At 40.2% G+C, this 72,089-nt stretch overlaps 3 protein-coding genes and 1 pseudogene across 3 annotated transcripts; all 4 read left to right on the forward strand.

Annotated features, from left to right (window-relative positions):
* Window positions 1-18,180: 18,180 nt before the first annotated feature.
* LOC131983833 (alpha-2,8-sialyltransferase 8F-like) lies at window positions 18,181-21,650 on the forward strand. Its single transcript, XM_059348643.1, has 7 exons — window positions 18,181-18,417; window positions 19,263-19,328; window positions 19,446-19,520; window positions 19,953-20,097; window positions 20,745-20,857; window positions 20,992-21,084; window positions 21,164-21,650. Exons 1-7 carry the CDS (start codon window positions 18,317-18,319, stop codon window positions 21,639-21,641), a joined length of 1,071 nt encoding a protein of 356 aa, XP_059204626.1. The 5' UTR covers window positions 18,181-18,316; the 3' UTR covers window positions 21,642-21,650.
* Window positions 21,651-29,739: 8,089 nt separating this feature from the next.
* LOC131983795 (alpha-2,8-sialyltransferase 8F-like) lies at window positions 29,740-33,986 on the forward strand. The gene is made up of 7 exons (XM_059348604.1): window positions 29,740-29,840; window positions 30,961-31,035; window positions 31,149-31,223; window positions 31,604-31,748; window positions 32,963-33,075; window positions 33,161-33,253; window positions 33,333-33,986. The coding sequence occupies exons 1-7, from the start codon at window positions 29,740-29,742 to the stop codon at window positions 33,808-33,810; spliced, it is 1,080 nt and encodes a 359-aa protein (XP_059204587.1). The 3' UTR covers window positions 33,811-33,986.
* Window positions 33,987-55,619: 21,633 nt separating this feature from the next.
* LOC131983370 (alpha-2,8-sialyltransferase 8F-like) lies at window positions 55,620-60,548 on the forward strand (annotated as a pseudogene).
* Window positions 60,549-61,899: 1,351 nt separating this feature from the next.
* Window positions 61,900-66,340, forward strand: LOC131983372 (alpha-2,8-sialyltransferase 8F-like). Its single transcript, XM_059348093.1, has 7 exons — window positions 61,900-62,000; window positions 62,820-62,885; window positions 63,009-63,083; window positions 64,995-65,139; window positions 65,455-65,567; window positions 65,691-65,783; window positions 65,863-66,340. Exons 1-7 carry the CDS (start codon window positions 61,900-61,902, stop codon window positions 66,338-66,340), a joined length of 1,071 nt encoding a protein of 356 aa, XP_059204076.1.
* Window positions 66,341-72,089: the final 5,749 nt, after the last annotated feature.

A 72,089-nucleotide genomic window follows, 5' to 3' on the forward strand; every position in this document is an offset into this window, starting at 1 on the left:
TATAAAACTTGTGGTGACACACTTGAGTTTAATCTGTGATCTGGAGCCGGTACATTCCTTTTCCGGTTGAAAATTGATTTGTAAAAGTGTTTCGGGACTTGTAAATTTTATTTTTTGAAATGTAAATTTGTTTTTCGAAATGTAAATTTGTTTTTTGAAATGTAAATTTGTTTTGTCATTTGTAAAAGTGTTTCACCACTTGTAAAAGTGTTTTGTCATTTGTAAAAGTGTTTTGTCACTTGTAAAAGTGTTTTGTCAATTGTAAAAGTGTTTTGCCATTGTAAATTTGTTTTCAGTGTTTGTAAAAGTGTTTTGTCATTTGTAAAAGTGTTTTGTCAATTGTAAAAGTGTTTTGTCAATTGTAAAAGTGTTTTGCCACTTGTAAATTTGTTTTTAGTGTTTGTAAAAGTGTTTTGTCATTTGTAAAAGTGTTTTGTCAATTGTAAAAGTGTTTTGCCACTTGTAAAAGTGTTTTGTCAATTGTAAAAGTGTTTTGCCACTTGTAAATTTGTTGTCAGTGTTTGTAAAAGTGTTTTGCCACTTGTAAAAGTGTTTTGTCAATTGTAAAAGTGTTTTGCCACTTGTAAATTTCTTGTCAGTGTTTGTAAAGTGTTTTGTCATTTGTAAAAGTGTTTTGTCATTTGTAAAAGTGTTTTGTCACTTGTAAAAGTGTTTTGCCACTTGTACATTTGTTTTCAGTGTTTGTAAAAGTGTTTTGTCATTTGTAAAAGTGTTTTCTCAAATGTAAATTTGTCTCAAGCTCTGTAAAAGTGTTTCACACTTTGTAAAAGTGTTTTGCACTTCCAGGCCACCGTAGAAAAGGGCACCTGCAAAATGGGGGAGGCTGGATACAAAGCAGCTGCTTCAGCAGTTGAATTTCTATGTGACACTGGATCGTTGGAACCTATATGAGCCTTGCATTTACATACTGCAACAGATGCTGGCAGTAGTAATGCAGACAAGATGTTAATGATTAGAGATTTATGAGCAACTGGTTTGCCTGTAGAAGTTAAAAAGCCACAGGTTTTCCATAAGGCATGAAAGTTACGACACACATTGAATGCATACTGAGTGTCAGTGTAGACTGTAATGTTCTGTCCCATTCCTAAAATGAAATGAAATGTTAATGCAGATAATTCAGCTGCCTGTGGAGATGGGTTGTTAGGCACTGCTGACTATACTGTGTTCAGTACATACAGCATGGGACACACAAGGAGAATCATCAGATGGGTTTCTCATGGCTGAAACATCCACAAACAACACAGCATCAGAATTAGGAAGGAATGTGTCAAAAGAAATCATCGCATAGTTTTGACACACTGTCAACCACCTCCAGACAGGACTGTGGTCCTCATCATGAAACTGTAGGAAGCAAAATTGATTGGTTTTTAAGAACAGTACATATAATCATCTTTTTCTGAAACAAAGAGATGAAAAGACTTTGTCAGGTCTGAAAGTCTTAAACAAGGAGAGGTAGACAAAGCTTGTTTTGGGCCAGTAAAAGCAGTGTCTGCCTCAGGGGTCCAAGTCAAAAAAGAAAAGTCAGTCATGGACTAGGGGAGTGTATGCCGGAACCAAAAGCAGTGACAGGTGGTCGGACTGGGCTAGGTGTGGTAGTGGCATGACCCTGTAGCCTATCTTGATCTTTGAGTAGACCCTGTCAAGTGTGTTAGCCCTCTGGTCGCACATTTAACGTGCTGATGGAATTTTGGGAGCACTGCTTTAAGGTTCGCGTGGTTGAAGTCCCCGGTGATGACAAACACTGCATCAGAATACCTCTGTTGACTGCTAATGCTAAACAGTAGTGATCAAGACAGCGGTAAACTCTCTAGGGAGGTAATTGGGCCGACATTTGATAGTCACATACTCCAAGTCCGGGGAGCAGTGACGGTCTATAGTTACTGTGTTGGTGCACCACATAGAATAGAATAGAGTCTTTATTGTCATTGCACGATAGTATTAAAGAATATGTTAGCACAACAAAATTGAGGCACAGCTCTCCCGTCAGTGCAAAAAAGAGAAATATTAAACTAGGACTGCAAGCAGTACTGAACGGGCCCTCGCAGTACACGCGTGTCGGGGCATGCTGCCGTCGGGGTGTCTGCGTTACAGGGGCCAGTCTATACCACCCTTATGAATTTCATTGCCTTAAGTGTTAAAGTGTGGCCACGGTACCAAATATGAAATTACACTGTGTTCCAAATTATTATGCAACTGAGTTTTTTCTCCGATTTTCCTAAATAGTCGATGCAAATGACAGTCAGCATAATTTAAGTCATCAACCATTAGTTTAATGAATTGTAATGTGATTGGACAAACCTCTTAATGATAACAGTATTTTTTTTAAATAAAAAACTTAAAATGCACTGTTCCACATTATTACGCACGACAGAGTTTTATAACATTTTATAGGTTTTTAAGAACTGAAAATGCTCATTTTTGGATTTTCCAGCATTCGGAGGTCATATTTACTGAAATCAAAAGCTATTTCAATCAAAATCATCTTAACAAGTCAAGTTACATTTTAACATAGGACCCCTTATTTGATAGCAGCTTCACAATTCTTGCATCCATTGACCTTGTGAGTGTTTGGAGAGTTTGTGCTTGAATTTCTTTGCAGGATGTCAGAATAGCCTCCCAGAGCTGCTGTTTGGATGTGAACTGCCTCCCACCCTCATAGATCTTTCGCTTGAGGATGCTCCAAAGGTTCTCAATAGGGTTGAGATCAGGGAAGGATGGGGGCCACACCATGAGTTTCTCTCCTTTTATGCCCATAGCAGCCAATGATGCAGAGGTATTCCTTGCAGCATGAGATGGTGCATTGTCATGCAGGAAGATGATTTTCTTACGGAAAACACGGTTCTTCTTTTTGTACCATGGGAGAAAGTGGTCAGTCAGAAACTCCACATACTTTACAGAGGTCATTTTCACACCTTCAGGGACCCTAAAGGGGCCGACCTGCTCTCTCCCCATGATTCGGCCCAAAACATGCCTCGCCACCTCCTTGCTGACGTCGCAGCCTTGTTGGGACATGGTGGCCGTCCACCAACCATCCACCACTCCATCCATCTGGACCATCCAGGGTTGCACGGCACTCATCAGTGAACAAGACTGTTTGACAATTAGTCTTCATGTATTTCTGGGGCTATTCTATTCCTGCAGTCGTTTCTGCTTGTGAGCATTGGTTAGGGGTTGCCGAATAGAATAACTGATAGAATAACGCATAACTGCAAGCCTCTGGAGGACCCAACACCTTGATGTTCGTGGGACTCCAGAGGCACCAGCAGCTTCAAATATCTGTTTACTACTTTGTAATGGCATTTTAGCAGCTGTTCTCTTAATACGATGTTTTTGTCTGGCAGAAACCTTCCTCATTGTGCCTATCTGCACAAACCCGTGTGTGCTCTGAATCAGCCACAAATCTCTTAACAGTACGATGATCACGATTAAGTTTTCGCAAAATATCTAAAGTTTTCATACCTTGTCCAAGGCATTGAACTATTTCACGCTTTTCGGCAGCAGAGAGATCCTTATTCTTTCTCATATTGCTTGGAAATGGTCATCTGAAAATTGGGCTCACCTCGCAAACTAATTATCACAGGTGTCTGTACTTTGATTTCAGTGATCCAAAGAGCCCTGAGACACAATACCATCCATGAGTTTAATTGAAAAACAAAAAATGTAATCTTTATGGCACTTAAATACAATTTGCGTAATCATTTGGAACGCGGTGTAGACTGCCACCACAGTGTCACCTTGGGGCCGATCAATAAAACCTTAAAGGGTTATCCTCCTCATACAGTGTCTGAAGGAGGACTTTTAACTGATATGTTTAAGTTAGAAGAGGCAGGTAGCAATGGTGGAAAGTAACTATGTACATTTACTCAAGTACTGGACTTAAAGTACAATTTTGAGGTACTTTTATGTACATTTTGTGTAACTTTATACTTCTACTCCACTACATTTTGAGGCAAATATTGTACTTTTTACTCCTCTACATTTAGCTTTAAATTTTAAATTTTATTTTATTTATTTATCAATTTTTTTTTCGCAATGTGGTTATGGATATGAGCTTTGGCAAAAAATAATGCGCAATAGTCTGATGCGCAATACTTCTTCCACCACTGTCCTTTTTTTTAAATTTCATTTTATTTTTTAATTTTTTTTTTAATTTTTAATTTTAATTTTTTAAAACTTAATTCATATTTTTATTTTTTTTCTGCGCAATGCGCATGCGCGGCCCTGTTGCGCTTCTGCGCATGCGCATTGCGCAGAAAAAAAATGATTAAAAAATTAAAAAATTTAAATTTAAAATTTAAAATAAAAAAAATTGTAAAAAAATAAATCAATAAAAATAAAAAATAATAAAAAATAAAAAAGTAAAGAAGTAAAAAGGACAGTGGTGGAAGAAGTATTCAGAGTATTGCGCATTTTATTTTTAGCCAAAGCTCATATCCATAACCACATTGCGCAGCGGGGCCGCGCATGCGCATTGCAGAAAGAAAAAAACATTAAAAAAGTAAAATTTAATAAAATAAAAAAAAAATGTAAAGAAGTAAAAAGGACAGTGGTGGAAGAAGTATTTAGATCCTTTACTTCAGTAAAAGTACTAATACCACACTGTGAAATGACTCCACTCCGCTTATTTTAACTACCTAATAAACTTTTAAGTGGTTTAATTTATTAAAGTGGGTATTCATTTTAAATGTATCATGTTTTTCATTTTAAATCTTGACCTGAAAAGTAATTAAAGCTGTCAGCTAAAAAAGTACAATATTTGCCTCAAAATGTAGTGGAGTAGAAGTATAAAGTTACATAAAATGTACATAAAAGTACCTCAAAATTGTACTTTAAGTCCAGTACTTGAGTAAATGTACATAGTTTCTGTCCACCATTGCTACCTGCCTCTAACTTATACATATCAGTTAAGAGTCCTCCTTCAGACACTGTATGAGGATTAAAGGGATAGTTTGTGCATTATTATACAAAACTAGTTGTTTTGTTGTTATTTAATAACTTGAGTATTCTTTGGATTATCAAAATTATTTTAATAACTTTTTGTCATGAGGGTCCATCGATGCTGTGTGCAAATTTTGGTGCAAAACGATGAAATTGCCTCGGAGGAGTTCGAAAAAGTAGGTTTTGCGACATTTCGCGAATTTGCGGAAAAAAAAACCTCTTGGCGGAAATGGGCGTGGCCTATATCACGAGATTCAGCAAAACTCAGTGAACGCATGGATATAAGATTTTTGAATGTTCGATGAAGTATGTGGGAGTTATTAGCCAAAACACACTTTCAAAATTCAGGATGACAATAGATTATAACATTTTTCGCCTGGTGTGATTTATATTTAAAGTTTCATGAGTTTTGGGGTATGTTCAGGCAGTGAAAAATGTGATCATTTGGGACAAAGAATAAAAATAAAGAATCATTCGAAATACAATAGGGACCTCGCAGGTCGTTGCCTGCTAGGGCCCTAATAAATAACCAACCAAGGCATGCACCCATCAAACAAACAAACGAAAAAATGACAAATCACACAAATCACAAAAATAAGGCACTGTAAACAGAGACACATTGTAAAGGAAAAACCTATTGCACATGTCACACAGAGAAAAAGCTTATTGCACATGTTCTACAGTAAAAAATAATGCCTATTGCACATGTTATACACGACTGTACATGAATGTTAAATGATGTGGCTGAAACGACACGAGTGTGACAACTGTTTCCATTTAACAGGGCTATAGTCCTGTTGTAGAAACTGTCCCTTAGTCTGTTTGTCCGTGTTTTGAGCATCCTGAAACGTCTGCCAGAGGGCAGCAGCTGGAACACCTGGTGTCCTTGGTGTGTACTGTCTTTCATAATGCTGCATGCTCTACTCAGACAGCGGGTGCTGTAGAGATCCTGTAGGGAGGGGAGAGGGTGACCGATGATCTTCTGGGCTGTGTTGATGACCCTCTGTAGTGCCTTTCTGTGTGCCATTGTGCAGCTGGAAAACCACACTTTCTGAGGATCCTCAAAAAGTGGAGCCACTGTTGGGCCTTCTTCTAGACCGATGAGGTGTTGGAGCGCCATCTGAGGTCACACCCAGGTACTTGAAGATGTACACCCTCTCCACAGACTCCCCGTTTATGCAGATGGGCTGCAGGTCAGTCTTCCTCCTCCTGTAATCCACAATCACCTCCTTAGTTTTAGAGGTGTTGAGGACCAAGTTGTTATCAGCACACCACCCCACCAGCCTCTGGACGCCCTCCCTGGAAGCAGTCTGGTCACCTCCAGAGATTAGTCTCACTAAGGTGGTGTCGTCTGCAAATTTAACAGTGATGTTGTCTGGGTGGATGCTGACACAGTCATGGGTGTACAGAGTGTAGAGCAGAGGACTGAGTACGCAGCCCTGTGGGGAGACGATGTTGAGGCTGAGGGATGTTGAGAGATGGGGCCCGACTCTGTACATGGTTGGAGAGGAAGTCTGTAATCCAGTAGCAGGTGGTGGCTGGGAGTCCCATGTCCAGCAGTTTTTCTGTCAGTCTGTCCGGGAGTATGGTGTTAAAGGCGGAGCTGAAGTCGACAAAGAGCATCCTGGCATAGCGTCCCTGTTGTTCCAGATGGGAGATGGTGGTGTGGAGCACTGTGCAGATGGCATCCTCTGTCGATCTGTTCGCTCTGTATGCAAATTGAAGTGAGTCGAATGTGGGTGGGAGGCAGGATGTGATGTGACGTCGGACCAGTTTCTCGAAACACTTCATGACCACTGGTGTCAGAGCAACTGGTCTGTAGTCGTTAAGACTGTTGATGGTGGTCTTTTTAAGCAGCGGGACATTTGTGGCCAACTTCAGGCATGGTGGGATGAAGGACTGGGACAATGACTCATTAAAGATCCCGGTGAAGACCCCGGCCAGCTGGTCTGCGCACTCTCTGAGGACCCTCCCGGTCACTCCATCTGGACCGGCAGCCTTCCTAGAATTCACTGCCCTCAGTGTGCACCTCACCTCATGTTCCTGCAACAGGCTGGAGCTGTTGTAGTTCAGTGGATGAGCTGTGGCTGCCTCGTGTCTTTTCACCTCGAAGCATGCAAAGAAGTGGTTTACCCCCTCGCTAGCCTAGCGTCGCCCTCCGCCATCGTGGTGCTGCTGGACTTGAAGTGGGTGAGGTGCTGGAGTCCCTGCCACACCTGGCGCATGTTGTTCCTGGTGAAGTGATCCTCAACCTTCCTCCTGTAAGCTGTCTTGGCCTCTCTGATGCCTCTCTTAAGGTCAGCTCCGGCTGCGCTGTACTGCACTCCATCCCCAGACCTGAGGGAGTCATCACGTTGCCTCAGCAGTGCCTTGACCTCTTTCGTCATCCAGGGTTTCTGGTTGGAATATACCTGGAGACGTTTGTCGACATTGACGCTATCCACACAGAAGTTGATGTATGAGAGCACGGATGAGGTGTACTCCTCTAAGTCCTGGTGTTCAAACACACTCCAATATGTGCTCTCAAAACAGTCCTTCAGCTGCTGTAGTGCACCCTCTGGCCATGTTTTCACGGTTGTTGTGGTTGGGGGGGCTCTCCTTCTGAGGGGGGTGTATGCAGGAATCAGCAGCATGGACATATGATCTGACAGACCCAGATGTGGTAGTGGTCTTGCTCTATAGCCTTTCTGAATGTTTTTGTCCAGCTTGTTTAGACCTCTCGTTGCACATTTAACATGCTGACTGAGTTTAGGGAGCACTGACTTCAATTCAGCATGGTTAAAGTCCCCTGCTATGATGTGCACTGCGTCAGGATGAGAGCTCTGCTGGCTGCTAACTGCTCTGTGTAGCTCCCCCAGAGCTATGTTAGCGTTAGCGTCGGGTGGAATGTATACGGCCGTTATCATGACAACGGCAAACTCACGGGGAGATAGACAGGTCTGCATCTCACAGTCAAATATTCCAAGTCCGGGGAACAATGTCTGTCTAAAGTCTCTGCATTTCTGCACCAGCTGTTGTTGGTATAGAGGCACAACCCCCCTCCTCTGCTCTTACCGGAGTCGCCGTTCCTGTCGTGGCGATGGAACGTGCGGCTTGGTAGCTCAATAGCTTAGTCCGGTGTGGATTGTTGTTGACATACACACACAGTCCCCCTCCTCTGCTCTCACCGGAGTTACTTGTCCTGTCCTGTAATTGTGCTGTGTAGCCTTCTAGCTGTATATCCAAATCCATGATGAATGAGTGGCGCCAGGTTTCCGTGATCAGAAGGATGTAGCTGTGGACGCACGTGACCTGCAGACAAGATGGCTGCGTAGCGCGATTGCTCTTGTCCTCCCCCTTCTAACTATTACATATTACCCATCTATTTCGCATCGTTAACTTAACAACTCCTTGCCCGGAGCTTCCGTAACTCCCGTGAATACGATGGCTGAAGGTTTGAGAAGCAAAACTGGATTTGACCCTCTGAAAGATGACGATGAAAAGCTTGAGACATTTAAGCTAGCTGTATCCTCCATGCTAACTTCTGCAATGAAAGACCAGCAATCCTTTATTGAGAAACAGTTTGTGAAATTTGAACAACAGCTGGACAACATAAAAACAGAGGTAACGAAGAACTCAAATGAAATAAAGAAGCTGAAAGCAGACCACAATGGGCTCTCCACACAGCTGGCTAAATCCGAGCAGTCTCTCCAAACTAAATGTTGCAAACTTGAAGCAAACTTGGCGGAGCTAGAGGACAGATCCCGCAGGGATAATGTTCGCATTATCAACCTGCCAGAAAAAGCTGAAAGCGGCGACGCAGCGGAATTTGTTTCATCCTCGCTCACATCATGGTTCCCAGCTCTCACCGGTAGGAAGATGGAGGTGATGCGGGCTCATCGTATAGGACCAGAGCGCAACACCGGATCCCGCACCCTGATCTGCAAGATGCTACGTTACACAGACCGGGACCGCATCCTGAAGGCAGCCAGAGGCTCTCGGATTGAGGTCAGCGGCAAAGAGATCCGCTTTGCAGCGGACTACAGTAACTACACCATTAAACGGCGCCGCTCATTTTCTCAAGCGATGGAGACAGCGAGGAAACTCGGTTTCATTTGTAGGGCTCACAGCTATTCCACAAGTTTCATTTGGATTAAAGACTGAATGCAGTGAGAATTGTCAACAAATTCTCTCCATGCTTCAAGATGGAGGTCGTTCTTTGTCCCCCTCCAAACAAAGACAAACAACCCCCACCCCCACAGGTATCTGGAGATACCTAAAGGCGTCTCATTGGCTGATACCAACAGGAAATACAACTTCCAGGTTGAGACACAAAAGTGTCCTGCAGCCACCCCTTCTCGCTCGGCTCTTCTCTTCTCAACTCCCTGAGGAACAGCATGCCTGCTGTCCTGGTCTGATCTTCCAGGAGGAAGATCAGACACATTCCCCTCTGTCTCCAGCTCTAAGGGAAGGCCGGTGAGGCCCAAACCAAGTGGGCCCACCACGACGCTTCTAAGTTTCCTGCCTGTGATCTATACTGGACATAATCACAGAGACCCTCACCAAGCTTCTGGAGCCAACAACAGCAACCAATGCTACCACCACCAAAACCCAACCAGGAACCAGATTCTTCCTCAAAAGGAGTGCTGCTTTCCCCTTTCAACTCTGGACTCTGTGGTATAGTACTGGGCAGTTAGTAAGCAAGAACAAGTTTGTTAAGCTTTAATCAATGGTGTTGATCTGTTGTGTGTTTCAGTATATTTGTTGGGATATTTTGTGTAGTTAGATCATTTGAAGTTGTATGATTAATGTTGCTCTACATATCTCAAGTTGTACATGTAAATTAACTATAACTCATTTGATTTGCTCACACACTAATCCACATGAAATATATTTTAATTTGGCTTCCTACAACACATAGACCTTCAAGACCGCATGGTCTATTGTTCTTCAAGAACAAAAGGGCTTCCGCCATTTTGATTTATTTAAATGACCGCCTTTCGACCGCCATTTTGTTACACATTCTTTCTCAACCACATTTCCACTGTAAATAGTCTTTTAGATTAGTTATTGTGTGTTCTGTTTGCTTTGCTTTATTTAGAATAAATATGTTTTTGGATTAATATGCTTCTCCCTTTAATGTTGCACATGAATGAATGATTTGCTAACCTCTGCTATGGAAAAGAACTCAAAATTCCTTCAACCGTTACTAAATATTAATAAGGTAATTTGATTATAATTATATTCATAATTAATAATCAATGTTCCAAATTGATAATTTGTTAACTTTATGAGACTGATTAACTATGATTTGCTATCTTTTCCTATTCCTAAGTGAATAGGTGGTGCCCCTTGAGTAACTTTAATTCATTTAAAGTATTAAATATTAATTTAGTCAATTTCCGATAGCAAAATTGACCTAAATTAGCTTTACCTCTAAATATTTTGGTACCCCTGCTGGAGGCAATGTGTATCTGAACCAGATACCCCTACACATTCCGTTCCTGATTTACCCGGCCAAACTAAAGCTGTCCCGCGGATCAGAAGTGCACCTCTTTGAGACCCAGGCAGAGGCTGAAGACTTCCTCGGCGCTCAGACCCGGCCGGCGGACTAAAGAATGAATCTAATGTACTGGTATTCTCAAATAACACTGAAGCAAAGTAATTTCCCATGCAGCTATAATTACACACATTAGTGCATACTTGAAGTTACTGTGACTATGTTTCCTGCTAAAATGAGGGATACTGTTCTTTGTTGGTTTATTATAATGCTTATTTTAGTGATTTAAGTTCCAACAGGCGTTATAGAATTTATTACAGTTTTGCAGTAGAGTTTGATATTCTTGATACTCTTAACTTTGATGGTTAATTTTCAATTTGTATATGACCAATATCAGCTGTTTTTCTTTTTATGACATCTGACTGGTTATACAGAATATTGTAAGGGGGTAGGAGGGGCGGGCTTTCGTGATGGTATGATAGCCAGCTTTCTCAGTTCAGGTGCCCATATAGTGGGTGTTTTGTTTGTGGCTATTGCCACCTTGTTATATGTTATAGTGTTAAATGCATGTTCGTATTTTTCCTTTTTTCTTCCTTTTTTTTGGCGACATCGGGTTGAATATTTGGATCTCCACATTTCTGACTATAACTCATATACAGGAACACAAAACTTTGCACAGCCTTATCCGCAATAATGTCTATGTTACATATAGCTAGCTGGAATATAAATGGTTTAAATGCCGCAATTAAGCGCTCGATGTGTCTTGATTGGCTTAAAAGACACAAGATAGACGTGGCCTTCATTCAAGAGTCACATCTTAAACACTCTGATAAACAACGCTTGTCGAACTGCTATTACTATACTTCAGCTGCAGCTACTTTCAACTCCAAGAGCCGTGGTGCCCTGGTGGTATTGAGACGTAGCCTATCCTTAACAATAATTGGAAGCTATGAAAGTGAGGATGGTCGAATTACTTACATTAAAACAAACATATATGGTCAGAGGATAGCGTTTCTATGTATATATGCCACAAACTATTTTAGTCCAGAGTTCTTTGGCACAATAAGCAAGACTTTATATGACCTGCAGGACTTTTCAGTTATTATTGGTGCTGACATGAACGCTGTCCTTGATCCCTTACTTGATAGATCTAGTGCACCATCTCAACATATCCCTCCTTCAACAACAGCCTTCCAAGGTTTAGTTGACGATTTTAGTCTAACAGATCTATACAGAGCTATAAACCCTTCCTCAAGACAATATAGTTTTTATTCGTACAGACACAAGACCTATTCAAGGATAGATCATTTACTGGCTTCGGCAACTTTATACACTGAAATTCATTCAGCTGAGATTTATCCTAACTCTTTATCTGACCATTGTGTTATCACAGCACAGCTTACACTTGCCAAGACTCCAACTAAGGCCACAAGATGGCGCTTTAACACCACATTACTTAAAAACAATGATTATTGTGACCATTTCAGAAATCATTTTAAAACATTTATTTCAGAGAATGCTAACTCAGTAGATGACCCTCGAGTCTTATGGGGCGCAATTAAAGGGTTTGTGAGAAATACAACTATTTCCTTCGCATCTTATCTCAATCGAACAAGACTGGGCAAAATTAATTCACTAGAAAATGAATTACAGAGGCTTGAACAGGCTCAGCAGGGTGATGGCGCCACAGAGGACAATAAAAAGAAAATCAACGCAGTCAGAATGAGATTGAACAATATTTTGAGATTACGAGCTGAATTTCAAATTCATAGGACTAGAAGGAACTATTATTTTAATGGCTCGAGGCCAAGTCACTTGCTTTCTCTTAGTCTGCAAAAATGTGAAAAATATTCTAACATTACAGCTATTAGTTCAAACCAAAAATTGTTGACTGCTCCCAAAGAAATTAATACTGCATTCCAAAAATATTATGCAGAGCTATACAAATCTGAAATTTCATTAGATAAAACTAAATGTGAAACCTTTTTACAAGATTTAGAGCTTCCCACACTTGAGCAAGGAGATGCTCGGTGCCTGGGGGATCCAATCACTCTGACTGAGTTGAGAGGTGCTGTAGCTGGTATGAAAACAGGCAAGTCTCCGGGATGGGATGGGATACCCCCAGAGTTTTATCTCACTTTTTGGGAAGAGCTGGGACAATATTTTTTAGCCATGATTCATAAAGCTGTTGAAGTTGGTTCCTTTTTCAATGACATGAATGCCGCCTTGATAGCTGTACTGCCCAAACCCAATAAGGACACCACGAAATGTGGGAACTCCGTATAGACCATTGTCTATCCTCAATGCAGAAATAAAAATATTTGCCCGTATACTAGCCTCCCGAATAGAACCTCACATAGCCACATTAATCAACAGTGACCAAACAGGCTTTGTGAAATCAAGACTTGCTTCCGATAATGTACGGCGTCTGCTTCATGTAATTCATGCTGCCAAGGATATTCCCTCTCCATGTGCAATATTGAGCCTTGACGCTGAAAAAGCCTTTGATGGGCTAGAATGGGAATACTTGTGGATGGTTCTACAGCGCTTTAAATTGGGTTCAACTTTTATTAAATTAACTAAATTACTATACAATAACCCTTCTGCAATGATTAACACAAATGGCATCATATCAAATAAGTTTAATCACGCTTGTGCCGACAGGGATGCCCGTTAAGCCCCTTTCTTTTTATTTTGTCATTAGAGCCCCTTGCACAGAAAATTCGTCAACACCCAAATATTTCCCCCATCACTTTTAACAACACCACACACTCCATATCGCTATATGCTGATGACATATTATTATATTTCGATAGAGCAGCCTCATCATTACCGCATATTTTGAATACTTTTCACGATTTTAGCTCTCTATCCGGTTATAAAATCAATTGGACAAAATCTGCGCTACTCCCTTTAAACTCTAAAGTGAACCTGAGCTCATTACCTCGGCACATCCCAGTGGTCAAACAATTTAAATACTTAGGGGTGGACATTTTTCCTTCTTTAGCTAATATTGCCAATAAGAATTTTCAGGGCATCTATAATAAAATTGAGGCGGATCTTAATAGATGGTCTAACTTGCCAAAATCAATACAAGCTTGTGTTTCAATTATTAAAATGGATATTTTACCACGCATAAATTTATTTTCTTCGATGTTGCCCTTACCACCCCCAATTGATTACTGGAAAAAAGTACATGCTTTGGTCTCTAAGTTTATCTGGGGAGGGAAACGGCCACGGGTGAAGTTAACTACACTTCAACGAGATAAAGCAGAGGGTGGTCTTTCCGTGCCCAACTTCAAATACTATTTTTGGTCATTTGTATTGAGACCACTCACAGATTGGCTTAACCCCAATTCTGATCCATGTTGGAACCTATAGAAAAGAGCCTAGCATCCCCACACAGACTAGAGGATCTGATTTACTCAACTGTCCCTTTGAAACGAGCTAAGCTGCGACTTGGCCCTATAATGAGTTTCCTCTTATCAACATGGGTTATTGCTGAGAAGGAATCTAAGAATACATGCAAATGGCACATGAATAGTCCACTCTTTAATAATTATTCCCTACTTACCGGGGGGGTCCCATTTGCATCTCCGGACTGGAGCTCTAGGGGTATCCATGTTTTGGCTGATGTATATAATGAGAATGGGCTTCGTGGTTTTAATGATTTGAGACTGTCTTACCAATTACCTGGAACATCTTTATTTCTGTACTTTCAATTACGATCATCTATGAAAGCATATGGAGTGCCATGGAATTCTCCTCTTACTGCTCACCCTTTGCACTCTATTCTGTACAATTGAGGACGGAAAAGAGGTTTGGTTTCCCAAATTTATTCCCTTATCCGGGATGCCTCTTATAAAACCCTCCCTATTGTTCATGTGTGGTCTAATGAAATGAAGCACTACATCGGAGGTGATTCATTGATCTGGGAAAAGATTTGGTCCTCGATTGTCATGGCTTCTAAAAACCCAAACCATCAACAAATCCATTTCAATTGTATCCACAGGACTTACCTCACCCCAAGAAGAAACTTTCTCATGAAACGTTTGGCATCTCCAATTTGCGCCCTTTGCTCAGATGGACTTATAGGCTCATATATACATATATACTGGGAATGCAAGGATGTGAAGTTTTTTTGGGGTGAGGATTGTTCTACTTTGTCTAATGTACTGGAAGTCACTGTACCATGTTCTCCCATTGTGCTACTCCTGAATGATACCACCTCATTACAATTGACATGCTGGAAAAGACGTCTTCTCCTAACGGGCATCACTGCTGCCAAAAAGATGCTGGCTTTACGCTGGAAACCTCCACATACAGTTACCAAACCCCATTGGATTAACACATGCATTGACATAATAAATATGGAGCTTTCAGTGGCAAGAATGCACGGTGCTGGAGCTGGTACTATTCTAGCATGGCAAACAATGGCAGATAAGATCAAGGAATTGCTGTAATTAATATTTTATTTGCTTTACTTGAACATGGTCTCTCATGTCCTGTAAGAGTTTTATAGAGATCCAAGTTGGGGGGGGTGGGGGGTCGTCGCCTGGTCCTTTTTTTTATTTTATTTTTTTTTTTTTTATTATTATTTTCTATTTATTTCATTATTATTATTATTATTATTATTATTATTATTATTATTAATTTCAATTTTATTGTAATGTACCTTTTGATTTTGTCGGACTGCTGTACTTGTTCTGTCTTTAAAAAGCAATAAAAAAAGTTGTTCACAACAAAAAAAAAAAAAGAAGGATGTAGCTGTCCTTGATGTTTTTGTTTACCGCAACCTGAAGCCTCTGTTCATCCATTTTATTCATGAGCAGCCTGGCGTTGGTGAGGAAGATGTTGGGAACCGGTGGTTTGTAGGGTTTCCTCCGTAGTCTTGCTAGCACGCCAGCTTTGCAGCCCCGCTTCTGTTTCCTCTCCCGACGCCGCCTTCTCCACCTGCCTGCTTGGATGGTAGTCCATGGTGAACCGGGGCACCTGGCGATTTCTGGAGGGATGTTATGTAAATGGAGAAAGTCCGATGAGATGCTCTGCTCATGGCAAACTCCAAACTTGAGGATATCTTGCCGACTGTACTTGTTTTCCTCACAAAATGTAGACAGCAAACAAAACAAACAAAACGAAATGAACACACTGAAACACAGAAAAGTAAACCGGCAAGGAAAGCACTGAGCTGCTGCACCTACGTGCGCCGCCATGACCCTGATGACTATGACTGAATGTCTTGTCAAGAGGAAGTTGAGAGACCAGTTTTGCTGTTTACACCAGAGCCGGTGAGAAGATGCCAGCAAGTTAAAGAGATGACTAATGGTAAGTGCTAATACTTTAGCTACACAATCCTCTTTTTCTCTGTCAGTAAGGGCTAATAAAATAACTAGATCAGACTAAGAAAGCAGCTATTAATGCTGTGTGATAACGTCACTGTGTGTAACGTTAGCCCAGGTGTGGGAGTGTCAGGTGTGTGTCTCAGGTGTCTACTGTCTCCTATAAATTTTTAGTTTTACAGGCCCTTTATTAACATATTGAGGAAATGCAGTGTTTCATTCACTCAAAAAAGTGTTAACATAATCCAGGCAGTGATTACCTTATCACCACACTTAGGCTAATTATTAAACAGTAATATACAAACATAATTTGTGAGAGAGACAGGTTTTCTGTGAGAGACACAAAGGTGAGCAGATCTTTACCCTATAATAAAATACTCAGCCAAACGTATGGTAAAAGTACAGTCAAAGTATTGTTTAAAAGTTCTGATATGTTGAATCATAAACTGTGTGGTAAATATGTTGTGTTTCTGAATATGGGGCTGTATTAAATCCTGTGCAGTCTGTCTATCAGTAAATGCACTGATCATATTGAAGCAATAATACAGAAATTATCAGGCCTCATTCAACCGTGATTCAATATGATTTAGCCAGCCCAAAAGGTTTGTGATGACTGGATTTTTCATTTATGCTATCTTATTTTGTAGATGAAAAACATTTGGTTCTTCTTGGGAAGCTCCCATATGACTACTTCTGTATTATTATTATTATTATTATTGTTATTATTATTGTTATTATTATATTAAAAGTTAGTGTAAGTAGGCTACATGTGTGCATGTGGCTTGATATTTGATATTTTATTAATATTCTCCATATTATTATATTTAAAGTTTTATAATATTTAAATACCCATATTCTGTATTACATCATATGTACAGTATATTTTTTCATATTTTATCATTATTGTTTTCCATATGTTTTTGGATACTTGTCTACATGAAGCAGAATTTTGATGCTGTGTTTTTTTTGTTTTGTTTTGCCACCTTTTCAACTTTTCATATCTGTTTATCTTTTTATTGTGTATGTGCTCGTGCACGAGGTCATGTCACGTCACGTGTGACAGGATGACTGGACAACACATAAAAATGTGGGATATCACTTTTGACCCTAAAATATCGTGTTCATTTGGAGTGTAGTCTTAATAAATGTGTTTTAATCCTTGTGAAACATGGCGGAATCTGTATCATTTTCTTTGAAGCCCTTTTTCTCAAAACTAACATTTGATAACAGTCAAACTTTGGATGAGCATATCTCATGGAATATTTGGCGTAGAATAATAATGTTGCTATTGACATAAGGCTGAGAGCCTCCTATTTACAGACACATCAAAATCTCAAAATGTGTTTCTGGGTCAATGTGACTCAAATTGATGGAGGAGGTCACATTTTTATAATAACCTCAGTGTCTTAGATAACAATTAGTAATGTTCGCTATTCACTGGGAAAAGTACCAACATTGCCTGATTTTCAAAGCTTAGCTTACGTTAGGTTGCTCTGGCTCAGCATCAGCTGGAAAGAAGTAAAAGCTCACGGAGGAAAAATAGAAAGTAACTGATCTAAAACAGAGAAGGCCGGAGCTAAACTACATAGAGCTTAACACACACTGCTCATAAACCTGACGGTGCTTTTCTTCGCTTCAATAGCCAGCTAGGCTAGCTGTCTGGCTAAGCTCAGTATTTGAAGACATAGAGGTTACTATAAAAATAATCAAAAATGCTAAAAACACGTTAAATTAAACGAATGGTTAATATCATATGTATAAATCTAACAGTGAAAAGTAAAGTGACTTACTTGAGGATAAAAAGCCCTGTAATGTGATCACTGGAGTTTATGATAACATTACTATACTGGAAGTTAACTGACGTGCAGTTTGTAAAACAGATATACCAGAAACACTAAATCACATTATATTGTGCAAGCAGTCTATAAAGGAATTCCCATAGAGGACAACAATAGGGGGCAGTTAACTACAGGGCAGATTAAAGTGAAGGCTGAGCAGCATTGTTTAACACAGAGAGAGCGCTCCAGTAAACTAACTCACTATCTCCCTCAGAGCGAGGGCCAAGGAAGTGAATGTAAAACTGCAACTTACAATTATTTTCATATTTTACCTGTATACCACATATATTATTTAGGAAGGACACGTGTGTGGCAGTAAAAAAGGTTTCGTCATTAGGTGCACTGCAGGAACATATGCAAACAAATTAGTTCAATGGAATTGCAAAATAATTTTGCTTCCTGAAAAGTGACACCTGTAATATCACACCCTTTATTGTTGCGGATGTTTGGGTCTGCATTGGGATGTTTTTATCCAATGGATGCTCTAGCTTTGGGACAGTGGTGGAAAGTAGGTTTCCCCTAAAGCTTATAAACAGAGGAGAAGTGCCCATATTTACATCAGGAATGAGAGAAACACAGAGTCAAACCAGACAGGCTAAAGGGGAGGTTGTAGATTGTTAGATACAAGATAAGCACTTTGAGAGTGTATTCGAACATTAAGTAAAAGAGGCTTGCAGGTGAAGTTAGCAGGTGGGAGAGATATGAGGGGACAGCTTTTGAGATCGCTCTACTCTTTGGTCTTCACTTTCTTGTGTCTGGGGAGCCTGCTGACCACTCTCACCTGGCACATGTTGGACTACAAGTAAGTGTGTGACTATTACTCCCAGCCACCTATAGAGCAGTCTGGAAGGTTTTTGTATTTTTTTTGTGTTGGAAGTGTGTTAATAGTTGCAAAAGATGAAGAGAGAGTGATGTTAAGAAAGTTATTTTTTACCTTTTTCTGTGAACGCTGACAGTCTTTCTTCACTTCCGCTCGTCATCTCCTTTGCCAAATTGTTTTATTTATATTTTATCCAGGAGTGTGTGAATACATCTCATAAGCCACCATGTTTATCTTTGCTTCAGTATCATGATTAGTCTCACAATAAGATACTAGCAGCCAAACTTTTATTTGAAAAACATCACTTCAATATGAAACAAACATGCATCTGTTAAAATTTTGTTCTTCTTGAACCACATAGTTGATTAGATAAAAATAGTTACTGGTTAGATGTTGATATATTTAACATAGCTTTTTGTCAGTATTGTGCATGGAAACAAACAACAAAACAGCACAAAGAACAGGAATTTCTTCTAAATGAATCTAAACAAAATATAGCATGACCTTTGATGCAAGTCATGTAGGTGCAGGTGTGGTTTTGTTACAGGAGGGGGAGGAGTTGATAGACTCATCCGCTTCTTTTTCAGACTGACAGCCTAGATGTGAGGCAGATAGAAGGAAGAATAATATTGTTACACATGCTCCCTCTTGTGGTCCATTGGAGTTAATTGTTTGGGGGAAAAAGGAAGAAGAAAAAACATGACCAAACCCTTTCTGAACTATGTTAATTTTCTTGTTTTTTTCCTCTCAGTGCCAATGAGATTATCTGGTATTGTGTTATCGGATAGTTCCTCACCTGTCCTGTTTCTCTCTTGCTCCCTCCACAGTGATGACGAACTTTACAGACTGCCTCGTCACAAGAAAAGCCCTTCTGAGCTCTGTAAAGGCTGCAAGTAAGAGCAAACACTCCCTGCTTTTACTCAACTTGTTCTTTCCTTCATCAGATAAAGTCAAGCAGTATGACAGAGATTATTCACCTGACTGTGTATTTGGATGTGTGTGTGTCACAGGGAGGTCATCGACAAAGTAAAAGAGCGTTACTCTCAAAACTGGAAGAAGCAGGAGGACAATTACACAAAGTTCAGGTAATTATATTATTTGGAATATTGTGAACAGACAACAAAACAAAAAAAATGTCACAATGGTAAATAATTGTCCCAGTATGCACAGAGATGTTGGCTCTCCATGCAGACAGGAATTTGTATTGTCATTGTGATTTAAAAGGAAATCCGTTTGCAGAGTCTGTTTGCTTTCTGATATAATAAAAAAAGGGGACAGAACCGCATGGTCTAAATATACCATGTTTAAAGGTCATGTTAGTTATGGGAAAACAGAGGGTCTGTCTTCACTTACCTGATTCTTAATTAAAACGAAACTTTTTTCTTGTCTTTTTATTTCTTTATTACTTGAACAAACTGTGAATTCAATTCACTTTTAATGTATCTGGTAACGTGAAGTCAGCATAAACACTTTCAGCTGACTGTATGTTGTTTAACAAAGTCCTTGTGGTTCCTCAGATCTGAGCTGAGCAGCAAGTGTAATGGTTTTGACAAGGCCATTGTTACCCAGGCCAACACTCCAGTGGGATCCAAGATTGTGTACGACGGAGAAAGGAAGAGGATCCTCGAGGTGACCCCGGAGATTTTCAACACCTTTCCAAAGGTCTGTTGTGTCTCATTCATTGATATTACCATCATTAACATCTTTCTCTTGTTTGGTATCATGATTGTTCCTCACATGTTTTACCACAGACATTATTTCACTGCTTTGCCTTTGTAAGTTCTGCCACAAGTCAAGCAGGTTACATTTATTTAATCCAATATAAAGTGACTTCAATATATACATTACTTTTTACATTTGTAAAAGCAGAATCGTAAGAGTCTGACATCTCATAAAGGTGAGGTAAGGTACGCTATTCTTTATTATCATTAAGGGGAAATTTGTTACAGTGCCAGCAGCATTACAGTCATCACACCAATCGGTACACAAACAGATCACATCGATTACTGGTCCGACAGACCAAAAGCAGCAGGAACCATCACGTTAACCAGGAACTAGGACTATCAGGACTAACAGTAATGGGGCAGAGAAAGGATGCAGTCAGTCAAGCAAAGAAACAGAAACAGTATTCAGGAGCAGCAGCTCAAATGCTAATGACTTATTTTCATGAAGCAGACTGACTGATGTATCGAACTCATCTTTCATCTGCATTTTAAAGCTGCATGAGAACTGCTGGTCAGGTGGCCAAATAACTTCATAAACATAATGTGGTTGTTTTGTCGTTCATTTTTCATTGGCTTTGATTCCAGAGGCATCCGTTTGAAAATAAAACATGGGACACGTGTGCTGTTGTTGGGAACGGAGGGATCCTGACCGACAGCAGCTGTGGAAAGATGATCGATTCAGCTCAGTTTGTTTTCAGGTGACAAAGTTGTAGTGGACTGAAAGGCTGATAACAATGTTAACTGAAAATTAATATCAGTCAACAGATCCTTATCCTTATTTCTGTTAAAACAACACAAAACATTTTCTTTGTCTTCTTTGTTGTTTGTTCAGGTGTAATCTTCCTCCTTTGGAAGATGGCTATGAGAACGATGTGGGCACCAAGACAGACCTTGTGACAGCAAACCCAACAATCTTCCAAAATAAGTGAGTAAGAGGACGAATATCACTGCACCTTAAAATGTTCCTGTTGTCTTGTTTCTTCACATCTGCTGTCTATTTTCAGGTACGGGGCTCTAATGGGACGTCGGCGTCCGTTTGTGGAGAGCCTGCGAATCTATGGTGACTCCCTGCTGCTCCTTCCTGCCTTCTCCTTTGGGTTCTGCACTCCTCTGTGCATGCGGGCCCTCTATGCCACTGAGGACCTGGAAAGCCTCATCCGGCCCGTCTTTTTAAACCCTGAATACCTCCAGAAACTGGCCGTCTTCTGGCGTTCCCAAGGCATTAAAGCAGCACGGCTCAGCACCGGCATAATGATGACTAGCCTGGCACTGGAACTCTGTGCTAACGTGCATCTCTATGGTTTCTGGCCCTTCAGTAATCATCCACAAGGACTCTATGCCCTGACTAATCACTACTATGATGATGCAAAAGTTAATGCAAGAGTCCATGTCATGCCGGTTGAGTTTGACCTCTTGCTGCAGCTGCACAGTCAGGGGGTGCTCAGGCTTCATCTGGAAGATTGTCGGCCAGGTAAAATGTAGTTCCCCGACTTAATGGAAGCTGATGGGACAGGAGAAAAGTGCCTTGTTTTTTTTTGTCCAGTCACTCATCAAGTCTTTCACATACTTTTGAATGGACAGATCTGTTTTGGTTTATAATTTTCGGGTTGCGGGGACCCAATTCCAGCTGACATTGGGCGAGAGGCGGGGTACACCCTCCTTAAATCAGTCAACTAAGCTGCATGTGACTGTTGGAGGAAGCTGGAGGACCGAAAAACAAATGACGTTCAATTGAATGAATATTGAATAAATATTTATCAAAAAAAGTATTTGTATGTAATTTGTGGCTGAGACATCTCAGCTTTCATGATTTAGTGTCTTTAAGCCACTAAGTGTCCTAAAACCTGCCAAGATTTACCATTAAAATGCCGTATTTCTTCATAAACCACACATTTGGCTGCAACACCATATGAAGAGTTTTACACAGCCCCTTTATAAACATTCCTCTATTGAGTCTCTTTTACACTGCATTAGGAAACAATAAACTAATCACTTGTGTAAATAATGAGCGCATTTTTTCACAATAAAAACATAAATAGTTTGAAATCTGATCCAAAATAGTTACACATCAGCTTCATCTCACCCAATACAATAACAGTATTCAGTAATTGAGTAACAAGTGGGCGACCGCTCTATCATCTGAGCCACAGTTGCCCCACATTAGTGCTTTTGTTTGTTCCACCTGTGGTAATTGGTCATAAAAATGAGGGAGGGAGTGAGAAAAATGGACTAATAGTCAGATGTTCTCTTATCACAAGCTTAAGCTCAGCTGTCAACGTATGAACTGCCAGAGTGACAAACAAAATGAACTGAAGTGACATCTAAAGGTTTCCTTTTGTTGTTCCTGCCAGTGAAACGACATCAGCCTGTGTGACTGTAATTCTCCTGATAGGACTGCAGAGACCCAATGCTCTCCACCAATCAAAACCAGACACAGATCTAATACTGACAAGAACAACAGGACAATACTCAACATTTCAAGAGTGGGTAGCCTTTTATTTTCTGATGGGTTTTGTTCTTTTAAATGAAAAAATAGAAGCAGAGAGTTTATTCAATTTTAATTTCTGATTTTTTTTTTTTTTTTTTACAAAAGGCATAGAAAAACACACAATCACACAAATGCATGTTTGAGAGATAAGAGTTTGTCCTGGTTTCATTGTCACATTCAATAAGAAACATTTAGGGAAACAACAGTCTTTCTTCTGAACACAGAAATTGTTCTACATAGGCAGACAGATGCTGAGGGTGGACATTGTGGTATAATTTATTTTGTGATAAGTAGACCCACAAAAGACTTCTGATGTAACCACTGTGTGACCTGCTATTACTCATAGTTTAATCTACAGTCAGGTTTTCACGGGAAATTACAAAGATCTAAAGAACTACCAGGCTGATACCCATTTTATCATTGCCAAAGCACATCTTGGAATTGTAGGGGTATCTGGTTACAGATACAAATTGCCTCCAAAACAGTGGCACCAAATGTTGGGAATTAAGGATGGCTCTTTTATGAATAAATGATGACCTTGCACCAGGCGTCAAATATGTTAATAAAAGGGCGTTATCATAAATGCTATCCCTCCCATAAGGATACCAAATATGTAGGGATGAACCTGAGCAACACTTATGTGAATCTCACGATTCAAAAGTGTGGTTAGATGGCTGTAGGATTATTAATAATTATCATAAATAATAATTATAAGAAATTATATGACTTGATTTGTTCTAAGTCATAGCTCGTTGGGGCACCACTCTGTAAAACAGAAAAATATAGCCAATTCACCTAAATCAGTCTTATAAAGTTACTAAACTATCAATTTGGAACACTAATTATTAATTATGAATATAATTGTAATCAAATTAATATATTAATATTTAGTAGTGGTTGAAGGAATCGTGAATTCTTGTCACAGCACTGGCCAGCATATCGTTCATAATATACAACATTAAATAGACAGCATTTGTCATCAAAAGGTATTTATTCTAACAAACAAGTAAAGCTAATAAAGGTACACATCTATAAAGTATAGAGAACTACATTAAAAAAGAGAGGAAACGTGTGTGTGTCTCTGTGTGTGTGTGTGTGTGAGCGGGGGTTGAAGCTCCTCATACAAAAGACCATAAAACTCCAGCTGTGAAGCCAGGTAACTAGGCCTGGTGGCCGTGTGGCAGTGAGCTGTTACAAACAGTATCTTGTTACAGCTAACTTAAAATATATTATGTGTAAATCAGTGTGTGAGCAAATCAAAGGATCAGTATAGTTAGTTGCATATAAAACTGACTGTCTGTATAAAGCAAGATTACATACAACTTTGATTGTAACACAAATATCACATAAATATACTTAAAACACACATATAAACCAAATAATTAATCACAGGTCAAATCCTTTCTGCTAAAGTCCTTGCTGATTGCTTATCTAAGCCTAGTTACATTACTCGCGAATCCATTCGAAAAGGGGGGGAAATCCTTTTCGAATGGATGGCGGGCGTGGAAAGAAGGAAGTTGAGTTCAATAATTTGCCCTCTTGCAAATTAAGTTGCTGGTTGTCCTTGTTGTTGAGGTAAAGCTTTCTCTTGCAGTTGCAATGAACTTTGTGTTCATTAATGCAACTTCGGTGCTCAGAGAAGGTCAGAGTTGCAGTTGTTCAGGATTCCTTTTGGAAAGGAGGCCTCAGAAGGAAGAAGGCCTCACCTCAGCAGGGCCTGAAGGAGGAGGGGGGGCTGGTGGATCCAGGCCTCTGGGACACCTCCTGAAGGAGGTGTTTCTGCTCTGTGGGCAGTGGAGAAAGAGAGAGGTCAGGGGGACACTGACCTGTTTTATCAGTGGAGTCACAGGTCTCTTGACCAATGAGTTTGTCTGTGGGTCGTAAACGCCAAGCATTCTGGGAGGGAAGTTCTTCAGAGGACACAAAATGGTGGTGTCCTGCCATTTTGTGAGTTGACTCAGAAAGCTGTTGCATTTAGTCCACAAATGTTTAAGTCCACAAATGAACCCAAGATTCACCTGTGGTACGATACCAACAGAATGGAAAGAATGTAAGCATAAAAAGATTACCCTTCCCTCAGTTTGTCATGTGTTAGTTTGTTTTATTAAACCCCTGGTGAAAGTGTGAGGCATTGCTTTTACTACCCAGGTATGTATGAATACTTCTCATACGGCACCATGTGTTTTCAATTCAATTTTATTTTTATTTTTTTGACCCTCTCATCAACAAGGAAAAAAACAAACCATTCTGATATGTGCCTGTATCTGTACCTCAATATCATTATTCATGTCAGAGTACTCAGCAATCTAAGAGTTTTTTTGTGATCAAATTTTTCCTTTTATTGAACATCCAGCAATGTACAATGTCAAGCATTCAATGACAGTTAAGGCAGCACGATCTGTCAGAGCTAGTTCCAAACAATACGTTGAATTACCAATATGTAATACAAAAGGTACAAACAAAATTTAAACGAGAGAGAAAAAACGACATAAAAGAAGAGGGAAAACAAAAAAACAAACAAAGAAAACAATTACCCCATGCCATCCGCCCTTGACAAAGTTCAAGCCACGAGATTCTTTAGATTCACTGAAAGTGAGTGCTACATTTTAATTGTCTCTTCCTTAGCCCTGCACACTCGAGCTGTTGATAACTCTTGGTACACAATGTCTAGATAAGCTAAAAGCCATACACGAAGGGAGAGGGAGTGGAGAGGCTTCCAACTGGAAGCCACTAGTTTTTTTGCTCACCATAATATGAACCCATAAAGTTTGGAGACAAGGCCATTTGTACCTCTTGTGCTGTGCAAAATTTTATGAAATGGATGAGGTGTGAGGGGGTTACGCCAAGGAAAATTGCCATAAATGAGTGTACTAACGCCTTTCTCTCTCCAGCATGATTGTTCCTCACATGTTTTACCACAGACATTATTTCACTGCTTTGCTCTTGTAAGTTCTGCTACAAGTCAAGCAGGTTACATTTATTAAATCCAATATAATGGGACTTCAATACAGAGATCCACTTTTAATTACATCATTATTTACATTTGTAAAAACAGAATCGTAAGACTCTGAAAAACTCATAAAGGTGAGGTAAGGTACGCTTTGGTGGTGCACCAATCGGTACACAACCAGATCACACCAGTTACTGTTATTCAACAGACCAAAAGGAGCAGAAACCATTGACTTCTTAGATTTATTGGTAAGGAAATGGTGGCAGATTTATGTTGATCCGTAACCAGATGGCAGCACCCTGAACTCACTGAACAAAGGTGGCTAAGGTGGACAGGAATCAACAAGACGTTCTTTATGACTTTGTACACTTGGGAGAGACCAATTAAATTCTAAAGTTATAAGTCTAAAATTTTACTGTATATTCTAACAATCCATCCTAACCTGTTAGTGTTTGAGTGACCCAAACCAATAAAATATACAGTCAGAACAGATAAAAGATAATAAACATTTAAAGTGAGTCATTTTCTTTCTTCCTTTTATGTGGAACTGGTAGAAAAAAACTGTCAGAAAAGACTTCCTAACTTGACTTTGACCTCAGCTTTGTACATTCATACTCAATAAAACAATAAATACATACAAATAATGGATTGTACAGCAAAGAAATTATCTGTTAATAAAAAGGTTTTAGGTTTACAGCCATGCTGGTTGTCCTGTGAAGTAACAAACATTTTTATTGTTTTATGTTGACCAGGAACTAGGACTCTCATGACTAACAGTAATAGGGAGGGGAAAGGATGCAGTCAGTCAAGTGAAGTAACAGGTATCAGGTTACAGGATGTGGATGCTAAAATGCTATTGAATCATTTTCATTTTGTCTGGCTTTGATTCAAGAGGCATCCGTTTGAAAATAAAACATGGGACACGTTTGCTGTTGTTGGGAATGGAGGGATCCTGACCGACAGCAGCTGTGGAAAGATGATCGATTCAGCTCAGTTTGTTTTCAGGTGAGAAAGTTGTCCAATGTAGTGGCTTGAAAGGCTGTCGCAATTCCATATAACAAGCAACCTCACAAATAAGTGAGCAAGATCACGAATCTCACTGCATCTTAAAATTTCCTTTAGTTTTGTCACTTCACATCTGAGGGTTATTTTCAGGTACGGGGCTTTACAGGGGCGTCGGCGTCCATTTGTGGAGAGCCTGAGAATCTATGGCGACTCCCTGCTTCTGCTTCCCGCCTTCTCATATGGCCATGTCACTTTTGTGTGCCAGCGGGCTGTCTACAGTATAGAGGACTTTGAAAGCCCCATCCGACCTGTTTTCTTAAACCCTGAATACCTCCAGAAACTGTCTGTCTTCTGGCCACCTGGAAGATTATCAGCCAGGTAAATTGTACTTGTAGGAACTAACGGAAGCTGACGGGACAGGAAATCTGTTTTTTTAGTCCAGTCTTTCACATACTTTTGAATGGACCGATTTATCTTGGTAGATGACACAGATCAAATGTGTCCAAGCAAGGTGATACAAAGAAATATATTTTTATCATTATACTACGAAGAATTGGCAATAGATTTTTAATTGAATGTTGGAAAAAAATGTCTAATGCCCCTATATTTTCGAGGTCCCGTGTCCGTCATGGGCCCTTAGAATCTTCCTATCTTATACATTTGAATGGGGGTGGGTGATACTGCAAAATCTGGTATCGATCATACACCAAGAAAATACAGGGCTGCTACTGATACTGATACTTTTTTACTTAGAAAAAGAATATAGGAATATGAATGTTCCTTTGACAGTTAACACAGAAGGGATATTATATTCACCGATATATGTATATTTCAGGTTTGAGGTATATATCTTTCCATAAAATAATTCATTTTCGATTTATTTCAACTGGCTGAATATATTATGTGACTGTCTGAATAGTCTGTACTTAATCAGTCTGCTAAAATTACAACTATGACCAATTACACTTAAGAACATTAACTAATGCTGGAGATGACTAAATCTTAATTTCACTTCTATAAATCAGTTACCTGGATATTCTTGACCATGCTGAAAGGTCTCTGCCTGCGACCTCTGTCTCTGTGCAATAATAGTACCAATAATAATAATAATAATAATAACAACAATATAATATGTATATGAATATAGATACAATGTGTTAATATATTATTATTAACAGATAAAATGCAGGGATGTATTATTTTTATTTATGTTAGTATTAGTTAGTTGGCAGCTAGTTCCATTTATTATTCTTGTATATTTTAATATAATGGTACATTTGATTTGATCTATTTACTAGTTTGGATTAACTATCCTGTTAAATTTGTATTTTTCTCTCTTGGGCGAGCAACTGCAATAATACAAATTTGCATGAAGGAATAAATAATGTACTTCTGATTCTGATTGCCAAGAGTTGCATGTCGGGCAATTACCAAATATTCTGGTAAAATAAAGATGAAATAATATGCTATGGCGTTTGGTGTTACAAGATCTCAACTCAGATATTTGAACAGCTGGAGAAAGACTTAAGATGTTTCTTTCAGACAATATAGCTGGGAAGGAATACATGAAAATTCATGAAGATTGGGCACTTCTGGAAAAGTTTTTTTTATTTTTGGCAGGGTGTTAGGTATGGGCCTAAGGTTTTTAAAAATCCATGGATACAAGTTGGGGCGGCCCCCCTAGTGGCAGTTATCCATAAAATCCAAAATGGCCCCCACCGAAAATAACACAAAAAAAACCAATACATACTTAAACACCATGTATTTCTTCAAATATTTTTTGTTTCACTCTTCATCGTTATTAGTACAGCCTACCTCACACTTGCACAATGTGGTACAGCGAAGTCCAGCTCGCTGGCACCAACAGTTGCCCTTACAGGCAACCACACAGCCACAGTTGAGGAGGAGTGAGCATCCCTTGCTGACATCTTCCAGATCTGTCCAGTATGGCACCCAGACTTCGTTCTGCCGTTCCATTCCCAACCCCACTCACTCGGGTCTGGAATCTCTGGAGTTTTGGAGAGGGACTGCTTCCAGAGAAAAGCTGCAGTGTACAGGGCACGCTTCCCATGCTGGAATAAGGCATGCTGGGTCGGGGGGATTGAATCCAGGGACTTGAGGCCATGAGTGAAAAGAAGCTTCCAGGCTTCATTGACTGACTCGACACCACAGTTCTTACTATACATGAGTCTTGAGTGATCACAATGAGGGTGTCGGTGACTTCTGGGTAAGCTGCCCACTGTCACCGACACCCTCATTGTGATCACTCAAGACCCCACCAGCCTCACACTGGAATCAGTGCACATGCAAGTTCTCGAATGCTGGATTGTACTCATGTATAGAAAGCAAGAAAGAAAGTAAGCAAGAAAGCAAGCAAGAAAGCAAAAAGGAAAGAAAGAAAGAAACTCATGGCCTCAAGTCCCTGGATTCAATCCCCCCGACCCAGCATGCCTTAGTCCAGCATGGGAAGCGTGCCCTGTACACTGCAGCTTTTCTCTGGAAGCAGTCCCTCTCCAGAACTCCAGAGATTCCAGACCCCAGTGTTCATTTAGTACATGGTTTAGCATGGCTCTGCTCACTGGAGTCAACACATCGACAAGGAGGTAAAGAAGTTTGACTTTAGAATAAAATACATTTTTTGGGAATCATTAGGAGTCACTCTTGACTGTGCACAGTCCTGGCCCTAACCAATTTAGCATCCTAGGCAAGATTTTAGGTGCTGCCCCCCTTGCATAGCAGTAAATTCCACTGCCAATTTACCTATACTCACACAAGAAACTTCAACAGTGTGTTTGGATCACCTTTGACTCACACACACACACACACACACACACAGATGATGTGATGCAGACAGGCTCGTTTCTCTATCATGCCCGTATTGTTTTGAAGCAGAGAAGAGAGGTGTAAAATAAGCTGTAGTGAATCACAACACAAGAAGGGGAGGAGGAGGATGAGAAGGAGGAGGAGGAGGATGAAGAGGGGGAGGAGGAGGAGGAGGAGGAGGAGGAGGAGGAGGAGGAGGAGGAGGAGGAGGAGGAGGAGGAGTCAAACTTAAATAGATAATAAAACAGCAACAAGGCGTGATATTAACATTCTTGAGGAAAAAGAGTGTGACAACACGAAGTGAGGGGAGAGATATGTTGGGACAGCTTTTGAGGTCACTATACTCTTTGTTTTTCACTTTTTTGTGTCTGGGGACCCTGCTGACCATTCTCATCTGGCACACAGGCAACAACAAGTAAGTTTGTAACAATTTTTCCTAGTGAGGAAGGTGCTGCTGACAGGATGACAGGCAAGAGTCGTAGATGACAATGATATAGCAGTTGAGGAAATAGCAGATTTTTCTCTTTTTTCCTGCACATTTTTAAAAGATTTTCCATCTGAGTCATGTCAAAAGATACAAAGCTGTGAAAATGTGTAGTAAGTGTGAACTGATGGTGTGGATATGTCTCATACAACACCATGTGTATTCAATTAAATGTTTTTTTTTTACAACTTCATTTTATTTATACAGCCCAACAACAGTCTGTACAGAATTCTGTCCCTTAACCCTCACTTCGACAAGGCAAAACTCTTTAAAAAACAAACTCTTTTAAACCCAAATCTTAAACAGGGGAAATCTGTGCCTGTATCTGTACCTCAATAAATAAGGGCATGTTATTGCTTTTGTAAGCGAAGATAATCAAACTATGTATGTTTTAATGTTTTTTTCGAACAGAATTCTATCTATGAATATAGGAATGTTTGTGTGTGTGTGTGTGTGTGTGTGTGTGTTAGTCGAGTTTCTAAGCAACTAAGAAACCAAGAAAGTGCAGTGCTGATTGTGAAATTAAAAAGAGCTCATATTGTGGCTGAAATATTTTTAAAAGTTTTGCTGTGGCACTATACATCTGAATGAAGTATGTTGATTTTGTATGTACATAGTTTTATGGCTATAAGTTTAACTTTTTCCTTAGGTGTGTTAAAAACACAGCAAAAACAATGGCCACTCCTGCTCCAAATACCATTCACAGGCCACATGACAAAAGTTGAGACAAAATAAAAATAGCGAGAGGTACGAGATTGTAGATTAGAGGCTTAATATCACATGTGAAATTGTTTGGTTGAGCACTTCTGTACAAAACTGCTCATTGCACCTGCCCCAATGGGCACTGCACTAGTATAGTATAATGACAATCTGTCATAGGTTTCTGGTTTTTGAGTCCCACAGGTGCAGACATGTGGGAAGACTGGGACTCATACAATACAAGACTCCAACTGGACTACATCAGAGTTCTTTTAAAATTTTTTTAATTTCGTTCTTGTGTGATGCCGACAACATAATGCAACACTAAAATATCCACTTGCTCCGTCCACAGCAATGTGGAACCTTACAGACCACCTCGTCATAAGAAAAGCCCTCCTCGACCTTCTGAACTCTGCAAAGGCTGCAGGTGAAGGCAGACATGCTTCCCCCTGTTTTTACTTTCACTATTTCTCTTACTAAAAAATGAATTAATGGACATTTTTATTTATGCTGGTATCTGTATTTGTGTGTGTGTCACAGGGAGGTCATCGCCAAAGTAAAAGGGCGTTACTCTCAAAACTGGATGAAGCAGGAAAACAATTACACAAAGTTCAGGTAAAAAAAAGAAAATTATTTTGAGGTTATTAATTCATTTATTTTTACATTTTTTTTTAATTTAGTGAAGCTAGTTGTCCTTGCTTGAACATGGATATGCTGTTCCTTCAGTGTTCATAGTCCATGCAGGCAAGAATTTGTTCACACATCATCACATACAGTTCATGAACAATGACAATATATTTATAAGAGATATTTTAAATACGTCTGAAATTCTGATATGAAAGAAGAAACTTTTTATTTAATATTATTATTATTATTATTATTATTGTTATTATTTAATTGAATTAACTATTTAATTGGCAACTTACAGTTTGAAGGTCAGTCAACACTCTTGAGCATCTTGTCTATTATTAAATAAAGTCCTTGTGGTTCCTCAGATCTGAGCTGAGCAGCAAGTGTAATGGTTTTGACAAGGCCGTCATTACCCAGGCCAACACTCCAGTGGGATCCAAGATTGTGTACGATGGAGAAAAGAAGAGGAGCCTTGAGGTGACCCCGGATATTTTCAGCACCTTTGCAAAGGTCTGTTGTGTCTCTTTCTTTGATATTACCATAATTAATATCTGTCACTTGTTTGATATCATGATTGTTCCTCACATGTTTTACCACAGACATTATTTCACTGCTCTGCTCTTGTTACTTCTGCCACAAATCATGCAGGTTGTGTTTCTTTAATTAATCTAACGAGTCTGACACCTCATAAAGGTGAGGTAAGGTACCTTAATGTTTATTATTCCCAAGGGGTAATTTGTTGCACCTCCAGCAGCATTACAGTCATCACACCAATCAGTACTCAAACAGATCACACCAGTTACTGTTATTCAACAGACCAAAAGCAGAAGGAACCATTGGCTTCTTAGATTTATTGGTCAGGAAATGGTGGCAGATTTATGTTTATCCATAACCAGATGGCAGCACCCTGAACTCACTGAACAAAGATGGCTAAGGTGGACAGGAATTAACAGGACGTTCTTTATGACTTTGTACACTTGGGAGAGACCAATTAAATTCATGTCTAAAATTTTACTGTATATTCTAACAATCCCCCTAACCTGTTACTGTTTGAGTGACCCAAACCAATAAAAGATAAAGTCAGAACAGATACAAGAAAGGAAATGAAGATAAAGAAATAGCAAATAATTCCCATAAAGATGTTAAATCCTTTGAGCATCCGATAAAACACTTGGGCTTTTAAACAGGTTTAGACAGCTTTATAATGAAAAAAAAGAAGATTTCTTTTAAAGTCAGATGTTTTTGCTTTTTGACCAATGACAAAAGCACATTATGAAAACCCATAATCTGAAGTAATACAATGAATAAATGTTGGCAATTTAATAATAAACAATAAATAACTAAAATGAGTCATTGTCTTTCTTCCTCTTATGTGGAACTGGTAAAAAAAAAACTTTCATAAAAGACTTCCTAACTTGACTTTGACCTCAGCTATGTACATACATACTCAAAAAAAACAATAAAAGACATACACATAATGGAACATGCAGCAAAGAAATTATGTGTTAAAAAAAGGTTATAATTTTACAGCCATGCTGGTTGTCCTGTAAAGTAACAGACATTTTATTGTTTTATGTTGACCAGGAACTAGGACTGTCATGACTAACAGTAATAGGGAGGGGAAAGGATGCAGTCAGTCAAGTGAAGTAACAGGAATCAGGTTACAGGATGTGGATGCTAAAATGCTATTGAATCATTTTCATTTTGTCTGGCTTTGATTCAAGAGACATCCGTTTCAAAATAAAACATGGGACACGTGTGCTGTTGTTGGGAATGGAGGGATCCTGACCGACAGCGACTGTGGAAAGATGATCGATTCAGCTCAGTTTGTTTTCAGGTGAGAAAGTTGTCCAATGCAGTGGCTTGAAAGGTTGTCACAATTCCATATAACATTCTCTTGATCTTCTTTGCTGTTTGTTCAGGTGCAACCTTCCTCCTTTGGAAGATGGCTATGAGAACGATGTGGGCACCAAGACTAACCTTGTGACAGCAAACCCAACAATCTTTCAAAAGAAGTGAGTAATAAGATGAATATCACAGCACCTTGAAATGTTCTTTTGGTTTTGTTTCTTCACATCTGCTGTTTATTTTCAGGTACGGGGCTCTAATGGGACGTCGGCGTCCGTTTGTGGATAGCCTGCGAATCTATGGCGACTCCCTGCTGCTCCTTCCTGCCTTCTCCTATGGGTTCTGCACTCCTCTGTGCATGCGGGCCCTCTATGCCACTGAGGACCTGGAAAGCCCCATCCGGCCCGTCTTTTTAAACCCTGAATACCTCCAGAAACTAGCCGTCTTCTGGCGCTCCCAAGGCATTAAAGCAGCACGGCTCAGCACCGGCATAATGATGACGAGCCTGGCACTGGAACTCTGTGCTAACGTGCATCTGTACGGTTTCTGGCCTTTCAGTAATCACCCACAAGGACTTTATGCCCTGACTAACCACTACTACGATGATGTAAAAGCTAACGGAGGACTCCACACCATGCCGGCTGAGTTTGACCTCTTGCTGCAGCTGCACAGTCAGGGGGTGCTCAGGCTTCATCTGGAAGATTGTCTAACAGGTAAAATGTAGTTCCACGACCAAATTAAGTCTTTCATATACTTTTGAAAAGACAATTCTACTTTAGTTGATTACATGGATCAAATGTGTCCAAGTAAGGTGCTCAGACTTGAGCTTCAATTCTGAGTTGGCCATTCAGCAAAAAGCATTTGTGCTGAAATCATTCATCTATTATCCTTAACTGTTTATCTCGGGTTGCGGGGACCCAATTCCAGCTGACATTGGGCGAGAGGCTGGGTACACCCTCCTTAAATCAGTCAACTGAGCTGCATGTGACTGTTGGAGGAAGCTGGAGGACCGGTGACCGGAGAGAACCTATGAACATGCAAACTCCACATAGAAGAGCCACAAGCCAGATTCCCACGACCCTTGCTGTGAGGCGAGAGTGCTAACCACAAGACCACCATGTTAGGTGCAACAATCATAAGAATGTGAACATTATAGTCTTATAGTGTATCTAAAACTGCAATTATTACAATAAATGTTCCAGCTGGAGCCTGCAAGGAGTTTATTTATTTAAATGGGAATTATTTGTGAGGCCTTTTGCCAGGGGTTGACTTCGTGGCATATGTTGATAAATTATTGATGACAGTTAAATAACAGACTGTGGGATCTTTTGCATTTGCATCAAGTCTTGGTTGGGTCTTGTGTAACTGGGAGTGTTGAAATTCATAATTCTTAAGTCTTAACAGTGATCTTTGTCATCTAGACAAATGTGTACAAGCTGTTTGTGATGTTTTCTTTTCTTGTGAAAAGCGTTAGGGGAAAAACAATGACATTCAATTGAATGAATATTGAATAAATATATATCAGAAAAAGTCTTGGTATGTAATTCGTGGCTTAAGTGGAACTCTAAGGCTTTTCCTGAGACATCTCAGCTTTGATGATTTATTGTCTTTAAGCCACTAAGTGTCCTAAAACCTGCCAAGATTCACCATTATAATGCAGTATTTCATCATAAACCACACATTTGGCTGCAACACCATATGACTCACTGATTTATTTGGAGAGTTTTACACAGCCCTTTTATAAACATCCCTCGATTGAGTCTCTTGGTTTTGACACTGCATATAGCTAATTCATGAATCCATAGGAATTAGAGCCGCGGGGCAATCGCAATGAGCACTATTGTTATACTGTGGATTTTTTCTTCTTCCTCTTCCGGACACAATTTCGTCCCGCTACTCGTCCAGCAACTTGAATACGTCGCGAAAAACTGCGCAAAATTGTGCATTGAAGTGAATGGGACGGCCGAAAAAAAATGAGCAAAAAGAACAATAATTGGAGATTTTCAAACGTCTACTTCTCCGGCATAATTTCACCTAGAGACTCCATTTAAACTTTAAATAGTAGACACAAGTCTTGTGTATTGGTGTATTAATCTACGTTACGATAGGTCATATAGTTTTTTATCAATCCCTGTTCAATGACCATGATCATTTTTGGAGAAATTCTGAGATTATAATGGATGTGTATTGCATGGAATGTTCGTGGCAGAGTGTTTGACATCATCGCTCAGAGCAAGGGCGATTCTAGGGTCAGAGCTTTTGCTGCCACCACCCACCCTCAATCAACGGTCATTAGATTAGATTAGATTGAACTTTATTGTCACTGAACACTGAAAAGTAACAGCTACTTGGACAACAAAATGCAAAATATAGGCCACCTGCAGTATTGCCAATAAGTTAGTATTGGAGTATGAGTTGTTACTATTTTGCTCACCACTATTCACTTTATATCAATTTATTGTTGTTGTTTTCTCACCTGGTTCTTCCTGCATGCTCTCCCTTTCCCTTTCTCCTTCTCCATCTTTCTCCCTTTCCCTTGGCACTGACAATCATACACAAATATATTGTAGCAGACCATTTCCTACATAAGTAATTCGATACAACATACAGATAGCTGCTTTATATTATCTGTTAATTTAGCTTAATACTCTTCAGAAGAAAAACAAAACGAGAGAGACTAGGAGTTATCTTTCACACATATAACACCATACCCATCTCATCTGTGTGTGTGTGTGTGTAGTACATACTACTCTGTCTGCATGAATGTAATGTGATTATTATTGTTGCAAAGTCTGGTTCAGGTTAAATCCTCTGTAAAACATGAATAAATACAGCAAAGAAAAACATTTAACTATTTTTTATTGTCTACTTTGACAATAAGACACAACTGTAAAATATCAAATATACATCTAGGAGTAAATAACAATTCATTTAAGAAGCCACAGTGAGTGTTTTCACACATACTGGTATTATACAGTGATTATGTCGTTTGTTTTCACTCTGGTCCAAATGCCACAGCACTGACAGGGAGTCGTGTTTCCATGACGACGGACCAGAAAAATACGCATGTGGCGTCAAATTTACGTTACTCATGATTGTTAAAATGAGTCTCTAAAGTAACGATAAACTTTAACAACAGAGACACAAGTACGCACTTTACAGGTCACTGCTCCTTTTGTTTAATAAACGGACCGCTCCAGTTTGACTGTAGCTGCACTAATGGCGCTAACGAAGCTAACCGCATTAACTGGAAAGCGGTGCCTGGACTCTAGTACTCGCTGATATGGTATCTGAATCTGAACAACTCTAGGTAAAAGGAAAGAAGTATGGGACACAGCTTTGGAGCAACTTACTTAGTTGATTCACAACACTACAACTAAAGGATTCTCACTCTGCACGTGTGTCGCGCTGGATGCTGGTCTGGCAGCGGAGCGGTGCAGCCAGGCACAGAGAAGAGGATGATACCATTTGCTAAGCGGGGGTGTTTTCATTTTCATCCTTAACATATACATTTAAACCACAAACTACGGAAACATTTTAGAATAACAACATTTCTTACTGCAACTTTTAGGGGTGCTCATAGCCTCGCCCATGACTCAGAGTGTAGAGGGAGAGAAAAAATTGTCAAAAAATAAATTTGAAAACTGCGCTCCAGGCCACAAATTCCACTCTACAGAAATAATTTATACATAGAAACTTAGGAAAATGTGTCTTCTCACTCACAATCCTCTGGTAAAGCTGTCAGAGTTATAGTTTGGGCGTAGGACGCACAGATGCGCCACCAACACACACCAACAGCCCAATTGACTCCCTCTGTCCACCTCTTGCTGCTGTCACTGTTCCGAGACATTCTACAGCAGCAGTTAATTCTGTTGATTGCTCTGCTCTGATTGGTCGACCCCAAAGCCTTTCATCCTTTATGTGATTACAGTTACAGATACAGGCACGCACACACACATGCGCACGTAATCGGGCACACTCCTCCAGATACACATGCTTCACACACACACACACACACACACACAGGTAACTTTATGTGATTTTAGTTACACACACACACACAAATGCGTGCGTAAGCGCGCACACTCCTCCAGATACACATGTTTCACACACATTGGCCCTCATTTATCAAACGAGCGTACGTCAGAAAGTGAGCGTAAAGTGGGCGTAAGATGATTTCCACGCAAGCCTCGGCATTTATCAATATGGACGTGAGTGGACGGTACGATCAGATCTCACGTCTGCTCTCAGCTCGTGTACGCAAATTTGAGTCAGCTTGAAGTCCACACGTCTGAGTCGGAGAATTGATCTTAGACTATAGTATCGATGCCTGGAGCTGATAAAACTCTGTGGTGTTTTGATTTTTAATAGTGACAAAGAAAAACATGTTTAGACTACATAATTTATCATTAAAACATAATCCAAAAATAAATACACCCTGCGATCGTGAAATTCTTTAAACAGAATACCAGCCAAGGATATTAAATGTTGTTGTCTTCTGCTGTTTACTGTTATCCAGCTCCGACACCGGAGCGTCAGCGTCTCTTTTACCACCGGTGCTGCCCGAATAGAAACATTTCCAATCAGCGCTGCCACACGCCCCTATGACTAGGCCATCATTATTAGTAAATGTAAAGAGGTGAATAATATATCTCCATCATAATAATAGCAATATTTGGATGTTATATAGATTATTAGGCTTTATATATCACGATGTAAATTAATTACTCAAACCTCGCCGGGAGTTTAATAGTCTGCTACTCTGCTGACAGCACCACTGATTTCCTTCTTTTTCACTTTTTTTTCTGCCAAACAAAACTAGTTTGTTGTGTTGCAGCTGTTGGACGTCAATGTTTCACTTTCTTCCTCTGAGAAATGTCTCTCCTTTGTGCATTAAAACTTACTTTAAAACATTGTTTACCTCCTTCAACCAAAAAGCTGTGAAAACTTCTAAGTCCGTGCTCCAAATGTAAAATATTCACTGAACTTGTTTGAGTTTATAACTATAAGTACTTTTATTTCATAAACCTCTGTCGCTGTGTATTTCTGTAATATGTCTATATTGCCCCTATTGTTAATTGTAACGGTGCACTTTGCTAATAAAGTTGACTTTAGGAGGGAAAAAATCCTCTTTTTGGCCATATTGCGTCCTTCGGTGTCGTGAACTCTGAAGGTGAGCCATCTGAATCGGGTATATATTAGGACGTGACATTTAAATGACGCTCGTTTTGAGCCGCCACATTTATCAACAGCCGATCATTGTTACGCTGTGATTGGAGAGATACGATTGTTTGATAAATCCCATGTGAACCCTGTCGTAAGACGAAATATACACTCAGATCTGCGCTGATTTCTACGCTCGCTTGATAAATGAGGGCCACTGTTTTTATTTAATTGCTTAGGGTTATCCATTATGACTTTGATATGATATTTAGCCCACCTGCAGAATGCTGAAATACAGATGGGCCCGTGACCTCATCAATATGCAAAGTTCTTGGGAAAAGTTGTAACAGTTACTCAAAATGTCAATAACATAAACTGAACTTTCAATTTTAAAGTAATCCTGCGGCTTTTCCTGACATTGTGGACATATCCTGTTCAGTTAATTTAAACTTCTATAAATATATATAGCTATATACTACTAGCATATTCCTTCTTATTTGATAGATAGATATTCAACTGTCCATAAGCTTATTAAAACAACAACCACACGTCCACTCATCAACAATAAAGACTATTGAAATGCACAGAGTAAAAAGTAATAAAACAGAATTGATTTAATAATTCTTGATTGTTGTGTGGCAGAGGTCAGTGTTTCCCATACCTGCACCACAGAATGGAGACCGACCGCCACAAAATGATTGTTTTTTTTCCCTATCTAGGGGATTAAAAAAACATGGTTGGACAGAAGAGCAGCGCTGCTTTGGGGTCTATAACGTTAGCCTACGCACAGAAAACACCACATTCACACCAATAAATAAATGTTTTACAATGAACCGGGCCGATCTCAGAGCTGTCAAGACTCCGGTAACGTTAAGGCATATTGAATGGTTGCCGCAAATACCGTTAACGGGACGAGAGCAGTCAAAACGGCTGCTTCAAGCTAGCTACATCGAGGGTAGGTTAATTTCCTGTTTTCAAAGTAAAAGCACAAATTCTATCATGTTTTGGTTTGGCAGGAGCAATTAACGGTCTATAAGTGACCAGACGTCCCAGATCAAAACTGGGAACATAATCCCAGAGAAGGGGGGAAAAAACGGTCAGCTATGTTTAAGTTGAAGAAACAAATCAAATCAAGAAACAATCAATAAATCTCTGTGTGAAGAAGGTTACTATCTAATCACTGACTGTGTGTGTATGTGCCGTCCCTGTCTCTGGATTTTATAGATTAAACATGCAAGATGCTTTTGATACAATGATCATGTGCTAATATTGTTTAGAAACTGTGATTCATCTAAATACATATACTCCATCTGCTTAAACTGAGTAAGATTCAATAATCACAATAATACAATTGAATGTAATATTTTGTGTTGACATTGCAAGATCTGTGTCTCCAATAACGTCTCTGTAAGTCATAACAAGGCAGGAGGTTATGTGTGAATATTTTGCTAAAACAGAATTTGGTTATATTCTGAATCCAGTGAAACAGATTGGTGGTTTTAGCTGATATGAAAACCTTCAGGTGTTTATATATGATTATGTTAAGTAGCCTATATGGCAGACGGTTTTATCCAAAGCGACATACATTAAAAACAAACAAACAAACATATAAAACAATCACTGTAAACATTATAATAATTTAAGGAAAGAATGTTGTTAATACAAAATATCAATACAAAGTGTCAAGACTGAATAAACTCTTTGCTGCTGGAGCAACAGTCAAGAGATACAGTCTATAGGTCCCTAAGATATAGATATCTAATGTATTCATACATTGTTTATGTAGGATATACGTAGCCTATATGTATATATAACCTAATCATATTGTTTCTTCAACTTAAACATAGCTGACCATTTTTTCCCCCTTCTCTGGGATTATGTTCCCAGTTTTGATCTCGGACGTCTGGTCACTTATAGCGTATAAGAATATTCTATTACTGTTAAGCCAACTATGAATAATAAAACACGGCAAAACATGTGTCCTTTATCATAGCTACACGTATGACAAAAAAACGTGTGAAAATCAGTGGTATTCAGTAAGGTAAGATTAATTAAATGCGCTGACAGTTCATTGCTCCTGCCAAACAAACTACATTGAGTGGAGCGGATCACCACTCCCAAGATGGCGGCCCCGCGTCTCGTCAGCCCAGTGAGCAGTTAGCGTTTGATGCTGCATCTATGTCTATGGTTATAAAGGGCAACAGGCGTTTTATTTTTGTGAATGTAACCGGAAGTGCGTTGCTCACGACAGCTGGCTTGAGTAGCGGCGAATTTGTCAGAACAAAATTGTAAACAGCTGGTATTTAGACAAATTAACGACGCACTGGGGATCTGAACGGCTACTTTCTCGCCTAAAAATGTTTGAAATGTTAATAAAGTGATTTATTTAAAGAATTTAGGACTTTACAGCCCTAATATTTGACATATACTACTATGCCCACAGTCAAATCAAAAAGAACAGACCACATTTTTAAAGTTGTTGTTATTAATAATATTATTATTACTATATTATACTATATTAATAGTACTTTTTCTGAATGTTCCCTGCTCTAATCCAGATGAGATGAGTATTGAAAGATTTTTTTCATGGCAAAAATGGCCTTGTCAAGAGGACAAGGAGCAGCATGAGGAGGTATCAGTCTGAAAAAAAGTTGAACAGTCAAATGGCTGTGGATAGTAAACGTTAATTTATCTGAATGTTCTATAGGCATCAAACAGTGCTGCTCAGGGAGAAATAGAGGAGGACAGCAGACAAAATGCTCCTGTAAGACAGGCAGCTGCTGAAACAACAGGTGAGGTGGAAACAGATAAGTGTAGACTTTGAATTTAAAAAAACAAGAGTGGATAAAGTATTTTAATTCTGATTTGTCTGTGGCTGTTTGCTGTTTTGTTTTTGTTTTTTTTGGTCTTGTACTGTAGGCTACTGTTTCTCAAGCAAGACTTTCCATAAATGGGCCCGAACCATAGACTGTATGGCCCAAACCCGAGGAGGTCCCTTATGAGAGAGCACTTGAGTTGTTTTTCAAGAAGCCAAGAAAAATTAGTTGTTCTGATAGGGCATGCAAGCTGTGCACAAAGTAGGCTACGGTATAAGAACATGAAAAGAATCTGTTATTGGTTGAGGTAGGTCTTAAGTTAACTATTTGAAATAAAAACCTCCAATTGAAGTTGTTTTGTGCAAATCATTCCTGTCACAGAATCTAAAGATTGAACTAGTTGGGGTGAGGAATGAAACCAGGCAGGGTTCTGGTAAAAATGTTTTTAGTTGTCTTCTCTTAAAGAACTTACTTTTTAAAAAGTAAGATTGCGCTGAATAATTCCAAATGCTATGAACAGCAGGGTGGCCAATCACATTTCAGGGGTAGCCGGTGCCACCACAGATATATACATAAACACTAGATGGCTCACGCTCGCTGTTAGCCAATGGAAACCGACGTCCGTACACGGCGGCCATCTTACCACAGGCAGCTGGCCCACTCATAACATCAGTCATGGTGCACGTAGGATTTAAATAACCATAGTTTGCTTAATTTAAACTGATTTTCAAACGGTTTGGTTTGTTATAAACCTCAGAGTTGTGGTTATGTGCCTGCATACTGCAGAATAATTTTAACCATGTACTTTCATAAATAAACATTAAGCAGTTAGGTAGAGCAATAGCTATAGGCCTACACACACAAGGTAGTTAGCCTATACTAAATAATTTATAAAACATTTAATCATTCCATGTATATTATATTAGTAATATTTCTATTATAATGATAACAATAATGAAATAACATTAACATATATGTATTTATTGTATATATATGTATTATATACTATATATCTATGAGGCGAGCTGCCTGTGGTAAGATGGCTGCCGTGTACGGACGCTGGTGACTCTGTCTCGAGCCATCTAGTCTTTCTTATATATATCTATGGGTGCCACCCATAGACTGTATATAAATAATGGACGTAGTCACCGTGACGTCACCCATTGGTTTGTGGACTACACTCGTCGCCATCTTGCGTCGCCATCTTGTTTCCGATACGCGGAGCAGACCATATTTGGACTGCGAGGGATCTGACGACACTGACTACACGCCTCTCTACGCCGGCAACCCGACTGAGAGAAGCCACTGCTAATTCATGTTAGCATTAATTGGAGCATTAACTGGGATGTTAGTTTTGGCTAGCAAAAAACAAAAACAAAATGTATGTTACTTACCTCAGAAAACTGAGCAGCGACTCCTTGGAGTGTTAGTCCAACCAAATGCTGAACAAGTTATGAGACCAAATCGGTAAACGTCCTCTTTTATATCTATATAACGTTATATATAACTTTATTGACTCGTTGCCCTGGATACGCATTGCTCTGCTTCATTGGCGGTTTTACACAGGGGCCAACAGGGGCCAGTGCCCCTGTAAAATTGCTCCTGGCCCCCGTTGTGGCCCCTGTGCTGAACAGATAATAAGCTCATTAATTTGTCAAAGACCGGAACTAAAGACATATCGACGGAGCGTTCTCCACGGACTCCTTAAAGGGCTACACGCACACTGCCACCTGCAGTTGTAGCAGTGCGCGCTGATTGCAAACTTTGGATGTGAGCCAACAGCTGCAGTCGCCTTGCATGGACTACTGCAAATAGTCGAAGATAAGGAAAACGATTCAATTTCAGTGTGTTTGAAAATATCCGTGTTTTACTGTTTTTGTTCACTTCAATAATAGAATCCGTTTTTATTGCGCTTAATCACGTCTTGGTCTTGCAATGTTTGTGATTAAGCAAAGCCATTGAAGTCAGTAAACGTGATTACATCTTCACCAAGTAGCTTTATCTTTCTTAAAAGTCCGTTGCACAGCAATAAGTAACTTAATATATTGGGGAAATAGGTGAAATAACCGACAACATTTAGCCCACTTGTTAAATGAAAAACTTGCATGGCCTTGTGAAACTAGAAGGCTACAATCCTCTCCGTTTTCTCTTTAGTAGGCTATCATCATGATAAGGAGCAGGAAGGGCATTACGTCCTTTTTTGCCCCAGTAGGGAAAAAGCACCATAAAGAGAGTGAGGGAGATGGAGATGGAGATGAAGGGAGAAATGAAAGAGCTCAGGAGCAGGTGAGAGAACCAGAGGAGGAGGGAGGAGGAGAAGAGGAGAGACAGCCAGAGGAGGAGAGACAGACAGAGGTGGAAAGTGAAAGGCAATCTGAGAGTCAGGAGGAAGACTTTGAGGGACAGAATGAGGGACAACCAGATTCACCATGCATGTCAAGTACAGCACCATCAGATGTGTGTGTGTGTGTGTGTGTGTGTGTGTGAGAGAGAGAGACAGAGAGAGACAGAGAGAGCAGTGTATACTAGTTAAATTAATAATGATAAATTAATGTTGTTCTCAGTTGCACACTTATGTTTACTGTATTCATCTTTCTCCAGATATCAGCAAGTGCATGGATTACACTCCAGTGCAGCCACATCTAAAGACCTTCCCTACCACGTTGATTGGAGACAGGAAGCGCAGTTTCCGGGCTAACTGGCATGAAGGTTCAAGATTTATTGAGCACACTTTATTTTATGTTTAATCATTCATTCATTCAATGTATTAATGCTCAATGTATTTTGTTTGGGATTTTAAATAAACGAAACATTTTGAACGCTTAAATATTGCCCTGTTTTCTCCTTATATGTGCCCCCCTGAAAAAAACACTGGCCCCACCTCGGCCCCCCTGGTAATTTTGGTCTAGAACCGCCACTGCTTCTCTCCTGATGACGGCTCGCCTTGTTAGTGACCTGTCAATCAAAGCTAGAAACGCCCCAAATCATACGATTCTTTATCGTCTATTTTCTTCTAAATGGGGCCATTATTAGAACTATTGATATCAAATTGTCTTGAAGATAATTTTTAACTAGCGATTGAGACCATAGTTATCCTGAAAAAAAAATTCTGAGGTAATAAATCAAGTGAGAAGTTTTCAGATTTTGCACTGAAATGAATGGGCAGATTTTTTTTGCAGTCAAACTTAGCACCCCCTGCTGGAATTTTCGGTGGATTGCAGGCTTAAGGCACTTCCTGGTTGGCCTCCATTATGGGATTAGAACACTGACAAAAATCGCGCACTTGTAATTAGACCCGCGCGACCGCAAATCAAACATCCGCGGGCACAAATTGTTTTTTCGAGCGCTTTCAAATCACTCGCGAGCTATTTTGTATCCTGCATCTCTGCTCCCTCGAGCAATATTGTAGCCTGCGAGGAGGAAAACACGATTTGCGCGCTCGCGGGTCCGCGCTCCTGTGTTCGCGCTTGACACTTTCACCTGCTCACGCGGGCTGAGTCTGCTCGTGCTTGAGTTTTGTTTTTTTTAGTGGGCGATTTTTGTCAGTAAGGGGGCGGGCCTGGGCGGGCATGCCAATCACCATTGTACCGAATATGATTGGTTGAGCGACTTCGCTGATTTGACAGCAAGGTACGGCAGCTCCACTAGGACAAACGGGACACCTGACCTGAAAATTGTTGTTGTGTTGTTGTGTTCCGTCAGTCAGCAGCATGGCCGACAGCAAAGAGGTAACGTTAATTTCGAAAATGTATAATTACTAGTCAATGCATAATTGGTGTAACAGAAATTGCCTTATTATTTCCTTTGTTTGACAGTCATTACTGATATTTCAATACTTTACATTGCGTTTCATGCCACGGTGTCAGCAGACAGTGAAACCGCTATCTCTCTGCTACATGTTTTACAATGTTAGCTAGCAAACCTTGGTAATGACGTTAACTACTAGCATGGACAAGACATGGCATACTAGCTACTAGCAAATGGTATCGTCCTCTTCTCTCTCGCTACTTCTCCTCTGTAAAAGTGTTCATAATCAGAGGTAAAGTGCAACATTTCCATTAACTCACTTATTGCCATGTAAATCTTTTATTCTATATTCAGATCCCCATTAGCTTCTTCGTTCAATGATCTTCCTGGGTTCCACACATAGACTGTATAAATAATGGACGTAGTCACCGTGACGTCACCCATAGGGTTCTGAAGAGCGCAAATGAAGCTTTGTGGGCATTCCCCCAGTCGCCATCTTGGCAGGGCTGACTCCGCCCACCTCCCTGTGATTGGCTAAGAGCTGGAGTGGAGGCGGGCTCATGCACTGAAACACGTCCACCAAGCAAGATAGCTGAGGCTAAGGAGCTAGGCTAAGAAGCTAGGCTATATGCTACTCTGATGCTACGGATGCTACATAACGGTGCATACCCTTGCCGCCGGTTGCCGCCTTCTCAGTTATCTTAACAAAGGTAAGTTAAAACAAAAACTATACAACGAAACTTGAAATAATAACGACCTGACATTTAGACTGATATTATATTACTCAATATATATGCTCATTATTTCATTGCAATCTGTTAAAGTTGGTTAAACTACATATTGTCGGCGATTGCAGCAATTTGACCTCGAATCAGAGTGATGCTATTTATTACCGTTTATTACATAGGCATATATATATATATATATATATATATATATATATGTGTGTGTGTGTGTGTTAATGTTAGTAAGCTAGCTAAATTACATGTGAGGTTACTGGTAGCCACAATGTTCTTGCTATATATATTGTATTGATGATGACCTGCGTAATTTTAGTCATAATTATTATCGCCGGGATTTATTGCTGATTTTCAGTTCAGATGCACCAGTGCATAACAGCTATGCGTTTCATTAAAGCTTAGAATGCTTAGTGGTTTTGACAGTAATAAAAGTCCGTGGGGGGGTTTATTTATTCACGTGTACCGCCATTGACAGCACTGTGTGATTATTGTCATAATGACAGTGGAGAAAGAACGGTACTTCGGTGTTTCTTACAACATGCATATTTATTTCAGTAAATCAGTAATGGCAGCGAGTGAGATCTCCACCAAAGCTGCTCCACTCCGGATAAACCGTAAGTACCAGTTTTTGTTAATTAAGTCTTGACAGTTGATATTACATTGCCTGTTAACTTACTTTCAGGTAAAGATTCAATATAAGAAACATGATCAGTTTATTCAAACTATTATGCGTTTTTATAAATTAAACCACACTAACAGTATTTTAAGATTACCTCTACTTTGAAAACATAAACATGTTGGTTATATAATACATTTATTACAACAATACTACAATAATATATAGAAAATATATATTGATTAAAATGCATTTTGTAGATTCCTTTAATAAAAGTACTAATACCACACTGTGAAATTACTCCACTACAAGTAAAAGTCCTGCATTAAAAACTTTGTAAAAAGTGCAAATGTATCAAAATGTACTAAAAGTATCAGTAGTAAAAGTTAAATGCAGAACTTTTACTTGGTGTGAGTATTTCACAGCGGGGTATTTGTGCATTTAGTGCCCCCTGTTCCATCTAACCGGTGAGACAATAGTACTGAGCCACCCTTTATAGGTGGTCTTAATATTTTTCATTACCTGGTGCAATCTATTACTGTAATTTATTTTTGTCCCACAGCCACCGTATGGATTGTTGGGGACAGCTTTGTCCGGCGTGGTGCCCAGAGAGCAGCAGAGACATGTGGAAGCAACCTCGGCCTACCTGACGTCCACGTTTGCTGGTTTGGCTGGGGTGGACTGCGTTGGAAAGGCTTTCTCCCCTTCTTCGACCACTCCCTGCGAGGAAGAGCAGCCCCAGACTACCTGATGATCAACTGTGGTGGCAACGACATGGGGGAAACCAGCAGTGTCCAGCTAGTCAACATGATGGAGGATTTGCACCAGCTCCACCACCGGCACCCTGGGATGAAGATTATTTTTTCTTCTTTGACCCAAAGGTGCCGGTGGAGGGCTGGTGCAAACCCAGGACAGGTGGACAAGGCCAGGAAGTTTGTCAACAGTGTTATGGCTACATTTGTCCGTGGATTAAATTGTGCCATGATTGAGCACCCTAACATTAGACAACAGTCCTGGGATATTTTTGGCAGATAAAGTTTATCTCACACCTAGTGGAAATGATATGTTTTTAGGGGCATTGGCCAACTGCCTGAAAGACCACATCCAAATGCAGTGAACTGCTGACAGTTTGCAGTGTCACTGCTTTTGAATTTGGCCTTTGGGACACATTTTAGGCATTAAAATAGCCCAGACTGTCATGGCTAATGTTGACATTTGTTAAAAAGTAAAAAAAACACAACAAATGTAGCCATAACACTGTTTCCTGTTCTGTTGCTCTTCCTCTATTCCACCCTTTATCCCCTTCCCCCAACACACTGTATGGTCTGCTGCTCTCTGGGCCCTTGTGTTATATGTATATATTGTTATAAATGTTATATTTTGTATTAATAAATGTTTATATGTTCTCCAGTTCTCTTTGCTGCTGACAGAAAATATGTCAATTGAAAAGACAAGCAAATCACACAGTACTATACAAAAACATATTAATATAACATTAAGAAAAAATAGCAGGCTTTAAGACAATTCAGTGTGCAGCTAAAAATATTTTTTCACAATAGATACATATGTTACCAGCAAATACTAGCTTTTCCATTCTTTTTACTCTGAAGACCTAAAATCTGGTCAATGTTAACAAGCAAATCCAATCCTAATAATAACATTGAGAATTATGAACTATTGCATTATGTTAAAGGTTAGGATGACAATTTCTAATTAATATAGGAAACAGATGAATGCCAGCTTTGAAGAAGGTGCCTTTTTTATATTATATATGACAAAAGAATCACACCCAGTACACAAGTAACAGTTTAACAATTTTAAGCCTTGTTCGGAGTCCAGTTCTGTCTTCTAATGTAGCGCACCCACTGGTCCAGCCTCTCTGGATCACCTAGAGGAAAACTTCATTCAGAAAAATAGATTCAGTGGATATATGTGTAAGATTACCTTCTTCAGACTTTTTTTTAAACATACAGTCTATTCTTGTGTAGTGGCAGGCATATTTCCTACACTTATTTATTTATTTCATGGGACACTCAATTAAATTTATTTTGTGCCAAATGCACTTATGTTAGAAATATTTGGAATGATTTCGACAATAATGGGAAGAAAAAAATAATGTAATGTACAAATTTAATTCACCTGAGCCAAACATAATTACAACAATTAAAACAAATACTGTGTTAACTGTGTTGAGTTTTATTTTCCAATTTACCTTACAGATTCTATGTCCACATGCGTTTTATTTTCAGTATAATTTTCCCTGTTTATGTGTTCACTCAGTCTCCTGTCATCTAACTCAATGCAGTTATTATTAAGCAATGTATTTATCTATTATTAATATTAATTAACGCATAGAGTAAACAGCACGCTTCTCACGGCACAACTGCTCCTGAAACAGGTAAATGTCAATGTCTCAGCCGGCACGCTACCATAAAAGCCCGGCTTCTGTAGTGTTATAGTCTGAATGCATGTTTTTTTTGTAATAATATAAATATAAATATGAAAATAATGTTGGATTAGACCGTCTGATATACTGATTTTTACGTTCCTAACCAACTCCAGCTCACACAATAACATATTGCAACCGGTAGGTTAACCGTATTTCTGTAATAGTGCTGAAATTAAATGAATTAAATGTTAATATTGCATAATGTTAACTTAACGTGATGTACCTTATTTTCCACACTCACACAAACTTGATTTGTTCAAGAACTACTATCCATAGACTGTATAAATAAGGTAATAATCACAGTAAATTATAACTTCTATATTTCATTTCGACTATGGTGCATACCGATTCAATAACTGGCAAGCATAAGCTTTCAAAAACCTTGCTGAATAAGACCTAAATGCTTACCGAAGCTAGCATTAGCTGGTTAATTAGCTCGTTAGTTAACGAGCTAAGCTAGCGCGAACCGGCGCGAATTCCTGATAATTACTACTAACATATAAATTAAGTAATTATAGAATTTCACTCACCGAAAAAACTGGAACACAGAATTCTTGGACGGTCTGTTAGTACAATCAACAGCACAGCAAGACATTATGTCAGTCCAATGTTTGCAGAAAATATCAGAAAAACAGGACGATGACACACACACACGGCGAACGACAAGTTCAGTGACTGATTTAGATGAGTCATGAGCTAAGTAGAGGGGCCAAGCGGCTAGCTCCCAGCTAGCGGCGATGACGCAGAGCACCGAGCTGTCACTCAAAGCGGAGCGCCCTCAATTATGCAGCATTTTCAAAACTTAAATGAGTGAGATATAAAATAATTCACCCCCCCCCCCCCCCCAGAGCTGTCATGAAAAGAGAAATCAGCTCTTGAAACTAGAGCCATTGTTTGAACCAGGCTGTAAACAAGTTTATTTCTACTGTGAAATCGGACATTTTAACATGAGAGTCAATGTAACTTGCTCCTTTCTGCAGCCTGCCTCAAGCGGCGAGTCGAGGAACTGCAGTTTTTGGTACTTCCGCATAGGCTTCCCAGCTCAGGACCGGAGCTTGCCGCTTGGTTCCACATTATACAAACACTGACAGCATACAGGCATACAAACACACATATAGTACAAACATTGACTGACACCCTGTCAGTCGAGACAAAATGGAGATAATCAGACAAGAAATAATGAATTCTTGAGACAACCTCCTTAGTTGTAATATTATCACAATATATATTATCCTGCATTCCAAATCGCATACTTTTACTTTTTACTTTTAGTATGTACTGCAGCTGCCCTTACAAAGTATGAATACATGAACATAGAGACAACCACAACCTGTCTTGGATTAAGACTACTCGTTTTTTTCTCCTTAACACTGTATTCTCATCCATAGGATTGAGCGTCTCTGGCGGGATGTCAGAATCATAGTTACACACAAGTACTATGAGTTACTGCACTCCCTGGAGAACGATGGACTGCTGGACATCTCGTCAACTGAGGACCTGTTCTGTGTGCACTACGTAATTCTTCCAAGACTTCAGAGAGACTTGGGGATATTTACAGAAGGCTGGAACAATCATCCACTCAGGTCTGAAGGCAACCAGAGTCCAGAGCAGCTGTGGTGAATTGGACTAATGCACACAGACATGGAGATTCCAGAGGTATTGATCATGTTTTAATAATAACAGGCATTGATAACAACCTGAGTTTGCTTAATGGATTGTCACTGAAGTTAGTTATTTTTAATAATATTCTTTACTTTGTCCAATAAGCATTGTCAAAATAATACATCTTAACCTGTGAGTCTTATTATTCATTAAGTGAAACCTGGAACATCCTTTTTCTGTGCTACTCTGACTTGTTTATAAGAACTAATAATAAAGCCTTGCTTATGATTTTCAGGAGCCAGATGTTGACTGGGAAATTGCTGGTGATTACAATGGAGAAGACGAGGATGCAGGGATTGTCGTTCCTGATTTTTCAGTTTGAGGACATAACTGAAATGCAGTCAGTATTGGAGACAGTGGATCCCAACACTCCAGTCAAAGAACTGTACCTTCTCTGCCGCGAGTATGTAGCTGGAAGATTTGGCTTTTAATGACTACACAAAAACTTAAATAAAATCTGCATGAGACAAGAATAAACTGCGGTTGTTGTTATTATTATTATTACTGGTTGATTTCATTTGATCTTGCATTTCTCATCAAAAGTTGTGTTTTGAGCCTTTTCCCAAGTGGGAGGCAACTTGGGGAAAACACTATCTGTGAGAGTCTTAGAACATCCTACATGGCAGCTGTAATCTGCGTGACTGGACAGTGCATGATTGATAATACCTACTGTCAAACAGCTACAGAGAGAAAGCTGGCAGCAACTGTATGAACAAGTAAAGAGCTTGAGAAGAATGGCTGACTGTTGAACTAACTCTTTTTTTTTTAACACTATTTGTCTTATCTTTTCCTAATGAAGTACAGTGTTTAACTACTGCTTGACACTATGTTAACCGTAATGTCACAAGCAACTCTCTGCCTTCCACTCTCTGCAGGCCTCCATATCTGCTCTGCTCAGCTCACAGTTTTTCAGACAGAGCAGCTGACTTCAAATATCTGTAAGGACAGAAAGGGAAAATCTTAATGTGACGACATTAACATTAAGGCCTCTAAAATGATGAATATACAGCTACTATATTGATTTACATTTGTGTATAAGGCCTTCAGTTTGTGTTTCTGTTGTATGTCTAAAGTCTGACAATAGTCCTGTTGATGTCATAGTGATGTCATCAGGGTTAAATGGAGAGTCTGAACTACAAACGGTGATGTATAGTTCGGAGGAAGCTGACATTTTCTGGACAAGAAGGATACAGTGTTTTAAGAGCCCAACTTATACTGGCGGCTTAAGTTGGAAAATATTTTTTTTTGTTTTGACACAGAAGTGGTAATTGAGTGTTTAACAGTGAAAGTGTCATTGAAAGAGTAGCAGGCAGGTGGCGTTCTAAGTTCTTCACATACTATTCCTTAAAACAAACAGGAATTTTACTTGTTGTAGAAGTGCTACTCCTTGATGTATGTCAGAATAGTTATTATGGAATAATTTTGGTTCAATGCATGGGTCCATATTGCCTTGACCTGGGCACCCTCCCCGCTGTGGGTAGCAGGTGACCTTTGCTGGTTGGGCTTCCACATAGCAAGTAACCTATTAAGTAAGTAACTATTAATAAACTATTAATAAATAAGTAACCTATTAATAAATGTTATGAAATATACATTAAATAATAAAACATATCACTACTACCCTAGGGTACATATCACAACTACTATTTCATGTTATCTTAATCTAAACTGTTACAGGTCACTAATATGTGCTTACATTGTCAAAATGCTACAAAATGACAAAACTATAAACAGCTAAAAAAAATGTGTTTGTTGGATAGTCTGTAGTGTGTCTGCACTGTTTTTCCTGCATGAATGCTCAAGCATGTATTGAAGTTTTTTTTGATAATTTAATAAATTATGTTTATAATTTTAAGGGACAAATAATTTAATCTAGAATATGAACAAAACAGTTGTACAGTCTATGTGTGCAACAGGATCCAAGATACAAAAATGAGAGCGTTTTATCAGATTAATGTCAACGATGGAGGAAACAAAAGACAGCGCTCAGACAAGCATATTGAAGTACATTGCTCTGTGTGACATTTTGCAAACTTTCAAGTCAAGGCAATATATAGCACCAAATCGCAATCCATGTTATTCAGGCATTCAGGGCTGTGAGATTTGTCCCGTTTGTCCTAGTGGAGCTGCCGTACCTTGCTGTCAAATCAGCGAAGTCGCTCAACCAATCATATTTGGTACAATGGTGATTGGCATGCCCGCCCAGGCCCGCCCCCTTACTGACAAAAACCGCCCACTAAAAAAAAAAACTGGAGCGCGAGCAGACTCGGCCCGCGCGAGCAGGTGAAAGTGTCACGCGCAAACACAGGAGCGCGGACCCGCGAGTGCGCAAATCGTGTTTTCCTCCTCGCAGGCTACAATATTGCTCGAGGGAGCAGAGATGCAGGATACAAAATAGCTCGCGAGTGATTTGAAAGCGCTCGAAAAAACAATTTGCGCCCGTGGATGTTTGATTTGCGGTCGCGCGGGTCTCATTACGAGTGCGCGATTTTTTTCAGTGTTCTAATCCCATGCTCAGACACGGAGATTGCCGCCTGGTGCCACCCCCAGCCACGCCGGTGGCTACGCCTCTGTGCACGAGTTATGAGCTCTGTCATTTTTCCATATTAATTACTTTATTTTCACTACAAAGGGGTGGTTTAAGTTGTGTTTTTTTTAACATATAACTCCCTTACGGTTGAGCCCGTCCTTTCTCATAAAAAGTTGACAGTGTTTTTCTTTTATTTTTGTTTACAAAATGGCTAGTGCCACAAGTTAGCTAACCTGCACTGTCTTTTCATTTTATATTTTCCAAATGTGCATGTGTGTGTGAGAGAGCAAAAACCTGACTGACTGTATGCGGTAGGTTGCGTTTCTCCTCCTTTTCAGCCCGCTTAATTGGTAGCAGGCGGTGCGCGATTACTCCTCGGCATCTTGATTACAGGGCTGTGCCGTGCACCTTTTATATCAAGTCGGCCGGCTCCTGCTCTGATCACACTGACTGTCTTCAGAGCCTGATGTCTGGCCCTTAGGCATTGCTGCAGTTTGGCGTGGTGCTTAAACGAACCAGTATGACCTTTGGTGTGTGTAAAGGGTCAGGTAAAATGTCTTGGGGGGAATTACGCCCCTAGGTGGCGTTGTCAACAACATTTAATAATTACTGTCTGAGTCCCACTCGCCACATGAACAATTAATTCCTGTGCCAGGTATCCTTTGTGTATTATTTTATGTTCATGTTGAAAATAATTAAGCTACAGTCGGACCTTCGTGGCTCCCTGATGTGAGTGTGTGTGAGAGAGCAAAAACCTGACTGACTGTTCAATTAATTCCTGTGCCACTGTCCGAAACAACGCCAGAGAGTACCAAGCCGCTACACTCGCAAAGATCTGGATGATGCTTTAACTTTGACTGGAAAACGCCTAACTGACCGTGGTAAATCCTGGAGCAGTCGTTGTTCCATTCCTATCACCAAATTATTGACAGTACTCTGTGTACAGTCTATTAAATAATGTCTATGTAAGGTTAGTACATCTGTCCAGTTAGGTAATGGGATGAAATATTTGTTTCATTTTGGAGACAATGCCACACATTGTACATAGTGAAGTGTGAAAGGTAAAGAGACTAACTTTAAGTAGAAATATATCACCGTTCAACTCACATTAGCTAGTGTGCTAGCATGCTAGCTACCGTGAAGCTAGCTGACTGGCTAAGCTCAGTATTCTAAGACACAGAGGTTACTATAAAAATGATCAAAATGCTAAAAACACATTATGTTAAACAAGTGGTTAATACCATATGTATAAAGCTATCAGTGAAAAGTAAAGTCACTAACTTGAGGATAAAAATCATTGAGATGTGATCACAGGAGGTCAAGATAACATTACTGTATACTGGACAGGAAGTTAACTGATGTGGAGTTTGTAAAACAGATATACCAGAAACACTATAAGCCATGTTGAAGGTGACTATTCTCTTAAGATCAAGGAGTTATACTAGCATTAACAAGCTAGCATGCTAGCACATGTTTTTGATCATTTTTATAATCACCTCAGTGTCTTAGATAACAATTAGTAATGTTCGCTAGTCAATGGGAAAAGCACCAACATTGCCTGATTTTCAAAGCTTAACTTACGTTAGGTTGCTCTGGCTCAGCATCAGCTTGAAAAAAGTAAAAGCTCACGGAGGAAAAATAGAAAGTAACTGATCTAAAACAGAGAAGGCGGGAGCTAAACTACATAGAGCTTAACCCACAGTCCTCATAAACCTGACGGTGCTTTTCTTCGCTTTAGTAGCCAGCTAGGCTAGCTGACTGGCTAAGCTCAGTATTTTAAGACATAGAGGTTACTATAAAAATAATCAAAAACGCTAAAAACATGTTATATTAAATGAATGGTTAATGCCATATGTAGCTTTAAAGTCAAAAGATAAAGGTAAAGTCACTAACTTGAGGATAAAAAGCCCTGTAATGTGATCACTGGAGGTTATGATAACATTACTATACTGGAAGTTAACTGACGTGCAGTTTGTAAAACAGATATACTAGAAACACTATATCACATTATATTGTGCAAGCAGTCTATAAAGGAAGGCCCACAGAAGACAACAACAGAGGGCAGTTAACTACAGGGCAGATTAAAGTGAAGGCTAAGCAGCGTTGTTTAACACAGAGAGAGCGCTCCAGTAAACTAACTCACTATCTGCTCACTGTCTATAGCCGTGTTTCGACTAGGGGGGAAAAGTGGCCACCGGGAAAGTCTCAGGCCACACCCTCTCAAAAGTCCACTCCCTCTGCGTGTCTCCATTACAAGTTAGCCCCCAGAGGGATTTAGAGACTCTGGAGGTGACGTATGGTTTTCGCCATCGCTAACTGTGCACAACGTCAGCAGCTGAAAGCAGCATGGCTAATTATGCACAGAGTCTCCGTTGATCATAAACATAGTGATTGTGAATTTATCATCAAGGAAGGACATGTGTGGCAGTTAAAAATGATCTGTCATTAGTTGTACTGCAGGAGGATATGCAAACAAATTAGTTCAATCGAACTGCAAACAAATTTTGCATCCTGAAAAGTGACACGTGTTATATCACACCTATTATCGTTGCGGATGTGTGGGTGTGATGTTTTCCATCCAATGGATGCTCTAGCTTTGGGACAGTGGTGGAAAGAAGGTTTCCCCTAAAGCTTATATGCCTGTATCTACCCCAGGAATACGAGAAACACAGAGTCAAACCAGACAGACAGGGAGAGGATAAAGGGGAAGGGGAGGAGGTAGATTGTTAGATACAAGATAAGCACTTTAAGAGTGTGTTCGAACATAAAGTAAAAGGGGCTCGCGGGTGAAGTTAGCAGGTGGGAGAGATATGAGGGGACAGCTTTTGAGATCGCTCTACTCTTTGGTCTTCACTTTCTTGTGTCTGGGGAGCCTGCTGACCACTCTCACCTGGCACATGTTCGACATGTGCCAGGTGTGTGACTATTACTCCCAACCACCTATAGAGCAGTCTGGAAGGTTTTTGCATTTTTTTCGCGTCGCGTTACTCGCGCGAGTAGTTGAATGTACTCGCGTCACTCGCGCGAGTAAATAACTCGCAAATTTTCGCCACTTGTCTCCCTTGGGGTGACGAAGGGCTCGAGGAAAGAGAGGACCGCAGAGTACTTCCACCTTTTTCCTGTCCCTCCTGCCGACCCACTCCTCCTTCCTGCCTCTTTTCTCCTCTCTCTCATGTATGTATCTCGGAGCCCCTTCCACTTCCTGCGGCATACCTCCTCTGACAAGAAACAAACAGATAAATATGCCGGCCGGCGAAGGCTGCTAATGTTAATGCTAACTTTGTAGAGAAGTAGCTACAACAGATAGCTGAAATCACATTGTCACAACTTACCAGGCAGACCGGTGACCTCACTCACCCTCCTCCAGGCAAGATCTTTATGGTTCCGGTTGCGGTAGGAGGGTGATGATGTGTCAAAAAGCTCGGGAAGCCCACAGACCGCAACAATAAGTTTCTCCTCCATTTTTCCCGGAATAGGCGGGTTCCCGGGATGCATGACGTCACTGCCGTCCAGAATCTCAACGCTGATAGGCTGTCCCGACGCAGCGTCACGCGAATATTTCGCCAAAGTTGAATTTATTGAACTCACGCAAATTCGCGTTGTTTCATTCGCGCCGCGACATTTTGCAAAAATTTGCGTCTATTCGCGTGTTTGCATTGACTTTGTATGTAATCTTGTCGCGCGAAATATTTGCTACGCGTCCGGTCTGAACACACCGTTAGAGTTTGAAAAGACATTAAGACAAGGGCGATTGAAGGTGATTTAACAGTTGATGTTAAGAAGATTTTTGAGACTTTTTTATGTGCACACTGACAGTCTTTCTTCACTTCTGCTCATGTCATTATTTAAATTTCTTTTTTATCCAGGAATGTGTGAATACATCTCATTAGCCATGTTTATCTTTGCTTCAGTATCATGATTAGTCTCACAATACAATACTAGCAGCAAAACCTTCATCTGAAAAACATCATTTCAATATGTAACAACCAACGTGTTTTTATTGAAATTTTGTTCTTCTTGAACCACATAGTTGATTGCATAAAAAGTTCTACTGATTAGATGCTGATCTAAATAAGATGAGCTTTATATAATTAATCTCCATAGAAACAAACAATACAGCAAGTTAAGAACAGGAATTTATTCTAAATGAATTAAAACAACAAAACCTAACGTGACCTCTGATTCAAGTCATGAAGGTGCAGGTGTGGTTTTGTTGCGGGGGATGAGTTGACAGACGGTTTGTTGCTGTTAACTTATTCCATTCATACCAGCTTAATCTCTCTTTTTTAGAGAGGGAAGTACTTGCTCCTATCTAAACACCTCAACATTTTGAGGTATATGTAGGTTCTGGATATTGTTAGAAAAATTGCATGAGGAAACCTTGAAAATTGATAATCTGTCACCAACAGAAAAAACCTCACCATTTTTCTGCGCATTTGTTGATGGGGAAATGAAGAGCTGGAGACGTCCAAGTTTCTCAGTTTAACAAAAGTTTTATTACAATACGTCAAAAAATGTGCACTCTACAGAGATCTCCGGGTTCAAAATTAACTCATGTCCCTGAATACAAACAGACGTGTTTCAGTTTGTGAAGTCTGAACCACGACCCTCTCCCTGGAACCCATTAAAATAACCTTACAATTGTTTACAAAACATGCTGGTCGATTTCCTCCAGGAAGTCCCGCCCTCTTGATCGCTGATTCGCCAGTTTTAATTAATACAACGGCACGTCAATGCCAGCTGGGCATACGATCTTGCTGCCCCGGACAAGGCCATCCTGGCCTCTCCAGGACATTCAACAAAAAACATTCTGTTTTGTTATTGTCTCACAAAGATATTATGTCTACAGAGTCAAAAGTTTCTCACTGTGTCACATAGATTGTAAAAGTCTAAAAAATATGAACCAGACAATAAAATAAAATATATGTAGTCAAAGTTTCTAAACCAAAATTAACACACAAACATAATCATTGTATCAAATCATATTGTCTGACTTAATATAAATGCATAGAGATATTTATTACAGTCAAGGTTTGACCTTTGATAGTGACCTGCGTCACTCACAGAGAACAGAGACAGACCACAGAGAAGCAGAAATAAAGCATAAAACCATTTACCAATATAGAAAATAATAAATTATTTTAACAATATGCCTCAGTGTATACTGACCCCAACCCCTCGACCTTTCTCCATTCACTGCAGTGTCCAAACTGTCGTCTATTGCGGTGGATGTTATTTCTTCAGGCTGATAGCCTAGATGTGAGGCATATTAAAGGAAGGAAAATATTGTTGCAGATGCTCTCTCTTGTGCTCCATTGGAGTAAATTGTTTTAAAAAAAGAAGAAATAAAAAAAGCACATGAGATTCTCTGGCATTTCGGATAGTTCCTCACCTGTCCTGTTCCTCTGTGGTTCCCTCCACAGTGATGACGAACCTTACAGGCTGGAGACTTTTGGGACTGTGGTGGAGAGGAGAACACTGAACAAACTGCTGGCCATCATGGACAATGATCAGCACCCTCTCCATCACACAGTAGAAAGACAGCGGAGCACCTTCTCTCACAGGCTGCTCCAGCTCCGCTGTCATAGGGACAGATATAGAAAATCTTTCCTGCCACATGCCATCACACTGTACAAAAACAACAAAGGTTGTGTTTCTTTAATTAATCTAACGAGTCTGACACCTCATAAAGGTGAGGTAAGGTACCTTAATGTTTATTATTCCCAAGGGGTAATTTGTTGCACCTCCAGCAGCATTACAGTCATCACACCAATCAGTACTCAAACAGATCACACCAGTTACTGTTATTCAACAGACCAAAAGCAGAAGGAACCATTGGCTTCTTAGATTTATTGGTCAGGAAATGGTGGCAGATTTATGTTTATCCATAACCAGATGGCAGCACCCTGAACTCACTGAACAAAGATGGCTAAGGTGGACAGGAATTAACAGGACGTTCTTTATGACTTTGTACACTTGGGAGAGACCAATTAAATTCATGTCTAAAATTTTACTGTATATTCTAACAATCCCCCTAACCTGTTACTGTTTGAGTGACCCAAACCAATAAAAGATAAAGTCAGAACAGATACAAGAAAGGAAATGAAGATAAAGAAATAGCAAATAATTCCCATAAAGATGTTAAATCCTTTGAGCATCCGATAAAACACTTGGGCTTTTAAACAGGTTTAGACAGCTTTATAATGAAAAAAAAGAAGATTTCTTTTAAAGTCAGATGTTTTTGCTTTTTGACCAATGACAAAAGCACATTATGAAAACCCATAATCTGAAGTAATACAATGAATAAATGTTGGCAATTTAATAATAAACAATAAATAACTAAAATGAGTCATTGTCTTTCTTCCTCTTATGTGGAACTGGTAAAAAAAAAACTTTCATAAAAGACTTCCTAACTTGACTTTGACCTCAGCTATGTACATACATACTCAAAAAAAACAATAAAAGACATACACATAATGGAACATGCAGCAAAGAAATTATGTGTTAAAAAAAAGTTATAATTTTACAGCCATGCTGGTTGTCCTGTAAAGTAACAGACATTTTATTGTTTTATGTTGACCAGGAACTAGGACTGTCATGACTAACAGTAATAGGGAGGGGAAAGGATGCAGTCAGTCAAGTGAAGTAACAGGAATCAGGTTACAGGATGTGGATGCTAAAATGCTATTGAATCATTTTCATTTTGTCTGGCTTTGATTCAAGAGACATCCGTTTCAAAATAAAACATGGGACACGTGTGCTGTTGTTGGGAATGGAGGGATCCTGACCGACAGCGACTGTGGAAAGATGATCGATTCAGCTCAGTTTGTTTTCAGGTGAGAAAGTTGTCCAATGCAGTGGCTTGAAAGGTTGTCACAATTCCATATAACATTCTCTTGATCTTCTTTGCTGTTTGTTCAGGTGCAACCTTCCTCCTTTGGAAGATGGCTATGAGAACGATGTGGGCACCAAGACTAACCTTGTGACAGCAAACCCAACAATCTTTCAAAAGAAGTGAGTAATAAGATGAATATCACAGCACCTTGAAATGTTCTTTTGGTTTTGTTTCTTCACATCTGCTGTTTATTTTCAGGTACGGGGCTCTAATGGGACGTCGGCGTCCGTTTGTGGAGAGCCTGCGAATCTATGGCGACTCCCTGCTGCTCCTTCCTGCCTTCTCCTTTGGGTTCTGCACTCCTCTGTGCATGCGGGCCCTCTATGCCACTGAGGACCTGGAAAGCCCCATCCGGCCCGTCTTTTTAAACCCTGAATACCTCTAGAAACTGGCCGTCTCCTGGCGCTCCCAAGGCTTTAAAGCAGCACGGCTCAGCACCGGCATAATGATGACGAGCCTGGCACTGGAACTCTGTGCTAACGTGCATCTGTACAGTTTCTGGCCTTTCAGTTATCATCCACATGGATTTTATGCCCTGACTAACCACTACTACGATGATGTAAAAGCTAACGGAGGACTCCAAACCATGCCGGCTGAGTTTGACCTCTTGCTGCAGCTGCACAGTCAGGGGGTGCTCAGGCTTCATCTGGAAGATTGTCTAACAGGTAAAATGTAGTTCCACGACCAAATTAAGTCTTTCATATACTTTTGAAAAGACAATTCTACTTTAGCTGATTACACGGATCAAATGTGTCCAAGTAAGGTGCTCAGACTTGAGCTTCAATTCTGAGTTGGCCATTCAGCAAAAAGCATTTGTGCTGAAATCATTCATCTATTATCCTTAACTGTTTATCTCGGGTTGCGGGGACCCAATTCCAGCTGACATTGGGCGAGAGGCTGGGTACACCCTCCTTAAATCAGTCAACTGAGCTGCATGTGACTGTTGGAGGAAGCTGGAGGACCGGTGACCGGAGAGAACCTATGAACATGCAAACTCCACATAGAAGAGCCACAAGCCAGATTCCCACGACCTTCTTGCTGTGAGGCGTGAGTGCTAACCACAAGACCACCATGTTAGGTGCAACAATCATAAGAATGTGAACATTATAGTCTTATAGTGTATCTAAAACTGCAATTATTACAATAAATGTTCCAGCTGGAGCCTGCAAGGTGTTTTTTATTTATTTAAATGGGAATTATTTGTGAGGCCTTTTGCCAGGGGTTGACTTCGTACCGTATGTTGATAAATTATTGATGACAGTTAAATAACAGACTGTGGGATCTTTTGCATTTGCATCAAGTCTTGGTTGGGTCTTGTGTAACTGGGAGTGTTTAAATTCATACTTCTAAAGGCTTAACAGTGATCTTTGTCATCTAGACAAATGTGTACAAGCTGTAGATGACCAAACTAGAAAACTCTGTGAGCCAGTTTATGCATTAGGTGAAAAACAATGATATTCAATTGAATAAATATTTATCAGAAAAAGTCTTGGTATGTAATTCATGGCTTAAGTGGAACTCTAAGGCTTTTCCTGAGACATCTCAGCTTTGATGATTTAGTGTCTTTAAGTCACTAAGTGTCCTAAAACCTGCCAAGATTCACCATTAAAATGCAGTATTTCATCATAAACCACAAATTTGGCTGCAACACCATTCCCTCAGAGAAACCAGGGGTTTTCCATGAGAAAATGTAATCAAAAATACACAAAACAGTAACACAACAGTGGCCATGGGTTCGGGAACAGTCATTAAAATAATTTTCAGAGGCCCAAGGAAGTGAATGTAAAAGTGCAAATTACAATTATTTTCATAATTTACAGAAATATATCTATTATCTAGAAGGGATGTGTGGCAATTCAAAAGGATCTGTCATTATTTGTACTGCAAGAAGATATGCAAACAAATTAAATTGCAAACTGGTTTTGCATCCTGAAAAGTGACACCTGTTATATCACACCTGTTATTGTTGCGGATGTGTGGGTGTGCATTGGGATGTTTTCCATCCAATGGAATAAACAGAGGAGAAGTGCCCATATTTACCCCAGGAATGAGAGAAACACAGAGTCAAATCAGTCAGACAGACAGGGAGAGGATAAAGGGGAGGGGAATTGTTAGATACAAGATAAGCACTTCAAGAGTGTGTTCAAACATTAAGTAAAAGAGGCTTGCAGGTGAAGTTAGCAGGTGGGAGAGATATGAGGGGACAGCTTTTGAGATCACTCTACTCTTTGGTCTTCACTTTCTTGTGTCTGGGGAGCCTGCTGACCACTCTCACCTGGCACATGTTCCAAAACAAGTAAGTGTGTGACTATTACTCCCAACCACCTATAGAGCAGTCTGGAAGGTTTATGTATTTTGTGTGTTGGAAATGTGTTAGTAGGGGCAAAAGATAAAGAGACGCTGTCTGACAAGACATTAAGACAAGGGCCATAGAAGGTGATTTAACAGTTGATGTTAAGAAGATTTTTGAGACTTTTTTGTGCAAGCTGACAGTCTTTCTTCACTTCTGCTCATGTCATTATTTAAATGTATTTTTTATCCAGGAATGTGTGAATACATCTCTTAAGCCACCATGTTTATCTATGCTTCAGTATCATGATTAGTCTCACAATACAATACTAGTAGCAAAACCTTCATTTGAAAAACATCACTTCAATATGAAACAACCAACATGTTTTTGTTAAAAGTTCGTTCTTATTGAACCACATAGTTGATTGCATAAAAAGATCTACTGGTTAAATGTTTATAATTAGGATAGCTTTGTGTAATTAATCTACATATATACAAACAATACAACACATTAAGAACAGAAATTCCTTTTTAATGAATGTAAACAAAATATAACGTGACCTCTGATGCAAGTCATTTAGGTGTAGGTGGTATTTTGTTACAGGAGGGGAAGGTGTTAATAAACCCATCCGCTTCTTCTTCAGGCTGATAGCATATAGGCATTGTTTAGAAAAAACGGGGGGAAAAAGAAGAAGAAAAAAAACCCTTTTTGTGAACTATATTATTTTTTTGTTTTTTTTTGCTCTCAGTGCCAATGAGATTATCCGGTATCTCTGGTACGGGAAGGTTACTCACCTGTCCTGTTTCTCTCTGGTTCCCTCCACAGTGATGATGAACCTTACAGACTGCCTCGTCACAAGAAAAGCCCTTCTGAGCTCTGTAAAGGCTGCAAGTAAGAACAAACACTCCCTGCTTTTACTCAACTGACTGCATTGTTTGCCTTCATCAAATAAAGTCAAGCAGTTTGACAGAGATTATTCACCTGACTGTGTATTTGGATGTGTGTGTGTCACAGGGAGGTCATTGACAAAGTAAAAGAGCGTTGCTCTCAAAACTGGAAGAAGCAGGAGGACAATTACTCAAAGTTCAGGTGATTTATTTTATTTGGAATTGAATTTTGTGAACAGACAACAAAACAAACTAGAAAATTTCCTCTGGGGAAATTCTGAAAGGGCCACGGGGGCTACTGCCGGTGTGTGTACACTATGATGAGATTATTCAGAGATTTCAAACAATTAATACTAGTAATGTTATGATACTATATTATATACAAGGATCACACCTACAACAAGCATTCCTTTTCAAGTATTTATTTATACAGCAACCTATGCCCTTCAACCTCAAAATGTGTGTGTGTGTGTGTGTGTGTGATTAAAATCACATAACATTACCTGTGTGTGCGTGCGTGCGTGCGTGCGTGTGTTGGAAGCATGTGTATCTTGAGGAGTGTGCGTGCTTACGAGTATGTGTGTGTGTCTGTGTGTGTATCTGTAACTGTAATCACATCAAAGATCAAAGGCAATCAGATCAAAGCAATCAACAGAATTAACTGGCACCTGCCAATGTTCCGTAATAGAGGTGGACAGAGTGGAATTTCTGGCCTCGAACAGAAAGCATTTTTGGCAAAACCATAATACCTATCATTGATCCGACTTCACTTTGAGCGTCCTGAGTTCTTCCTGAATGTCTACATATGTTTTTTTTTAAGAAAAATGAAAAAATAGCTTTGTTAGAGCGATCTAAAAAAACTGTTAAATCTCAGACAGCTCAGAAATCTTCCTGCGTTTTTAATATGGGAGCCAATGAGGCTGTTGGTGCGTGTTGGTGGCACATCTGTGCATCCTACGCCCAAACTATAACTCTGACAGCTTTACCAGAGGATTGTGAGTGAGAAGACAAATTTTCTTACGTTTCTATGTATAAATTATTTCTGTAGAGTGGAATTTGCGGCCTGGAGCGCAGTTTTCAAATTTATTTTTTGACAATTTCTTCTCTCCCTCTACACTCTGGCGATGATGTCACACACTGTGACACGAACATTCCGTGCAATACACACCCATTATAATCTCAGAATTTCTCCAAAAATGATCATGGTCATTGAACAGGGATTTATAAAAAACTATAAGACCTATCGAAACGTGGATTAATACACCGATACACAAGACTTGTGTCTACTGTTTAAAGTTTAAATGGAGTCTCTCGGTGAAATTATGCTGGAGAAGTAGACGTTTAAAAATCTCCAATTATTGTTCTTTTTCGCTAATTTTTTGTCGGCCGTCCCATTCATTTCAATGCAAAATTTTGGGCAGTTTTTCACGACTTACGTCGCAAAAAAATCCGTGTTCTGTAGAGAAAAGTAATAGCACACCGATCCCGAACAAACCACACGTTTTGATATATAATTTGTCCTGCAACTCTTCAAGTTGTAGGACTAGTAGCGGGACGAAATTGCGTCCGGAAGAGGAAGAAGAAAAAATCCATAGTATAACAGTAGTGCTCGGGGCTTCGCACTGGTCCCTACAGGGGACCAGTGGGACCAGTGCTCGGTGCGATTGCCCCGAGGCCCTAATAAATTGGCACAATGGCAAATAATTCTCCCTGTATGCACAGAAATGTTGGATCTCCATGCAGACAGGAATCTGTATTATCAGTGTGATTTACATGGAAGTGTAAACATACTGCATATGAAGCCACACCTAAGAAAAGTATTTAAACAGTTTGCTTTCTGATATAATAAAAGAGGGAACATAACCATATGGTCTTAATGTAACACGTCTAAAGGTCATGTTAGTTCAGGAAAAACAGAGGGTCTGTCTTCACTTACCTTGGGTAAGTTATGGATTTAAAATTCTTAATTTAAACAAGAAACATTTTCTTTTTTCTTTCTTTATTACTCGAAGAAACAATTCAATTCACTTTTAATGTATCTGGCAACTTGAAGTCAGCATAAACACTTTCAGCTGACTGTATGTTTTTGAACAAAGTCCTTGTGTTTCCTCAGATCTGAGCTGAGCAGCAAGTGTAATGGTTTTGACAATGCCATCATTACCCAGGCCAACACTCCAGTGGGATCCAAGATTGTGTACGACGCGGAAAAATGGAGGAGCCTCGAGGTGACCCCGGAGATCTTCAACACCTTTGCTAAGGTTTGTAGCGTCTCATTCATTGCAATTAGTCATTAACATCTGTCGCTTGTTTGGTATCATGATTGTTCCTCAGGACTAACAGTAATGGGGCAGAGAAAGGATGCAGTCAGTCAAGCAAAGAAACAGAAACAGTATTCAGGAGCAGCAGCTCAAATGCTAATGACTTATTTTCATGAAGCAGACTGACTGATGTATCGAACTCATCTTTCATCTGCATTTTAAAGCTGCATGAGAACTGCTGGTCAGGTGGCCAAATAACTTCATAAACATAATGTGGTTGTTTTGTTGTTCATTTTTCATTGGCTTTGATTCCAGAGGCATCCGTTTGAAAATAAAACATGGGACACGTGTGCTGTTGTTGGGAACGGAGGGATCCTGACCGACAGCAGCTGTGGAAAGATGATCGATTCAGCTCAGTTTGTTTTCAGGTGACAAAGTTGTAGTGGACTGAAAGGCTGATAACAATGTTAATTGAAAATGAGTATCAGTCAACAGACCCTTATCCTTATCCAACACAAACATTTTCTTTATCTTCTTTGTTGTTTGTTCAGGTGTAACCTTCCTCCTTTGGAAGACGGTTATGTGAAAGATGTGGGCACCAAGACAGACCTTGTGACAGCAAACCCAACCATCTTTCAAAATAAGTGAGTAAGAGGACGAATCTTCCTGCCCATAAAATTGTTCCTGTTGTCTTGTTATTTTAAGTCTACTGTTTATTTTCAGGTACGGGGCTCTAATGGGACGTCGGCGTCCGTTTGTGGAGAGCCTGCAAATCTATGGTGACTCCCTGCTGCTCCTTCCTGCCTTCTCCTTTGGGTTTTGCACTCTTTTGTGCATGCGGGCCCTCTATGCCACTGAGGACCTGGAAAGCCTCATCCGGCCCGTCTTTTTAAACCCTGAATACCTCCAGAAACTAGCCGTCTTCTGGGGCTCCCAAGGCATAAAAGCAGCACGGCTCAGCACCGGCATAATGATGACTAGCCTGGCACTGGAACTCTGTGCTAACGTGCATCTCTATGGTTTCTGGCCCTTCAGTAATCATCCACATGGACTTTATGCCCTGACTAACCACTACTACGATGATGTAAAAGCTAATGGAGGACTCCACACCATGCCGGCTGAGTTTGACCTCTTGCTGCAGCTGCACAGTCAGGGGGTGCTCAGGCTTCATCTGGAAGATTGTCGGCCAGGTAAAATGTAGTTCCACGACCAAATGAAGTCTTTTATATACTTTTGAAAAGACAATTCTACTTTAGTTGATTACACGGATCAAATTTGTCCAAGTAAGGTGCTCAGACTTTGAGTGAATGCTGAGTTGGCCAACCAGCAGCTAAAGCATTTGTTTTGAAATCATTCATTCTTCATCCTCAACCATTTATCCAAACTTGGGTTGCGGGGGAGCCAATTCCAGCTTGCATTGAATGATGGGCGGGGTACACCCTGGACAGGTCGCCAGACTATCATCAATTAATCAATTTATCAACTAAGCTGTATGTGACTGTGGGAGGAAGCTGGAGGTCCGGTGACCGGAGAGAACCCATGAACATGCAAACTCCACACAAAAGAGCAGATCATTAAAACAAACATAAGCCTGTGAACATTACAGTCTTACAGTGTATCTAAATCTACATTTATTTCGACAAATGTTCTAGCTGGAGTCTGCAAGGAGTTATTTGATTTAGGTGGGATTTTTATGTGAGGATTTTTTCTGGGGGCCGACTCTGTAGTGCCTTTTGTTGATCAATTACTAACCACAATCAAATCACTGACCCTGGAACCCTGATAGCATTGCATTTCATACTTCTAAAGTCTTAACAGTGATCTTTGTCATCTAGAGAAATATGTATAAATATAAATAATATTTATCGACAGAGTATTTTGACAGTGTGTTATTACTGTTTTTCCTTTTAAGGACTAATTTAAGCCAATTTATAGCGATATATAACCACAAACAACAATTGAACAGTCAAGTAATAGTATAGATACAATTACTTGACTGTTCAATTGTTGTTTCTCCTTATTTTACGAAAACATTATTGAAAAAAGGTTTTATATCACACAAACAGTGTTTGATCTCTTAAAGTGCTGCTGAATAACGATAGCATTGGAAACTGGTATCTACTCTCCATAAAGGAAACTTCCTAGAGTATACCACCAGGGGGCAGTCAATCACAACCCCCCGGCAGATAAGACATCATTATAGAATATAAGGTAAGATTCAACTTCTTGTTTATGCAATGACAGTAGATTAAAACCCCAGAAGCAATTTTTACAGGTTACACCTGTAGAGACACATACATTCTCACCTTCCCCATGAGTGATCTAGCTTGATATACATCAGCTTCTATATGAACAAAAGGAGAGTATAGCAACAAGGCCAAACATTAGCTAACAGGTGAGTGTTAATCCCTTATTGCAAAACTTTATTTACAATTATATACAATAAATAATGTGTGTTTTTGCTTTCAATCAGATGCTAAATTAAGTGGAGATTGTTAATTTAAACATAGTACATGCAATAGGCTAGATATATATTAAGGTATGATGCAAATTAGGGACATTTGGCATAATTGGTGTGGAATTGTAAATAAGCTACTATAAGAAAATAATCAGAAGCATTAAAAAGGCAGCATTAACCAAACAGCATTAAAGGTAACATAAGCTTGAGTGAATAAAAGAAGTATTAAGAAATAAGTGTTGAAGAATAAACTCATGACACATCCTATATGTTGAAACACGAGCAGAGAGACACATAGTTTTATGGGACACTATGTACACCCGGGGGAAGGGGGCCTCAACAGGAGACCCCCGAGAGAATGAGGCGATACCCAGAGACGAGAAACAGACAAAAAGAGACAGTTAGTTAAACAGACAAAAAGAGACAGTTGGTTACGGCCTAATATGGAGGTAAACACATACGCAGGGTCAAGGGTACTAACCTTGCAGGGAAGGAGGAGACTTAGTGGAGTTTGTTATAAAAACACACAGAACTAGACATCGAGCAGCCTTTTCGTATGTACTGGTTGATGTATGTATTGAACTGAGCTCCGCACTTCATGAACTGCGCTTGAAGAAAACATTAAAGTGTTTTCGTTTGACTCTTCCACCGTCTCCTCGTCTGCTCTCTCTGCTCCATCAACAACTCGGAGGAGTACAACTGGTGTACTCAACAATTTGGGGGCTCGTCCGGGATGGAGTAAAGGAGTGGCGAGGCGAAATTCGATCTTAAAAGGACTCCCTCACGGAGGCAGTGACTAGACACATAGCCGGCTACAACTAAAAGGTGAGCAGAACCTGTTTTTTCGAACTCTGCATATTTGACTAAAAAGTGTGTCTAGTCCTGAAGAAGTGAGGGGATCTGTAAAAAGGCGGTGAAAAAGTCAATTTGTAAAAGAAATAATATTGAGTTTAAAAAAAAAAAAAAAAAAAAAAAGGTAATAGGTTTGTCATTAAGGTAAAATAAGAGACAAAAAGAGAAATAAAAACAGACTGTCCTTGGTCGTGGCGGACCCCACCGGTTTCCTGACGAGGGACCGGAGCCTAGGAGGCTGCTGGGCTGGAGGCCCGGGGAGGTGAGGACACCCCGAATTCTGTTTGGGTTTGAGGCCCTGGGGTCTGGGACCCCTAAATTAGAATACTCTACGGAGTAAGGGTTGGAGGCCCTTGGGATATATCGCCCATAAATTCCTAAAAGTCTGTTTGGGTTAGAGTCCCTGGGGTTAGAGTCCCCTAAAGTTAGAATACGCCGCGGCGTAGGAACGGGGTTCCTTTGAGGTATTCCCTCATAAACAGAGAGTCTCTTATTGTGAAAACACAGGGTGTTTAAAGTGACAAAGATGACCTATAAGTGTATTTTAAATGATTCAAATGTTTTAACGAAGTATATGTGTTTCTGTGTTTATACGAGTACACAATAGGGTGATTGGGTGTGGGAAGAATAAAATTCTGAGGTGTCTCCAGTTAAAGTACAACAAAGCAGTGTCCTGGTGAAGTAGGGAAACGGACGGAGGAAACCTTACGGTGTTAACGTAATCTGTCCGTGACCTTGATTTATCACATAAGTCAGTTGCTCGGGTGAATTCCATACAAACTGACTGGCTGCTAACTATTAACTGGAAAGGCTTGTTGCTCGGGCAAACGCCATACAAACTGGCAGGCCTCAGAATTAAGTACACAGAATAAACAAAGGTCAGAGAAAAATAAGATTCTGGGACTGCATAAAATAGTGGGACACATAAAACGGTACCTTGGCAAAGCCCGACAACCAGACAGAGGAAACCTAACGGTGATAACGTAATCTGTCTGAGTCACGGAAACCTCACGGTGTCAACACAAGTGACCTGGCGTGCCAAGGAAAAAGCGGTTACTCGCACGATTGTTGAGAGAACCGACTAACTGTTGATTAGCCCACTATTCCATAAAACTGGTATTAGACTGGTTAGTCCCAGGATTTAGCAGAACAGATAGAGAAAGGATGGACGGAGAATTCGATAGGGAGATAGATGACGGAGGATGGGGCCCAGTCACGGGTGCCTGGAAACCGTTGGAAGCTCAGTTAGACAACATGTTGAGGGCTATGGGTAAACTGGTGGAGAAGAAGGATAAGGATAAAAAGTTGGTTGAAATAAAAGGTAGGGTGGAAACCTTAGTAAAAAGAAAAGGGAAGAAAATGACAGATACGGGTCCCTTAGGGCCTTGGTTTGCAGAGATAGAAAAAGAATGTGAAGTCAGACGAGATGAGATGATAGAGCAGGGAAATCAAGCAGGAATACTGAAAAAAGATAAAGCAAAGAAGGAGGCACAACGCCAGGAGGAGGAGCGCCGGGGATGGTCAGAGCTGGCGGTATTCTGGCAGAGCGTGTGGCATCTCAACCAGGAAAAACCGGTGAAACGCCAGATGGTAATTGCACCAGACACTCCCACACATCCACCTCCATACGCACCGCCTGATACACCAGGGCTTTACCCCACAGTATACGTAACTAGCGGCACCCTTTCAGTAGGGACGACTGAGGAAGTATATGGAGAAGGAATAGGAAGTCACGCTAGGGCGTGTAAAACGTATATACCAGATTCAGCGGAGAAACCTCTGCCCTCGGAGGCATCCACAGGCTTAAGCACTTCGTCTCGCCCACATACTAAAAACCAAACTATGCCTCCCCGTCCACCCCAGCATTCAGAGGTATGTACTATATCAGAAGCATCATACTCCGCCCTGCCTTCTCCCCAACAATCTACCCCATTTGCTCTACCCTTCCAGGCGAGACAGCACAGAGAATTAGAGGGCTTCAGGTCACAGCCAGGTCCACCAAGACAGGGGCCACCAGCAGAAGGGGCGGCCTCGTTCATAGGGAGAGGAAATTATGAAGGAATAAAACCAAATGATAGGGAAATGCCCATCTCTCTCGACATACTTGGAGAGTTGAAGCAAGACGGGGATGGGTTCTCCCCCACATGGTCAGAACAGATGTATGGCCGACCTTTACTGAACCTCCCATTAACCACAGGGGGTTCTGGACACCATGATAAATACAAACCATTCTACATAGGGGACATACAGGCTATTGTCGACAAACTACCACCAGTAGCAGAAGGGGGTAATTTGTGGCTTAGCAAACTGGACTCTCTGACTGCAGGACAGAAATTAGCACTGGGAGACTTCAGGGCTATTGCAGGCAGATGTATGACAGGAGGGGACATCAGAGACATTGAGACTGACGCTCGTATTGACACACAACCAGACAACACACCGTTCACACATTACAGCACCGATATAGGTAGAGTAATGAGAGAAAAATATCCATTGCCAACTAGCACCCATAACCTTGAACATTCAGGAGGAACCCCTTCTATCTCTCATCAGCAGCAGTTATCCTTTCTGTGTCTCAGCCATCAGCCACTAACAGACAGAGTCTTGCCAGATGAAGAATCACAAATATATGCCCAAATAGAGGACTATATAGCAAAAAAGGTTGCATATTTTAGGACTGTTTTAACTCACAATAACAGTCATTATGGACATTCCCATAAGGAGTGGGACAACTAACAGAGGCCAGACAGAAAAATAACGACAAAAACAGGAAGCAAAAGGGGGATGCTGTAGGGGTCATGGTCGCATCAAAGCAGCCCCACACACCTGACTTGTTTCCAGTCCCACCGTGGGTGCCACCCATCAACAGGGGTGGATATAGAGGCAGAGGATATGGAGGCGGTCCTAGGAGGGGACAGGCGGGGAACAGAGGCGGGACAGGAAGGGGTGGTACAGGAAGGGGACAGCCACAGGGAGGGCGTTGCTACTACTGTGAGGAGGTTGGACATTGGGTGAGGAACTGCCCCCACTTGCCTAGAGGGGGAGGCCCGTACAGAGGAATAGGGCGGGGTCTGAGATCTCCAAAGGGCTGACTAAGCTGTGTGGGGAGACAGACGACGTGATTCACTGCTGCATGTATCCACAGTGGCAGGACTGGGAGGAGCCCAGCCAATACTGACACCACCCACAGAGACACTCAGACAGCATTGCCACGGCAGAACCAATGCTGTCAGTTGAAGTTGAGAACAGAGAACTGCCTTTCATCACTCTCATGGGGTCCTGTGGGAAGAAAAAAAAAAAAAAAAAAAAAACAGACCCTGCCAATAACCACACCTCTACTGACTCAAGTAGGCCTGATGGAACTGCTTTGCCCTGTTCTGGGGAACACACCAACAACCAGTATCTCCTACAACCAGTAAATGAACAATATGCGGACATTTATTGGGGTCTGCTGGACCCAGAAACACCTGAAAAACGCGGTATCCTTACGGCTTATCACAACTGGAAGCCCTGGATTTCCCTCTTTGAGCCCTACGCCTCCCCTCCCGATCCCCCTCATGTCACTCTGTTCTATGATAGGCTGCAGACCGATTGGTATCAACAAAATTTTCAGGATCAGGTTGAAGGTCACAATTGGACA

This window comes from Centropristis striata, chromosome 13 (assembly GCF_030273125.1).
Source record: "Centropristis striata isolate RG_2023a ecotype Rhode Island chromosome 13, C.striata_1.0, whole genome shotgun sequence".
In the NCBI taxonomy this organism is placed as follows: Eukaryota; Metazoa; Chordata; class Actinopteri; order Perciformes; family Serranidae; genus Centropristis; species Centropristis striata.

Coding starts and splice junctions, on each gene's coding strand:
- LOC131983833 (XM_059348643.1), top strand. CDS start 18,317: ATGAGGGGACAGCTTTTGAGATCGCTCTACTCTTTGGTCTTCACTTTC. Junction 18,418..19,262: donor TGGCACATGTTGGACTACAA/GTAAGTGTGTGA, acceptor CTCCCTCCACAG/TGATGACGAACTTTACAGAC. Junction 21,085..21,163: donor CCAACAATCTTCCAAAATAA/GTGAGTAAGAGG, acceptor GTCTATTTTCAG/GTACGGGGCTCTAATGGGAC.
- LOC131983372 (XM_059348093.1), top strand. CDS start 61,900: ATGAGGGGACAGCTTTTGAGATCACTCTACTCTTTGGTCTTCACTTTC. Junction 63,084..64,994: donor GACAATTACTCAAAGTTCAG/GTGATTTATTTT, acceptor GTGTTTCCTCAG/ATCTGAGCTGAGCAGCAAGT. Junction 65,140..65,454: donor TCTTCAACACCTTTGCTAAG/GTTTGTAGCGTC, acceptor CTTTGATTCCAG/AGGCATCCGTTTGAAAATAA.
- LOC131983795 (XM_059348604.1), top strand. CDS start 29,740: ATGTTGGGACAGCTTTTGAGGTCACTATACTCTTTGTTTTTCACTTTT. Junction 31,224..31,603: donor AACAATTACACAAAGTTCAG/GTAAAAAAAAGA, acceptor GTGGTTCCTCAG/ATCTGAGCTGAGCAGCAAGT. Junction 33,254..33,332: donor CCAACAATCTTTCAAAAGAA/GTGAGTAATAAG, acceptor GTTTATTTTCAG/GTACGGGGCTCTAATGGGAC.